The sequence below is a fragment of the Cupressus sempervirens genome, chromosome 5, assembly GCF_028749045.1.
Source record: "Cupressus sempervirens isolate cs-2001-9-10 chromosome 5, ASM2874904v1, whole genome shotgun sequence".
Lineage (NCBI taxonomy): Eukaryota > Viridiplantae > Streptophyta > Pinopsida > Cupressales > Cupressaceae > Cupressus > Cupressus sempervirens.
In genome coordinates, this window is record NC_143122.1 from 524,145,882 (window position 1) to 524,217,970 (window position 72,089).

Below are 72,089 nucleotides of genomic sequence, written 5' to 3' on the forward strand. Positions count from 1 at the left end.
AGATTGTTGAAGATAGAAGGAGAAATTTATGCTAACCCTATACCTAAAGTGATTAATCAACATGAAATGGAGGCCATAAATCTTGGTAAAGTGACCATCAAGAGTAATATACTCAATCAAAAAAAAAAGAATGAACCTCTAAGGTCTAGAAATAGAATTAGGGAAGAAGTAAGAATTAATAACTTTGACCAACCTATTTCTCTCCTTGGCCATCTCTGCAAATTCATCCACAATTCTATCAGACATCTTCCTATCCCTATAGAAGTTCATCACTTCCATGTTTAGGCTAGTTTTTTTGGAAATGATATCCTTTGTGACCTCCATTCTTCCAAGTTTTAAGAAACTTCCTGGTAATAGAAAAGTTACTTCCCTTAATTTTCTCCAAATATCCTGTAAACTTACCTTGATCCAAGATATCCCATATCTCTAGTTTTTGCTTCCATTTCTAACAATTCCCAAGTTTACACCTCTTTCTCGTTCCTCCCATGTTCATGATTCTACCAAAAAATTTGATTTTTCCAAAGGGCTTGAGAAAATTCAAGTTCTCAGCTTTGAAGTCACAGTGAGCTTTTCTTTCTTGGCAAAGCACCCATAATTTGAAAGTAGTCACACCATGCATAATCATAATCCAAAAACCCCCTCTCTAATAAATTTCATAATTACACCTCATTTACATTACCTTCATCATTAAAAAAAGTTTTCCTTCTTCCAATCCTATCGTACTCCATTAGAGATAGGCCATCAATTGGGATGTTATTGTCATTATCCCATATCATCCTCATGTGACTTTTACAAGCCAAATTTTTTTCCCTGTTAGTAACTTTATTTGTTTCTCTATAAATATGCTTAACAACACATTCAACAAAGTTATTGATCAAATTTATATATCTACATATAATATTATGAATAGGTCATGAGCAGGTAGTGACCTTGTTGAGATAATTAATGATATTTAAAGAGTTTTGCTCTAGCCAAATTTTCTCCATGTTCATACTCTTAGCATATAAAAGTCCATAAAGGGTAACACTAGCTTCCACTATGTGATTGGTTTGTTTGCCAATAGGGATTTCCATTGCACCAATACTATACCCATTTTTGTTTCTAATAGTAATACCACAACCTACAATCCCTAGGTTTCCCTTTGATGCCCCATCAAAATTTATCTTATACCAACCCTTAGGTGAACTAAGAATTCTAACCCTATCTAGCAATAGTTCTAAGACTTCTCTCACTTTGAGGATAACTATTCCCATCCATATTCCAATCTTAATGACTTTGGTTTCTCACTCATCTTAAGGCTCTTGGAATTTTCCACTTAGCCTAACATTCTTCATCACCATCCTCTTGATCTTATGAAAGATCTAACTAGAATTTGACTCCTTTCCCTTGAAAAGCCTATCATTCATTTCCTTCTAGATACCCCCATGAATAAATAAGGTAAAATATAATTCCATAAGTTGTTAATCAAGACATTATGGGTGTGTGAATTCTATGCTAAGAACAAATATTGAATACTATAAGGGAGAACCCACTCCATTTCCATAAGTCTAAATATCCTTTCCCATAACTTTCTAGTGTATGAACAACAAATGGTCATGTGATTGACTAACTCCTCCTCCTTGCATAGATAACATCTACTAATATGAAAAAGATCTTTTCTTTTCAAATTTTCAATAGTGAGAATTTTATATTTCAATAAGATCCAAAAATATATTAACTTTAGGTATCATGCCTTTGAACTAGGCTTTAGCTCAACAAGGTTCATGACAATGTTCAAAAGTATTACTAGAGAAGAGATAGAAAATAATACATTAGGATTAAACTTCCACATGAGAGAGTCCTCCTCATTGACTAAAAAGAAAACATTCAACATTTTATTAAGGTCATTCATAGAGTCATCCAATCTAGTAAGGTCCACCCATTTATCACCTTCCCATATCCCCCAAATGTAGTCTTGCATTGCAATATATAGTCATTCCACTACTGATCAAAACTAAGGGCATGATCAAGAATCTAGATATCATCACAAAATTGAATAGTTATACCATTTCCCACCTTCCATTTCACCCCTTTGTTGATAATTTGCTTTTTTTTTTAGCATACCTCCAAATAGCTGGACCACCTTAAACATCATCACTACTAAGGAAATAGTTGAAGCTTTTGTTCTCCATATTATATTTGTTATTCTAGATGTCTTTCCATTCTCCAACATCATTATAGAATCTCCAAATGATATTAGCAAGTAATAAATCATTCATATTATTTATCTTTCTTAACCCTAGACCCCCTTTTTTAATGGTCTTGCAAACCTTGTCCCAGGAAATACGGTCATTCTTTTCCTTTTTTCCATTCCTATCCATAAGAAGTTTCTCTAAATTCTTTCTATAACCACATCATATTTTCTAGGTATCTTAAAAACACTAAGAGCATATAGTGGAATGTTTTGAATAGTAAATTTTAACACAATTATTTTCCTAGCCTAACCAAGGAGGGCTCCTTTCCATCCAACCAACTTTGTCTGAATTATCAATCAATGAACTCCAAAAGGACTTAGGAGAGTCAAATCAAAGAGGTAAACCAAGATAAGACCTTGAAAGGCTATCCATCTCACATTCCATAATTCTTTGGATTTTATATTGTCTTTTCACATTAACATTAATGAAATAAATAGAGCTCTTATTCCAATTAATAATCTATTATGTGGCCTACTAATAACCTTCAAGAGCCTTTTTAATATTCCTAGTATTTTTACTAAGGCTTCTCCCATCTCAATCAAGTCATCCACAAATTATTGGTGTGAGTAGGTTTGTTCCTTTGAAGAAGGTATTAATCCCTAAAAATCCCCCTTTTGAACCATTCTCTCCACATATCTTCTCAAAAATTCAGCCATTAGAAAAAATAAGATAGGGGATAAAAGGTCCCATTTTCTTAGACCATAGGAAGCACAGAAAAAAGGAGTCAGAGTAGTGACAAAGGAGATCAACATGTGAACCATATCTAAGAATCTTTTATTCAAACTAAAGGCTTCCAATCCACCTTGTCATAGCCCATAGAAAAATAAAGCTTCAATAAAAACCCTTCTTTGTTTTATTTGGAAAGGGATTGAATATTTTCATGGACTGAGATAATAGAATCCAAAATTTTCCTTCTTAGAATCCATTCTATTGTCTCAAAATCAAAGTGGATAAAAAAGTCAAAATCCTAAGAGTGAGAACTTTGGATATGGTCTTATAAAAGTAGTTACATAAACTAATAGGTCTAAACCAATCTATAATACCTTCCCCTAACTTTTTAGGAATCAAGGCAAAAAAAGAACCATTTAGTTATTTTATAATTTTTCTAGAACCAAATAACTCTTTAACCCCTTTGGTAACATCCTCTTGAATGATAAGCCAATACGTTTTGAAAAAGAGAAAAGGGAAGTCATCTGGGCCAGGTACCTTGTCTCCTTCAAAGGAAAAGACAACCTTTAAGAATGATAGTGAGGCCTTTGTTATGATCTTTAGTTATGCTCTTAGGAATATATTGTAAGAGCTCCATCTATTTCTCCTTATCAAGTTGAGGTTCTCTTACCAAAAGACCACTATAACACCTAATAGCTTCTCTTTTGATCTTCTCATTATCCTTAGTGAAAACATTATTCACTTTTAATCTCAAATTTGTATTAAGCACTCTATGTTTCATAGTGGCCATATAAAAATGTTGTGTGTTCCTGACCCCTTCTTTGATAAAATTATTCCTAGATCACTACCTCCAGTAAATCTTCTCCTCAGTGATAATATCATGTAACTTGATAAACTTCAAGTCCTCCTCCTCCCTAGAAACTTTCTTACCATTATTATTTTATAAGATTTTCCAACTTAGGGTGTAAAATCCACATTTTTTCAAAATGGAAAGGAATGTTCTTCTTAATAAATATAGGGTCAGCCAAAAGAGGGATGGGATAATGATTAGATCCCTCTCTGACATGAGCAGTTAAGGACCAATTATAACTTTGAAACCATTCATTGCTAATAAGAACTCTATTAAGTCTAACTTGAATAAGATCCTTACCCCTTCTTTTGTTCATCTAGGTATAGTCTAAACCTTGCGAGTCCATGTCATGAAGCATATGATTGTCAATGAACTCCATCAAATCCTTTCTACTATCCAAATTGGGCTGACTTCCCCCCATTTTCTCATTTTCTTTCAAAGTTGTGTTGAAATCCCCCATAATTACCTAGCCCTCATTTGTAAAATCCCTCCTCTGATTAGCAATATCTATCCTACAAGTTTTCCTTCCCCATTTGGTATTGGGTGCATATACATTAGTTTGCACCCAAGAGGTGTTGTCCTTAGCATTCAAAAATCTGACATTAATCAAATTCATGTTCTAAGATATAAGTTCCCCATGAATATTTTTACTATTCCAAATAACTACTATCCCTAGAAGCCCCATCTACATCACCACCTAATATCTTACCATTTCTAAAGAAAAAAAAGCTTTCTACATTATCTTTAGGCATCTTAGTTTCTTGAAGAAGCACAATATCCAGTTTATTATCTCTAATCACATTCCTCACCATGTCTTGCTTATGAGGATAATTTAATCCTATGATATTCCATGAGACGATCTTCATTGCTTATGGAATGCTTTTGATTCCAAGATAGTCCTTTGACTACCATCTATTATACTTCTATTTTTCTCCAAATTTCTTTTTTCTCTAATTTGAAGGCATCCCTATTAGTGTATGATAATAACCAACATCCCCTATTTTGCTACTCCTTGTGCTTTGAATAAATTTTTTTTTTTTGGTTAATCTCTTTTTTCTTGTTCTTCACTTTTTTATTAATCTCTACATCTATCCATTCATCTCCATTTCCTACTTCCCTAGCCTATAGGGCTCTATCAATATCTTTTGCATCCCCCCATTTGGGTATTCTATATTCTATTGATGTTAAGATTCCATCCTTGGGTGGTGAGTTTCTATCATCCTTAATGTTCATTTGAGAGCATTACGATAATTTCGGTCCCAAAATAATACACTCTTGGGAATCTTGAAAGACCAAGTCCTTTCTATATTAATAACACTTTTTCTACTAACTCCTAACATTTCTCTTTCAACCATACTTACATCATATATCTCCTTAGCCTCTACCATTACTAGCCCTCTATTGTGGTCTTCCCCATAAAAGGTGACCTTTAATGAATTAGTTAAGTCCTTCACTAGAACTAGGATTTGATCCAATAAATTTCTTCTCTCAGTCTCCTTACTAAACAACTCAATAGTGTTAGCCTGAGGTCTAGTATTATCCTTTTTCACCACCTTTATTTGAGTTTTCTTTATAGACTCAGATTCCTTAATACCTTTTTGTACCCATTCTTTTTTATATTTCTTTGAGATACCTATCTTATTAGGGCATTTCTTCACCTAGTTCCCTAACTTTTTACAATGGAAATAGGAAAATGGGATGGATTCAAATTCAATTTTTTGTTGCTAAGCATCTAATTTAGATTGAAGTGTAATGGAACTTGACATATTTACCCCTTGAATTACTCCCACACAAATTATGACATTAGTTAGTGTCTTTCTTGACACTATCACTAGATCCATTGATAATATCTCTCCAAAGGTATTAGCTATTCCTTGGAAAACATCTTTTACCCATAACTCTAAAGGCATTCCTAGTAGTTTAACCCAAATAGCATCTTGAACTGTTGGTGTAAATAAGTATTTACTGTTTACACTTTACTTAGGTTAATGCATATTAATATTAGTTTTCATGTAGACACCTAGGAGTTTGCATATTCATATGAGTTGTCATGTTGACAACAAAATAGTTTGCACACCAATTGAGCACATGTTGTCTACTACATCTCTTTATGAGATACACCTTTACATTCTTATCCTCTCATTGTTGTGCATACATTTATGCACAATGGAGGATAATCCACTCTTGGTGGACATTTGCTTAGTTGTTTCTTATCTCTTTGCATGACTCCTAGTCATCTTGATTGCCTTTATATACAAGGCACTTCTATGGTGTATTCATCCAATTATCTAATTAATCTATTCTCATTTGATCATATCTTGTCTCTCTTGTGCTATCTCTTGAGCTTCTAGATCTTGGCATTTCATTCTTGATTTAGGAAAATTCTTACATGGTATTAGAGCTATACCAAATTATTACATGATATTAGAGCCATAGGAGTTTCATTGCGTACCCATTGGAGAGATTTTTTTTTGCAAGTCAAGATTGGAGTTTGCTAGTGCAAATCAGATGTTCGCATCACATTTAGAAGGTCAAAAAATCCCCAAATCAGCTTTTGTTTCATCAAAATTAGGCATCTAAGGTGAAATCTAGAGTGATTTGATTTTTTTATGAGGTGTGATGATAGTAATTCAGGAAAAATAATTGTAGAGGTGATTTTCAAATAGTGATATCTCCCTCATAGACTTTTTTTTTTGAGTGATTTTTTTTTGTTTTGGGGTAGAATTCCGTGATCTACACATTGCTACAAGTTGTTGGCAATTCCTATTCTTGAATGTTTCTAAAAATTGCAAATCCTAATTTTTGCAACATCAAAGGCTTCGTTCGGGCTCATTTGGACACATATTTAGGTGCCATTTTTTTTAAAGTGCATATTTTTTGTCTACTTTCTAGATCTGGTATCAATTTGGAGTAATTCTAAGTAGACATAGTTCTTTTAGCATTTAGTCATTTTTGGCCTGTTTTGGCACTTGTAATTAGATCCTTGAGAGGTCTTGTGTCATATCTTGTTGAGTCTGATATAGCTTCATATTTATTGTTGTAACCATCAAAATTAGAAGTCTACTTCGGTTCATTTTGACAAGTGGAAATTGTACATACACTAAGTATAAAGTGCCAAAGCATCTATTTTGGGGGTTTCTTTTTTTTACATTTTGGAGAGTGCATTAATTTTTTCCTTGAGATAAACACATCATGAGTAAAGTCATGGAAATGACAATCTATCTTGTAGTTTTATTTTTATTGGGGACAATTATGCATCATGGGAAAATGTAATCATTACATATTGTAGATGGATAAAAAATTTTCCTAATCCTTATGGACTTATTCCTAAGCCCAAGTCAAAGTTCAAAAACTTAGCTTGGTGTAATAGGAATATGCATATAAGGGGATTGATTGCTTATAGCCTTGGTCCATCTTTCTTCTTTGAAGTTGATAGCAAGCTAGAAGGTATTAAGTGCCTACACACATATTGGATTATTATTTGGGAACACTTTGGAGATCCTTGTGTTCCTCCATTACCAAAAGATCTAGTTGCAAATTGTCTCCTTCCACTTGATGACGTAGATAACATTCCCTATGATGAGCATACCTTATGAAAGATTCAAACTTTTGTTGATATTGAGAGTCTTGATGATCCAAAGACTCTAGTTGTAGCTACTAATTCTCCTATTGATATTACATCTATTGTTATTCCTGGTGATAGTTGTATTTACATAGCCATGGATTCAAGTGATTCAATGCAATAGGATATTCATTGTCTTCCAAACGCAATTCCATGGGATGACTACTTGACAAACATTTCCAGTTTGTTTCTGAAGTCCTACATTGCAAATTTGGGAGACACTATTGACGAAATTTATCTTCTCTTTGGTGAAGATGACCCTTCTTCGATTGTTGCAAGGGAGTATGCTGACCCTCATCTTCATTCTCTACGTGATCAGTCTTTTGAGGTTGACATGACGGTAGATCCTTTGATACAACAGTTGGAGGAGGTCACTTTATTTTCAAAGGAGATATTTGAGTCTTTGGTACATGCTCTACATTCATCCTCAGTTGATCTTGATTTTTCCTTTTCAGCGAAGTGGCATAGTGCACATGATTGGGAGGCACCTTTCAGTATTGACATGGGGACACTTGAGAAAGTTTCAAAAATTCAATACATTTTGAGGTTTCTTCCTACACATGGGGGAGGCTTCTTTGTTACACCTTTCATTTTGTTTCTTCCTAAGGGGAGGAATGTTGTTCTACACTCATGGAGGAGTTTCTACATTGAGCCTTGCACATCTACCATAGGTGTACATTCTAGATTGAGATAGGGGGAGTTACTTGGTCTATCTTCCTCTTCTTCTCTCTTATGGGGGGATCTTTTCCTCACATGAGGTCTTCTTCTCTCTCATTTTATTTTATTGTACATATCTCTCTTTTTGGAGGGGGTTTTTCCCATGTGGTTTTCCCTCTTTCTCCACTTTATGAGAGATTTCATTGCATATCATTTGCACTTGCATATTGTACATGGGTACCTAACATGGCCTAGTAGCTGAGACCTATCTTGCATTATTATTTAGCTTTTGTGAGCTTAAGTACATTCTCCTAAGTTACACTTAAGGGGGAGTGTTGGTGTAAATAAGTATTTACTATTTACACTTTACTTAAGTTTACTTAGGTTAATGCATATTCATATTAGTTGCCATGGAGGCACCTAGGAGTTTGCATATTCATATGAGTTTTCATGTTGACAACACAGTAGTTTGCACTCCGATTGAGCACATGTTGTCTACTACATCTCTTTATGAGATACACCTTTATATTCTTATCCTCTCATTGTTTCACATACATTTATGCACAATGGAGGATAATCCACTCTTGGTGGACATGTGCTTAGTTTTTGCTTATCTCTTTGTATGAATCCTAGTCATCTTGATTGCCTTTATATACAACACACTTCTATGGTGTATTCATCCAATTATCTAATTAATCCATTCTAATTTGATCATATCTTATCTCTTTTTTGCTATCTCTTGAGCTTCTAGATCTTGGCATTTCATTCTTGCCTTAGGTAAATTCTTACATAGTATTAGAGCTATACCAAATTCTTACATGGACAACCAATTCATTCTGAGAAATTAGGTGAGGGATCCACTTTTTTAAAACCATGGTATGCTTACCCACTAACCATGGTCCACTACACAAGATATTCCTATGGTCTTCATCACAAGAAAAGAAAAAGGAAAGGCTACCTTTTGTCATAGTAGCAACATCAACCTATCCTTTCAAAACCCATTTCCTTTTAACAAAGGCTTTGACTATTTCAATATTTGATCTGGCTCTAATGAATCTCCCCAGAAGGGTATGATCCATTCTAGATATATTCAAATCAATGATTTGATCCAAGATTTCCAAAATAAATGAGCTTTTCTTGATAATAGAGATATTCTTAACTAGAGGAAAGGAAGACTTACCAACTAACTTGATACCGAATAATCCTTACCATTTCTTGACAAGAATAGTAGACTTGGGTCCCCCACTTCATTCCCTAGGTACCAAACCTCCATTAGGTTCCTTCCCTTGCTGACCTAACTCCACATTCACCTGTTGACCTCCCCCACCTAATGGGCCTACATTAATCCCATTAGAAATTTGAATTCCACCTTTCTCACTCATCACTCTAGCTTCACCTACTCCCATTATAAGTTTTGTTATTGATACTTTGATACTTCTTTTTCAAGGATGACATAAATTTTAGTTATAAAAAGTAGAAGCCTCATCCTAGTGGGAAGCCCTTCTAGCTCCTATCTATAACTAGAGCTTGAGAAACCAATGATCACAGAAGACACTATAATGGGTACTTGTCACTGTACTCAACTATAAGCTACTCTAAGATCAAATGATGGTATAATATGGTGACATCACGAAACATCTCATGGACAACTGCTCTCCCCTTTATCAAGATCTAATCATAGTAAACCTATGACATATAGAAAAACCTTGCATCAATATACCTCACATTGATATCAAAACTTGAAAACACAAAAGAGCACTTAAACATAGAACTCACTTAATCACCATAACATGGTACTTGTAGCATATGATACACAACATCCAAGGTGATGGTTTCCTCTCTAGTAGGTAGGTGAAAGGTGTTGTGCTCATTATGCCATTGCTTAGCTAGCGTAGTCAACAACCCATGGTTCGCTCATATGTGGGGCATCTGTGTAACCCACTTTAGCCCCATACTCAATATGTCAGCTCTCTCACCATCAGTAAGATTCTCTAAGACATGCAATCCCGCCACTTTGGGATCCCTGATGTGAAGTTCTAGAAACATAATTTGCAAAACGAGGTCTAGAAAATGTCAATAACATTGAAAAAATGATCAAACACGCAACATTCAACTCAAAATGCTCAACAAATAGGCTATGTGACACTTTTCTCTATACATGTGTGATAATTTTTTCTGACTAAATGTCAAGCAACACTTTTTATTATACTTGAGTGATACTTTTTACAAAGGAGATATTTCACTTTGGCTCATGCAAGATTTGGGTATAGCCAATACAATAAAACTTTGCAAACCATGCAATACATTTTTCTATGCAAAATATTGCGCTATATTTTTAAAACTAATCATGCAATATGTTTTAAAATATTGTATAATATTTTTTTGTACAGCCTTAAAACATGTGAAAAAGGAAATAAATGCACCAAAAAAAGAAAAAAGTTGATGACTTACTGGCACCACATAGCCAAGAGGCCGATGGTGCAATCTACTGCACTTGAAATGGTGTTGATGGGTCAAAATGTTTGCTAATGCCAAGTTTCTCTCTCTAGAGACCGCTCAAAATCTCTCAAAATCACAAAAGACAAATGAATTGAAAATGACACTTGGACCCCTTATATAGCCTTCTAACCTTATTTTGGCTCATTTTTCAAACTCCTTGAAATTCCATGAAAATTGCACCCCTAGATAATTTTAATGTCCTAAATTCATGTTTGGGATTGAAATCAAAATTTGAGTTCATCTTGATAGTCAAAATTGTATTTCAAAATTCTACCGTCTTGTATGTAGTTATCAACCTTTTGAGGTTTAAATCTTTGAATCTTCACCAGAGAATCTTCATTTCTCTATTATTCATCATTTCTACACTTCATATCTACTCCAATTCACATTTTCATGTCTAAATAATCTTTCTACTTAATTTGACTTAATTTTTCATGCTTTATCCTTTGTGGTCCACTCTAGTCAAACTGTTCCATTCTATCATTTTCTTATGGCCACTCTTTGGTTATAATCATATCTATCATCTTGGACATTCCTATTGTACACACAAGTCAACCAATAGAATATAAGTTGACTTGTCATATAAGACAAAAGTCACAAAGCCTTTTCTTTTAATTGAAAAATAGAAAAAGGACTTTATGTGTGCACTTTAAGTGGGTTAGAAGAATGGGGTCTTTTATTTAATTAAAAGGGAATATGTTCTTTTAATCAAATAATGAACTTAGGATAGCATATTCAAACTATAGGTTATAATCAAATAAATTGATTATTAGCAATTTGGTCTACGTAAATGATTAAATTAGTTTAGCCAAAATGTTGACAAGGGGGCTAATAGTCTAGATGACAATTTTTAGGTGATTAAATTTGCCCCTCTTTGACTAATGTGTGATCAATCTGGGAACACATTATGTCAACAAAAATAAAAGCCAAGTAGGCAGCAATAGAAATAGATATCTGATTCCAAAAAATGAAATGCAGAAAGAGATAGCAAATCCTAAATGTATAGTTTGATAGCGGTAGTACTAAACACTAGGATAGAGATGATGTTAGAATTCAAGAAGAATACTAACACCTAGCAAAGTAGATAGATCAAGAGCAAGTGAAAAGATCAAACAAATGCTCCTAAGAAGTAGATAGTTGTAGCAAGTATTGATAGACTATTTCTGCCCCCTTGGGATCAAAATAAAAATGAAGTAAGGGGAATGCAGAAATGAGCTAGATATGAATAAATTGAGATATAGCAATGTTCAGGATGATAGATGAATGATTAGAATCAAAGAGTGACTATAAGAAACTGATAGAATGCCCCAGTTTGACCAAAGTTGATCGCAAAAGATAAATCATAAAAATTATGTCAAATCGAGTAGAAAGAGGATTTAGACATGAAAAGGTAAATAGAAGTTGATATGAAGCATAGAAATGATGAAGACATGAAGAAATGAAGATGCCCCAACGATGATTCGAAGATTAGATCTCAAAGGGTTAGCTAACTGCTTAGAAGAAGGTGGAATTTTAAAATGCAATTTTGACCATCAAGATGAACTGATTTTGATTTTGATCCCAAAAATGGATCCGAGACATCAAAATTAGCTAGGGATGCAATTTTTGCCAAATTCTGAGGTGTTTGAAAATTAGGTCAAAATGAGGTCAAAAACTATAAAAGCGGCCCAAGTGTCATTTTAAAAAATCATTTGTCTTTTGTGCCTTGTGGAGAGCTTTTGAGTGGTTGAGAGGCGATGATGGCTTTGGAAAACATTCCACTTCATCAACACTATTTCGAGCATAGCCAGTTGCACAATCGGCTAGAGCAGTATGGGGCGTCGGTAAGTAACCACTTTTTTGTCATGTTTTTGAGCTTTTTTGGTTTCTTTTTGCATGTACGAAGGGTTTTTCACAAAATATCTTGCGATACTTAAAAAGTATCACACGGCTACTTTGTAAAATGTCATGTGACAAAATTTTTCAAATAAAGTGTCACACGACTATTTTAGGTTCTATCGTATGGGATATACCCATATGTTACATGAGCTGGTGCAAAATGTTGCATGACAAAAATGTGTTGCATAACTTTAATAAAAGTATCGTACTACTATTTCAGCAAATTGTATCACCCTTAGTGGAAAGAAAGATCGCACAGATGCATTTTGGCATGTTTATGAGTTTTGTGCATTAGGATCATGTTTTCGATATGTTATTGATGTTTGCATTTTTTTTGGATTCTCTCTAAGCATGAGTTCACCTACTTGAAACTCACATGGGTGAACTTTCTTGTTATACTAAGTAGACATGCACTTTTGATAAGCTCCCATGTGATTAAAAGCAGCCTTATGACATTCATCAAGAGTCTCTAATTCTTGTACTCGCATAGCTCTATGGTCCTCATTAGTTATCAACCCATGTAAGGAGACTCATAAGGAGGGGATCTTGACTTCTAATGGGAGGATAGCCTTAGAGCCATATACTAGAGAAAAGGGTGTGGCCCCTATAGGAATACAAATGGTAGTTCTGTAGGCCCAAAGTGTTGGATTTATCTATAAGTGCCAATCTCTCCCAGACTTATGAACTGTGTGATGTAAGATTTTCAGAAATGTTTTATTGGAAGCCTTTTCTTGACCATTCCCTTGAGGATAGTAAATAGAGGACCAATGTTGCTTAATTCAAAACTTTTTGCATAACTACTTTAAGTCCTTATTCTTGAACTGCCCTCCATTATCCATAACAATAGAGGATGGGATACCATATTGGCAAATGATGTGATTCAGTATTAACAGGGCAACATGTTTGCCTGTAGCAACAGATAATGGTACAACTTCAACCCATTTAGTGAAATACACTGTTTCTATGATGATGAATTTATGACCACTGGATGAGCTTGGATGAATCTTTCCTACCAAGTCAAAGGCCCATTGCTAAAATGGCCAATATGTAATAGAAGGGATTAACTCTCGCCTGGGAGCATGTATCAAGTTGCCATGGAGCTGACATTTCTGATAGGACTTCGCATAGCGCACAGCATCAGCTTGCATGGTGGGCCAGTAATAACTTGTCCTAAGCAATTTTTGGGCAAGTGCAAGGCCATTAGAATGTGCCCCAAAAATGCCATCGTGGACTTCGACAGGTGCCTTCTCAAACTCTTCTAGCTCTAAACACCTAAGCAATGTTCCATCTAGACCCCTCCTATACAAGTCACTATAGACCAAGATGTAATGTGAAGCATTGTGAAGGAGTTGGCATTTTTGGTTGCATGTGAGGGTTTCAAGAATAACCTGATCATGCAAGTAGGAGAAGATAGCCACTTAGCAAGAGGAATCGTGACCTACAATAGTGCAAATCACTTGGTTGTCTAAAGAATCATAGGCTGGATGATGTAGTTCTTCCACCAAGAACTCAAATCATGATTCATGTTCTTGTAGTTGAAGGATAGATGCTAGAGTAGCCATAGCATTGACAACCTTGTTTTCTGCTCTAGGAATTTGCTAGAATGTCACAAAAGTGATATAATTCCTTAGAGCATCTATCAACTTCTTATAAGGGATCAACTTGTCATCTTTTGTTTGATAGTTATTGTTCACTTGCTTTATAACAAGTTGAGAGTCCCCATAGATATGAAATTCAAATATTCTCAATTCAAGAGCCATTTTGATCCCATTTGTTAATGCTTCATATTCTACAATGTTGTTTGTACATGGAAATAGGAGTTTGTAGGACTTTGGGATCATATAACCGTGAGGGGAAACTAAAAAAACACCTATTCCAGCTCCATTCTGAGTATGAGACCCATCAAAAAACATCTTCCATGTCCTCTTAGTAATATACATGATTGAGGCATCTAGAAACTTAATTTGCATAGGTGTTGTATCTTCGAGTGGAAAGTCAACCAATTGGTCAGTTATGGCCTGCCCTTTGATTGCCTTATGTTCAACATACTAAATGTCAAATTCAAAAAGAATCATCATCCATTTAGCAAGATGACCAATAAGTGTAGCTTTACTTAACAAATATTTCAAAGGATCTATCTTAGCAATCAAGTGAATTATATGCACCAAAATATAATGTTAGAGCTTTTGAGAGGCAAATACTATTGAAAGGCATGCCTTCACTATACTTGTATAGTTTATTTCATAAGCTACCAAAGTTTGACTGATATAGTATATGGCTCTTTCTTTACCCATCTCATCACTTTGGGCTAAGAGTGCTCCTAGAGAAGAATTCGTAGTTGAAATATATAGAATCAAAGGTTTTCCCAGAATGGGTGGCATCAAAAATGGAGGTTTTTCCAAGTAGCCTTTGATTTGATCTAAACTCTGTTGATAGTCACCGTTCCAAATATGGGTAGATCCTTTATGTAGATTTTTATTGAAAGCTTGAGCCTTATCAGCCAATTGAGAGATAAATCTTCTTATGGATTGTAGACATCCTTGCAGACTTCTAAGCTGATTGATATTCTTTGGTGGAGGCATATCCATGATAGCTTGGACTTTTTCAAGATCAACCTCAATGCCTTTTGCTGAAATGATATACCCTAGCAATTTCCCAGAAGTGACACCAAAGGCACATTTTTTTGGATTTAGCCTAAGTTGAAATTGTTCCATATAGTCCAATATTAGACTAAGGTCTCTGAGATGTGTGTCTCATTTTTTAGATTTAGCCAGTGTATCATCAACATAGTCTTCCATTTTTTTATGCATCATATCATGAAAGATGGTTGTCATTGCTCTTTGATATGTAGCGCTAGCATTTTTAAGTCCAAAAGCCATGACATTCTAGCAAAAGGTACCCCATGCACATGTAAAAGCTATCTTTTCATGGTCTATTGGATCTATCTTGATTTGGTTATACCTAGAAAATCCATCCATGAGCAAGTACATCTCATAACCTGCAGTCATGTCCACTATGATATCGATGTTTGGTAGTGGAAAGTCATCCTTGGGGCATGCTTTGTTGAGATTTCTAAAATTAGTACAAACTCATATGGATTTTTCATGCTTAGAGATAGGTACAATGTTGGAAATCCACTTCGCATAATCAATGGCCCTAATGAAGTTTGCACTTAAGAGTTTTTCGAACTCTGCCTTGACCAGTAGGGCCACATGTGGATGCATTTTTCTTAACTTTTGTTTGATAGGCTTGACATCTGGTGAGATTGATAAGTGATGCATGATGATATCTATATCAAGTCCTAGTATATCAGAGTATTACCATGCAAAGTTGACCTTCTTGTCTTGAAAGAATTGAGAAAACTATGTCTTTTCTTCATTTGACAAGGATTGAGCTACATGAATAATCTTAGGACATTCTTCTATACCCAAGTTGATAGGCTATGTAGGTTCAATGAGAACTAAAGATCTATCCTAGAAATAACTTGGCAAACTACCAAGTACCTATTTTGCAGGTGCCTCAGGGAGGTTTTCACCATTAGATACGCCTTTATTTTTACTTTTTTGAGGATCAGACAATGCCACAATGTGGTTTTTTCCATTTGATCACTTATTTTTTCTTTTAATTTTTTGACTGAGGTACTTGATATCTGATTTTGTCATGTTAACCATGGGTTCGCTGGTGGAAGAAGTGGTGGGTTCAATGGCATTTAGGTAACAAGCGATCTCATAGTCATTTTGGAAAGACTGTATTTGAGGTCTTTGATTTTGGAGAGACCAATCTATGAGATCTAGGTGAATTAGTGAGAGTGAGGTGAAAGTTTCAATGTGATTGATATGGAAGGAGTCATCTTTGGTGACTTGTGAAGTCGAGCCTATAGAGAATGTTGCAAAGGAGTCCAGCTTGGGAATAGACCTAGAGGAACTAGCGTGATCCATTGAGACATGTTGTGAGTCAAACTCATCCAACCCTATACTAGACCATTTGACCACATTTTGTTGGGTTGTATAGGCATGAATTATATCCACCCCTAGCTTGCAAGATGTGTCCGAGAGACTTTCTCACTCATACTCATGAGAATCTATACTCTAATCTCTAGCTTTGAGATGAGAAATATTCTATCTAATTTGTCCTCTATTTGTGTCCTTAGGAGTAGATTCTTCTTGTTCCTTTTGTTGGGAGGTAGAAGCTTCCTCATTATTATTAGTAGTCAATATTTCTTCTCCCTAAAGGAGGGAAGTGAGAGGGACAAAGTCTTTGTCTTGTGAAGTGGTTACAATTATGGGAGGGTCATCACTCTCTGATTCACTAGATGTGAGCAATCTTCGATCACATGTTGGTATATCATTGTCTAGCCCAAAGCCTAGACCAAAGGTGTCTTGAGTATCATGACCTTGAGTGTGGCTTAAAGGTTCAACTAGAGCATTTTTATGACTAGTTAAGGACCCATGGTTGTGATAGCCCATTTTTGTTAGAAATTTATAGCCTTTTCCATATCTTTTAGGAGAAATAGGAGTAGTCACTGTAACTTTCTCATCTTCCTCTTTCTTTTCTATAGATCTAGTCTTTAATGGATTTTTCTTCCTTTTCTACTTCTAGAGGTATTGATGATTGCACAAAAGTGCCAAAAAGTGTCATAGCAAAAGCAGAAGACCTCTTTGTGGTAGTTGGTTTCCGATAGGACCGAGGGGAAACTAGTAAGGTAGAAATAGAGTCCAAATTGTACTTGCCCATACCAAGGCTCATCATTTTTAGTTTTTTTTCACACTCTATGAAAGATGGTGCTAGCTCATGAGAAGAGCGGTTGTGTGGGATCATTGTTTTAGTAGTAGACAATGTGTTAATGGACATCGAGTTGTCACCAAGGACAACTATCTTAGTACCATTGAATGGAAACTTGATGCAGTGATGGTACGTAGAGAGCACCACTTGCATGTCGTGAATCCACAATCATCCCAACAATAAGCTATATCTGAGAGGTATATCTAGGACCTAGAAGACAATGTCTTTCTCCACTGGACCAACTTAAATTGGTAGCACAATTAAACCCTTAGAAGGGTGTTCAACCTCATCATAGGCTTTTATGGTGATCTTTCACCTAGGATCAATGGCAAATTCTGACATGCCCAGCTATTGTATCACACTAAATGAGATAATATTTAACCTTGCACCATTGTCTATCAGGACTCGACGGATGCAAGTAAAAAAGATTTGAACTTCGACATGGAGAGCAAGGTTATGGGGATGACTGAGAGCTCAGTCATCTTCTTCAAAAAAGGTGAGATAGTGAGGCAAGGAGATGTGGTTCACCATAGCTTGGAATCATTATGCATCAATATCTATGGGAACATTGGCAGAACGTAAAGCTTTCTCAAGGATATCCTTGTGCAAAGGAGATAACTGTAGCAATTCAAAAATGGAGATTTGTGCTTGTGTGCATTGTAGTTGGCTAACAAGATCATAGTTGGAGATATTGGAAGTAATTGGTTTCTTAGATGATGAAGCATTTTTAGGGTCATGAGTAACTTTTAGGACAACCTTAGATTGCCCCCTAGTAACAAAATTAAGTGGTTCACTCTGAGAAGATGAAGATTTAGCCACTCAGAGTACCACCTTGGGTCTAGTATCAGTATGGTCTTGAGGAGTGGATCATGTCCTTAAGACCACTTTTGGTCATTCATCTTCAATGTAATAATTTGGCCAGTTGTCATTGTTGGAGCTTGCCATACATATTCAATAGGCTCAAGCATGCCTATAACATTATCAGTGTTAGCATAAGCATAACTAATTTTGGCATCATGATTCTTTTTTACAGCTTTTGAGGTTTCACCCTTCTTGTATTCTGGCAAGGGTTGTTTAAAAGCTTTGTGGTCATAATTTTTAATGAGGCCATCTGTGACAACTTTTCCTTCCTCAATAAGATCTTGAATTACATCTTTGAGCTTAAATTTTTTTTCAGTGTTATGACCTTTGTTTCGGTGATAACTGCAAGTGTGGTCTTCTCTCCACCATGGAGGTCTGACAGGTAGATCATAAGGATGAGAGTTGTCCAGTAAAGTAACTAGTTTGTTTGCAATCAAAGTTTTTAGAACCACCTCATAAGGCTCAACCATAGGCATGTAAACATGTCATTTCTTGGTAAAACTAGAGCTCTTGTCAAATGTTTATGGTTTCAAACTTTCTTATTGTTTCGCAGCATAGATACTGCTAGAAAGGTTAAACGTAGGTTCCTTGGTCTTAGGAGTGTCCACTACTCCATTGTTGACAACATACTTGTTCTTATTCCAAAGTTTTCCTTTGTCTTTACCATTCCCATTGTTACTTTTGTCTTTGTTTATAACAATGTCACCTCTTTTAATAGCAACATCCTCAATGTGATATGCACTCTCCACCATGGCATTGAAGGATGTGAATAACTATTTTCTTAGATCAAAGTATAACTCAGGTACAAGTGTATTGACAAAAATGTCAAATTTTTCAGCCTCAAGCACTTGCCAAGGATACCAAGAGTATAAAGATCTCCATCATTGAAGGTACATTGCAAAAGTTTCTCCTAATTTTTGTTTGATGTTGCATAAGTCTAGCATAGTCACAAGATGTTGAATGTTGTATGAATATTGTTGGATAAAGCATTGTGCAAGTTCATCAAATGTTTTTAGAGGAGGACTCAGGTTTGTAAACCATTCCATAGCTTGTCCTCTTAGACTCCTAGGAAATAACCTCATAAGAAAGGTGTCTTCATGCATAAAATCCATGCTAAGAGCATAGAAATGTCTCACATGATCATAAGGATCACAATTTCCATCGTATTTGTCATATTTAGGGACCTCTCTATCTTTAGGAAATGGTAGCATGTAAAGACTACTATCAAATGGAAGAGTGCAAATTGATTCAACAAATGATGTCTTAGGTGGTTCTTTTGAAGTTTCCAGTTGTGCAAATTGTTTCCTTAGTTCTTGTATTTCTTCCCTTAATATTTCAGCTTTAGTGGGCTATCATTTTGGAATTATATGCTCAACATCAAAACCTTGAGGGAGTTTCCATCCCCTAGTTGCCATGTATCAGAAGTATTGTTCTCCATTTTCCTCTAAAGCTCTAAGGATTGGTTTTTGGGAGAAGCCATCTTGTTGAAATTTGATCACATCTTTGCTAGTTACTTCTTCATCACTATCATGATGGGATGGTTTAGGTGGTGAAGGACATGCAATAGTGGAAGCTCTAGGTGTCCTTGGTGGTGTGTGATTGCCATCATTATTCTCAAAAGGATTTTGAGGACAAGTTCTTTTATGTCCTTCATAGCGTGCTTGATTGTCAATGTCGACTTGTTGGTTTTCTCTTTCCATAGCATATATAGCCTCCAAAGTCTTTTCGATTTCATGTGCTTGTTCTTCTAAGTGACATTTAATTTCATCAGGGTGCACCATAGTGACTATACCACTTGTATCCTTGGGTGTACCAAATGGATTTTCAAAACTATAAAGTGGATTATGCCTAACATTAGTTGTTTGTGTTTGGGTAGACTTGGGATCTTCCACACAAAGTTTTTTGGGAGGATGCTTAGGTGGTGTCTCCAATTTCCTCAAAATGAAAGGGGGATGATTACCATCACCACCTTGATGTTTGGTTGTGACTAGTATGTAAGGATTTGTCTTTACTTAATAAGATAAGAGAAGTATGTCAGATTTGAAGCTATCACAACCAAGATTAGTCACTTGTCAAAGTATATCAGATGGCTTGTCAAACAACGCTCAAGAATTTATAGCACTGGTGACTCGAGTTGAGCAAGTGAGCAAGAAGCTCAATTGAGAATGGTTAGAAGAGAGGTAACTAGATTTGACAAGTGATTCCTAACATACAGATGTATGACCAAGACTTAAGAGATGGAAGTGACGAGACCCTAGATCAGAAAATCAAAACACAGACCCTATTTTGGCATCAAATAGTTCCAGGAAACACTTTCTCAGAGACTAGGCTATAGTAGGATAGCATAAAATGTCGTACGATACAGTTTGAAACATAAGGGTGTCACTTTTCTTGAAGGTGACAGTTCACACAAGTTGGTGCAATAGAACGTAGTATACAAAGGCAATATAACTCACAACATCAGGGCAATACAATTTTGGAAAAATTCTATTGTGCAATATTTCTTTAGAGACTAGGTGATAAAATGCTAGTTTGTGTGTACAAAAGACCAATTTTGACTCCAAATTTTGTGTTTTAGTCTCAACAATTAGGTATTTTTTCAAATTAGATAGTGTACATTTCAGCTCATGTTAGTTATCAGCAAGGTTTGCAAATAGTAACTATTTTGACATGTCTTCAAATAGTTGATCAAGGGTAACAACAACTTTGTCAACATGCACTTGTGATATCAGAATAGCCTTCCTACCAATATTACTGAAATTTTTATGTTGCGAGAACATTAACATAGGTCAACACATTCAAAAATAGTAGCCAAGCAATCTACCTTAAGGTCATGGTTCATTACTCAAAAACTTGGCCCATGCTTGATGCTCCTTCGCCTCACACCAAGTGGTTACCCACAAGAGATATTGGCTTTGTCATAGAAGTGCCATAAGCACAACTAAGGGAACACATATGCTGAGTGTAAAATCTTGGGGTGATTTGGGTGGTCCACTAGGATTGATCCTTGCACCAAGAATTTGAGCAGCTAAAAAGGGTAGTTACTAACTTAGGGTGTTAAATAGGGCTTTTGTTCATAGTGTTCCTCTTACTCCCAATTACAGGACACCTCACCTTGCAATGAGTAACCGATCTTGTGACCACAAGAGTACCTTAAGCATAATTGCCTAGTGATCTCCCTATGGTTGAAATCCCATAAGTGATCACACTAGGCAAAGACAAACACTACGTTTACCAAGGTTTTGTGTCCTTGATAGCCTTGAGTTTATAGTGGGTTGGAAGAGCTGGGTAATTTGCTTGTCCCCACTTGGGTTGTTCCTCTTAGGTTGTCTGAGAGTAGGCCCGCTAAAGGATCCTAACTATCACAAAATGAATCTACTCTCAAGAGTTCAAATTTTTGATTCACCACAAGGGTGAAGAGCATACTCTCCTATCTCGATTGTTTCCCCCAAGCATGCCAAGAAGTCTCAATTACCCCTTGTTATCAAAAATCCAAAGACAAGTCTAGATTTATGATTCAACACAAGGGTGAAGAGCATACTCTCCTATTGCCAAAGGACCCCACTTGCAAGTTTTAATGTGCCTATGAAGTATAAACAACTAGTATAAGCCACACATTGAATAAAAGTAAACAAACAATTTGGGGTTTTTATGCATTGGGCAGCCCTACAAACAACCATTAGTAGCCCTTTTACATTTGAAGCTTTGACATGCATTCTTTTAAGCAACATTTCAATTTTCAAAATGGCAACCTGCAACCACAACCTGTTAGCACACAAGTTAGCTCTAAAACAAAAGGGAAATCTGTTAAAGGAACCTCTATCAGATAGTCACAGACTTGTAAAAAACCAAAAATTAGCAAACAATAACTAAAAAACTAACAAAATCACCCAAATAAATAACAAATTCTAGCCAGATGATAGTTTATGCTAGAAGACTGTCACACGATACTTCTTAGAATACACGTGCAGTAGTTTTCTCTTATGTGATATTTCTTCTTAAGCCGGGCGATAGAGTTTACTATACTAGGGCGAAAGAGTACAGTATAGCCGTGCGACACTACTTTCAAAAAATTATCGCACAATAGTTATGTGAACTGTCATACAAAATTGGAAAAATGTCGCTTTGAAACTGCAATTGTAAAAAAGAAAGAAACTTGTGGACAAAATGTAAAAATGAAAAAATGCAGTGAAAAGAAGAGAAAAACTTAAATGTTCTACCCCACGGTGGGTGCCAAAAATGTACACTCGAATTGTGTCACACTCTAAACCCTTCTATCCAAATGATTCCATGAGTTCAGAATGTTCAAATGCTAGCTTAGAGCTCCCTATCCATGGAGTGCAAGAAGGTATGTTTCAAGTTTGAAGACTCTCAATTGAGCCTTATAGATACACTTCTTGCTAGTAAACCATGCAATGAGAGGTTCTTTGAGACAAGAGCAAGAATGCAAGTGTCTACAATGAATCCCTCAAGGATACAAATGTGAATATGAAGACTACACTAGAATGAATATGCAAACTGCAACTATTCTAAGCATGAATGAGAGTGTTACAAAACCAACTGCTAAGCTATGTGAGATTATTGCAAAAATGAAAGCTAAACTAACATGCAACTATGCTAAGAATGCCATATGATCTTATGCTAGTATGATGGAATGAGAGAATCTAGACAAGAAGTGAGAAGTTCTCCACAAAGTTCTATTGAAAAACCTATAGCATAACAATATTCGAATGAAGATGGATCCTTTGAGGGGGAAAGCTCTCTCCCTTTTAAAGTCATACGGATGATAGAGATCAAGATGAAGATGGTGGATGATCAATAGTGGAATTTGAAAAGAGGAGTGATCCATGTGCACACACAAGTCAACCAATAGAATATAAGTTGACTTGTCATATAAGACAAAAGTCACAAAGCCTTTTCTTTTAATTGAAAAATAGAAAAAGGACTTTATGTGTGCACTTTAAGTGGGTTAGAAGAATGGGGTATTTTATTTAATTAAAAGGGAACATGTTCTTTTAATCAAATAATAAACTTAGGATAGCATAGTCAAACTATAGGTTATAATCAAATAAATTGATTATTAACAATTTGGTCTAGGTAAATGATTAAATTAATTTAGCCAAAATGTTGAGAAGGGGGCTAATAGTCTAGATGACCATTTTTAGGTGATTGCACCTATATCTTCATTTTCTCATATCTAGCTCATTTCTATGTCCCCTTTACCTCATTTCAATTTCAATCCTAAGGGGACAGAAATACTTTACCATCACTTGCTACAATAATATATTTCTTAGGAGCATATGTTTGATCTTTTCATTTTCTCTCAATCTATCTAATTTTCTTGGCATTAACATTCTTCTTGAATTCTGACATCATCTCTTTCCTAATGTTCAGTACTACCGTTATTAGGCTATATATTCTAGATTTGCTATCTCTTTCTACATTTTGTTCTTTAAAATCATATATCTCTATCTATTGCTTCCTACTTGTCTTTTGTTTTCTTTGACATAACGTGTTCCTAGATCGATCAAACAATAGTCAAAGAGGGGAAAATGTAATCACCTAAAAATGGTCATCTAGACTATTAGCCCCCTTCTCAGCATTTTGGCTAAATTTATTAATCACTTGCCCAGGCCAAATTGCAAAAAATCAATTAATTTGATTATAATATATAGTTTGACTATACTATCCTACATTCATTATTTGATTAAAAGAGCACATCTCCTTTTAATTAAGAAAATACACCATTCTTCTAACCTACTTAATATGCACACATAAAGTTCCTTTTCTATTTTGTAAATTAAAGGAAAATATTCTTTTTGTCTCACATGAAAAGTCAACTCTTTGTTTATTGATTGACTTGTGTGTACACATGGATCAATCCCATTTTCAAACTCCACCCTTGATCATCCATCATTTGATCTTGATCTCCACCATCTATACATCTTTAAAAGAAAAAGCCAAGGTATTCTTTAAAAGAATAGTAGTCTTGGGTCCCCCACTTCATTCCCTAGGTACCAAACCTCCATCAGGTTCCTTTCCTTGCTAACCTACCTCCACAATCACCTATTGACCTCCCTCACCTGACGGGCTTGCACCAGTCCCATTAGAAATTTGAATTCCACCTTTCTTGCTCATCACTCTAGCTTCACCCACTCTCATTATAAGTTTTGTTACTAATAGTTTGATTCTTCTTTTTCAAGGATGACATAAATTTTAGTTAGAACAAAGTAGAAGCCCCATCCTAGCAGGAAGCCCTTCTTGCTCCTATCTATAACTAGAGCCTAAGAAGCCAATGATCACAATAGACACTACAATGGATACTTGTCACCATAATCATCTATAAGTTACTCTAAGATCAAATGATGGTATAATATGGTGACATCATGAAACATCTCATGGATAACTGCTCTCCCCTTTATCAGGGTTTGATCATAATAAACCTATGACATATAGAAAAACCTTGCATTAGTATGCCTCGCATTGATATCAAAACTTGAAAACACAAAAGAGCACTCAAACATAGAACTCACTTAATCACCATAACATGGTACTTGTAGCATATGATAAACATCCTCTAGGGTGATGGGTGCCTCTCTAGTAGGTAGGTGAAAGGTCTTGTGCTCGTTATGTCATTGCTTGGCTAGCATAGTCAACAACCCATGGTTTGCTCCTATGTGGGGCATCTGTGTAACTCACTTTAGCCCCATACTCAATATGTTAGCTCTCTCACCATTAGTAAGATGCTCTAAAACATGCAACCCCACCACTTTGGGATCCTTGATGTGAAGTTCTAGAAACATAATTTGAAAAACAAGGTTAAGAAAACATCAATAACATTGAAAAAATGATCAAACATGCAACATTCAACTCAAAATGCTCAACAAATAGGCTGTGTAACACTTTTCTCTATACATGTGCAATACTTTTTTCTAATTAAATGTCAAGCAACACTTTTTATTATACTTGAGTGATACTTTTCAGAAAGGAGATATTTTTCTTTGGTTCATGCAAGATTTGGGTATAACCCATACAATAAAACTTTGCAAACCATGCACTACATTTTTCTTTGCAAAATATCGTGCGATATTTTTTAAATTACTTGTGCAATACTTTTTAAAATATCGTATGATATTTTTTTGTACAGCCTTAAAACATGTGAAAAAGGCAATAAATGCACCTAAAAAAGAAAAAAGTTGATGACTTACCCCTGCCTCATAGCCAAGAGGCTGATTGTGCAACTGACTGCACTTGAAATGGTGTCGGTGGGTCAAAATGTTTGCTAATGCCATGTTTCTCTCTCTAGACCACTCAAAATCTCTCAAAATCACAAAAGAAAAATGAATTGAAAATGACACTTGGACCCCTTATATAGCCTTCTAACCTTATTTTGGCTCATTTTTCAAACTCCTTAAAATTCCATGAAAATTGCACCCCTAGATAATTTTGATGTCCTAAATTCATTTTTGGGATTGAAATCAAAATTTGAGTTCATCTTGATAGTCAAAATTGTATTTCAAAATTATACCTTCTTGTATGTAATTATCGACCTTTTGAGGTCTAAATCTTCAAATCTTCACTAGAGAATCTTCATTTCTCTATTATTCATCATTTCTACACTTCATATCTACTCCAGTTCACATTTTCATGTCTAAATCATCTTTCTACTTAATTTGACTTAATTTGTCATGCTTTATCCTTTGTGGTCCACTTTGGTCAAACTGGGGCATTCTATCATTTCATTATGGCCACTTTTTGGTTCTAATCATCTATCTGTCATCTTGGACATTTCTATATCTTGGATTTCTCATATCTAGCTCATTTTTCCATTCCCTTTACCTCATTTCAATTTCAATTCTGAGGGGGCAGAAATACTCTATCATCACTTTCTACAATAATCTATTTCTCAGGAGCATATGTTTGATCTTTTCATTTTCTCTTGATCTATTTGATTTTCTTGGCATTAACATTGTTCTTGAATTCTAACATCATCTCTTTCCTAATGTTTAGTACTACCAGGCTGTATATTCCAGATTTGCTATCTCTTTCTGCATTTTGATCTTCAAAATCATATATCTCTATCTATTGCTTCCTACTTGGCTTTTGTTTTCTTTGACATAATGTGTTCCCAAATTGATCACACAATAATCAAAGAGGGGCAAATGTAATCACCTAAAAATTTTCATCTAGACTATTAGCACCCGTCTTAGCATTTTGGCTAAATTGATTAATCACTTGCCTAGGCCAAATTGCTAAAAATCAATTAATTTGATTATAATATATAGTTTGACTATACTATTCTAGATTCATTATTTGATTAAAAGAGCCCGTCTCCTTTTAATTAAAAGAAAAAACCCATTCTTCTAACCCACTCAATGTGCACACATAAAGTTCCTTTTCTATTTTGTAAATTAAAGGAAAATACTCTTTTTGTCTCACATGAAAAGTCAACTCTTTGTTTATTGATTGACTTGTGTGTGCACATGGATCAATCCCATTTTCAAACTCCACCCTTGATCATCCATCATTTGATCTTGATCTCCACCATCTGTACATATTTAAAAGAAAGAGATCTCCCCTTCTCAAAGGATCCACACTCTTAAGTATTGCTATGCTATAGGTTTTTCATTCGAATCTTTGAAGAACTTTGTAGAGAATTCCTATTTCTTCTCTACTTTCTATCATCCATGGCATTTCAGTGTAGTCTCATGAGGCTTAGTTTTCTTTTTCTATAATCTAGTTCACATAGCATAGCTAGGCTAGTTTGTAATACTCTCATTTTGGTTACTATAGCTACATTTTAAATTTCTTATTATCTTACTTCATGCTTGCATTGCATATTTAATGAATACCTTTTTGGACAATATATCATTATATTAATAAATTTTCTGCTAAGTCATCCATTGCTTTCATTACCCTGATGTTTTTATATTTATTCATTGTCACAGGGTGACATGGATACATCAAATGATAGAGGTAGGGATGTTCCTCCCACCCCTTCTTTAGTGAAGGTAAACCTTTGTGTAAAAATTGGTTAAATTATAATTTTACAAAATGTTATATTATTTTATTATTTCAATAGGGTTTTGGACTTATTTTGATTGTTTTACTAATATTTCTATCACAATTTGATTCTTAAGGAAAGGGAAAAGTACCAACTACACAAGAGAAATTAGTTGTTGATATAGAGGCTAGAGTATTATGAAATGATGACATCACATGTACTAATGGCCCTATCCGCATGTGTAGAAAAGCCTTAAAAAATCAATGTACAAATTCATACACTTGTGATGGATCAAAATTGAACTGAGGAGACAGAGATGAAAATAAATGAAGTGTGTTAGAGAGTGCACTACATGGAAGTAAGTAGCAATGAATATTTATCTAGTACAATAGTTCAATAAAGGTTTAGGTTATATAGTTATTTATGGATCATAAACTAAAATATGAATGTGTTCTTATAGGATTTTTTGAGACCTTGTCAAATTTTCAAGACATGACGAAGGTACTAGCACAATTCCTTCAGGTATGTGATTTCCATTTTCAACTTATACTCTAAAAAGGTGTCACACTCTAAATCATTCTATCCAAGTGATTCCATGAGATCAGAATGCTTGGATTTCAACTTAGAGCTCCCTATTCATGGATTGCAAAAAAACATGCTTCAAGTATATGAGGGCTTTCATTTGAGCCTTAGAGATACTTTTCACTCTAGTAAACCATGCAAGGGGAGGTTCCTTTGAGACAAAATGCAAGAATGCAAGTGTCCATAAAGGGATTCCTCAAATATATAATGCAAGCATGAATATACACTATAATGAAATGAAAAAATACAGCTAGATTAAGAAAATGAAAGTATTACAAACCAGCCTAGTTATGCTATGTGAGCTAGATTATAGTAAAAGAAACTAAGCCATTATGCAATATGATTGTGAGCTAGATTATAGTAAAATAAACTAAGACATTATGCAATATGATTCTAGGCTAAAATGATATGGATGCTAGAAATTAGGCAAGAGGTAGAAGTTCTCTATAAAATCTCTCAAGGATTTGAATAGTAAACTTACAACATAATAGTACTCAAGAGTGTGGATCCTTTGAGAAGGGGAGAGATCTTTCTTTTCAAGATGTATAAATAGTGGAGATCAAGATCAAATGATGAATGATCAAAGGTGGCATTTGAAAATGGGATTGGTTCATGTGCACACACAAGTCAACCAATAAACAAAGAGTTGACTTTGCATGTGAGACAAAAAGAGTCTTTTCCTTTAATTTGCAAAATAGAAATAAGACCATGTGTGCACATTGAGTGGGTTAAAAGAGTGGGATATTTTATTTAATTAAAGGGAGACATGTTATTTTAATCAAATAATAAACTTAGGATAGTATAGTCAAACTATAGGTTTGTAATCAAATTAATTGATTGTTAGGAATTTGACCTAGGCAAATAATTAATTAATTTAGCCAAAATGTTGAGAAGGGGGCTAATAGTCTAGATGATCATTTTTAGGTGATTACATTTTCCCCTTTTTGACTAGTTTATGATCAATCTAGGAACACATTATGTCAAATAAAATAGAAGACAAGTAGGCAACAATAGATAGAAATATCTGATTCTGAAGAATGATGGAAAATCCTAAATGTATAGCCCGATAGTGGTAGTACTAAACACTAGGCAAGAGATGATGTCAAAACTCAAGAATAATGCTAACACCAAGAAAACTAGATAGAAGAATGCTAACACCAAGAAAAGTAATAGAGCGAGAGAAAATGAAAAGATCAAACATATGCTCCTAAGAAATAAATAGTTGTAGCAAGCGATGATAAATTATTTCTGCCCCCTCAGGATCAAAATTGAAATTAGATAAGGGGAATGCAAAAATGAGCTAGATAGGAGAAAATAGAGATATAGAAATTTCCAAGATGACAGATAGATGATTAGAACCAAAGAGTGACCATAAGGAAATGATAGAATGCCTAAGTTTGACCAAAATTGACTATGAAGGATAAAGTATGAAAATTAGGTCAAATCAAGTAGAAAGATGATATAAACATGAAAACATTAATTGGAGTAGATATGAATAGTAGAAAAGATGAAGAAATATAGATGCCCCACAGAAGACTTGAAGATTAGACCTCAAGAGGTCAGCTAACTGCATAGAAGAGGGTAGAATTTTTAAATGCAATTTTGACTATCAAGATGAACTCCAATTTTAATTTTGATCTCAAAAATAGATAAAGGATGTCAAAATTAGCTAGGGGTGCAATTTTTGCAGAATTCTAAGAAGTTTGAAAAATGAGCCAAAATGAGGTGTGGAGGCTATATAAGGGGTCTAAGTGTCATTTTCAATTCATTTTTCTTTTGTAATTTTGAGATATTTTGAGTGGTTTAGAGAGAGAAATATGGTGTTAGTGAACATTCTAACCCACTGACATGGTTTTGAGCGCAATTGATTGCACAACTGGCCACCCAACTATGAGGCGTTGGTAAGTCATCAACTTTTTGCCCTTTTTGGTGCATTGATTGCCTTTTTTGCACATTTTAAGGCTATACAAAAAAATATTGTGTGATATTTAAAAAATCATCACATAGGTAATTTAAAAAATATTGCACGATATTTCATATAGCAAAATGTATCAAATGGTTTATAAAGTTTTATCATATGGGGTATACCCAAATCTTGTGCAAGCAAGTGTGAAATATCACCTAGGTAAAAAGTATCACCTGGGAATAATGAAAAGTATCGCATGACATTTAATCTATAATGAAAAGCATCACATAGTCTATTGTTTAAGTTTTTGAGTTGAATTTTGCATGTTTGAGCACTATATTTTGATGTTACTGATGTTTGCTTGACCTTGTTTTGTAGATTATGCTTCTAAAAATTCACACTAGGGCCCCCAAAGTGGTGGGGTTGCATGTTTTAAAGAATCTTCCTAATGATGAGAGAGCTGCTATACCAAATGTGGGGCTAAAGTGGGTTACATGGATGCCCAACATACGGGTGAACCATAGGTCATTGACTGCACTAGTCAAGCGATGACATAGCGAGCACAACACCTACCTACCTACTAGAGAGGAAAACATCACCCTAAAGGATGTGTACCACATCCTTCTAGTACCATGTTACAATGATCCAGTGAGTTCTATGTTTGATTTCTCTTTTACATTTTTAGCTTCTAATATCCTTGCAAGGTATATTGATGTAAGGTGTTGTTATATGTCATAGTTTTATTATGATTAGACCTCGATAGAGGGGAGAGCAATTGTATAGGAGATGTTCTATGATGTCACCATATTAGACCATTGTTTGAGCTGGGAGTGGCTCATAGATGAGTATGGTGATGAGTACCCATTGTAGTGTCTACTATGCTTGCTAGTTTCTTAGGCTTTAGTTACCAATAGGAGCCAGAAGGGCTTCCTATTGGAATGGGGTAGGTTGGTAGCAGATTTGATTAGGTAGCCCTAAAGGATTACATGGGGACAAAAAATCATCATAGATATGTATCATGAGCTGCATGAGCTGGTACATCATGATAGACATTCCTGGGCATGTGGGGTAGTGTTGGCTTAGATATGGGCGCAGGAGCACATTGTCATCATTTGACTGTGGGTTCAACTATGAGAGTGCAACCAACCCTTTATCTTTAGATATAAAGGGTTCATACTATAGAGCCACAGTGAAGATATCACTTAACATTGGTATTTTTTGGATGAGCTTACACCATTTTTGTGATGGTCATATCAATAGTACTACAGATGGTCTAACTCTTGGGAGTTAGACTACATGCACCAGAGTCAACCACTAGTTAGGAGGCATGTGGACATAGTTGAACACTTTATGATCAGCTAAGTATGGTAGTAGTTTGTTGAGTGATAGGTGGTCTTAGCAAGGATGACTACTTATGCACAATTTCATGGAGAGGAGGCACAAGGTTGGTTTCCTATATTAGATTATCAAATACCCCTTCGAGATACAATAACCCTCATGTGTGAGCCTTGGGATTATAGGCAAGAGGTAGCAGATGTAGGGGTAGACCTAGCATATTTATATGAGATGCATAAGTATCCATTCCCATGGTTCACACAACTAGATTTCCCACTTGTAGTAGTGGGACAAAGGGCAGATGAAGGAGATAGAGGTGGAGGCAGAGGTAGAGATGGTAGGTAGATGGTGGCTAGGAGCAGTTCTCAAGTAGAGAGGAGATAGATGTGGGCCAAAGCTATAAGGGATGAGGAGGTGGAGCATCTACTGATATGTAGGAGATTTGAGCAAGTGGATGTATAGGCAAAGCAACTAGCTAGGGAAAATGATGATAGAGATTCTCAATTGAGGGCCATGGAAGCAAAGTTGTAGGTATCTCAAGTGACTATCATTGTATAGGACCAACAACTAGTGGATGCAGAGGTAGAGGTTAATAGACAAGAGAAATGTCTAAGAGATGACTTAGCAGAGGCCTAATGAGAGGTAGAGAGATAGATAGCTAGGGAAGACTACTATCACAAGGTATACATTTCTATATTTCTTATGGACCAATGGGTACATATGTACTCAGAGAGGGCTGTTAGATTAGATCAACCACCATTTTGGGCACTAGTGGCTCCTCCCTTGGCACAATCTACTCATGAGGTGAGAAGTTAGTCTTAGGTCTAGGTTGATGTTTCATGACAAATTTTTATCGTACCCCATGTATTTTGAGACAAATATCCAAATTTGGATCTCATATTGTATATGTATTGTGACACATTCTGATATATATGAGATACTGGATTTGATCAATAGCTTTGTGTACTTGTATCATTTTGATGGATGTTTTAATAGTTTATGTTTTTATGTGATGTTTCAATTTCTTTCTCATGTATGTGTTGTTTTATGCTCATGGATCTCTCTCTCATGTATTATGTTTTACCTCTCATGTGTATGTTATAGACTTATGTTTTGAAAAAGTTAACACTTGGATAGATCATATGTGGGTTTTAGATTAACCCCTTGTGATGATAGAATAGTAAAGAGATGAAGCAAAAGATCAAGAAGGTGAAAAGACATTATCAAGAAGAAATCAAATAAGATATGAAAGTAGTTAGCTATGTCCAAAAAAGATGAAGAGGGAGCTCTCTTCATATGCAGGAATGCAAGACTAAGTTAGAAAATGAGCCTATGATGCAAACTAATATGCAAAGTGGTTTACCAACAATGAATGCATAACATTTAGACTTTGAATTCATCATTGGTAATTTATTAGGGACATCATAATATAATACAACCATCACTAGTATAACTATGAGGATATGAATATGATTGATATTAGATAGAAATGTGGAAATCCAATCTAAGCATCAAAGACATGTTAGTGAAGATGGCTACTTAATTAGATTCCCTAAGTTTAATATAGCAAGATTACACCTATATCAAGTCATAAGCACTAGGATAACCCCTGAGTGTGGTCTTGCAAAAATAATCAAGGATGATATGTTTGTAAGTCAAAGCATCAAGTAGGACAAGCATGAAGCTCTAAATACTATAGACTAACAAAGTATACCCACAAGTAGAAAGAAAGTAATCATGCCCCATGCCCCCAGTATTCTAGTCCATGACATCTTTGAAAGACTATTATGGATGGAACAAATAGAAAAGAAATTTTTATAGACATGACATAAAGAAGTTAAAGTTCATCATAAATTAGTCAATAAATGTTTAAGTGCATGTGTCTAAATCACTTGGCCATTTCTTCAAGACTTGATTCTGATAGTGAGAAATATCATGACATCAAAGACTATAGTTAGACTATCTAAAAAGTGTTGATAAACACTTGATGTCAAAGGGGGTAGTTTTGAGAGACACTATTTTGTGAGTTTCCAAAGAAACTCTAATGCATAAGGAGAGCTCAATAGTCTAAGCAACTATACCCTCGAGATGAGGAAAAGGAACAATTCCAAGCTAGGAAATGTGTTGCAAAGTGAATTATTGAGACTAATAGACATAGGTGCAAGGGTCTTAAGTAGCACCTAATTCTAAGTTTTCACCACTTGGTATATTTTTTTAGGACTTTTTTTTTTTGTATTTTTCCATTTTTTTGGTGATGCATCAAAGTGCATGTTGCTAGGTTTTCACTAAGATCATTCTTCTAGGACATTTTCTATTTTTTAGGATTTATTAAGGATCAATAAATATGTATAAATAACTAAGGGGTGAGCCTTTAAACATAGAACTTTTTCAGATGGAGGACATTGATAGGCTCTGCCAATTGTTCCCCTTCCAAACTAGAAAGCTGATAAGCACTAGACCTTAATGTTGTTAGGATAATGTAAGGGCCCAATCAGTTAGGTTCAAATTTCCCTTTCTGCTCCCTATTCTACTAATTTTTAGGATTTTCTCCAAGCACAAACTCACCCACTTTGAACTCATGAGGATGAACTTTCTTGTTGTAGATAGTAGAAATGCACTTCTGATAAGCCCTCATATGATCAAAAGAATCCTTGTGTTCATCAAGAGTTTCTAGTTCTTGTACTTGCATAGCCCTATGGTCTTCATTGGCTATCAACCCATGCAAGGAGACTTGCAATGAGGGGCTCTCAACTTCTAATTGGAGGATAGCTTCAAAGCCATAAACTAAAGAAAATAATCTGGCCTCTGTAGGAGTACTTATGGTAGTTCTATAGGCCCATAGTGTTGGATTTATTTTTAATTGCTAATGCTTCCTTAATTTGTGAACTATTCTTTGTAGAATCTTGAGCAATGTCTTGTTAGAGGCCTTAGCTTGGCCATTCCCTTTAGGGTAGTAGATTGAGGAATAATGTTGTTTGATCCTAAATTTCTTGCACAACTATTTGAGGTCCTTGTTCTTAAATTGTCCTTCATTATTAGTAACAATGAAGGAATGCCATAGAGACAAATGATGTGGTTGAGTATAAATAGGGTAACATATTTTCCTATAGCAATAGATAGTGGCATAGTCTCAACTCATTTGGTGAAATACTCAGTCGTTATGATAATGAACTTGTAGCTACTAGATGAACTTGGATGTATCTTCCCTATCAAGTCAAAGGCCCATTACTAAAATGGCTAGTATGTAAAAAAGGGTATAACCTCATGTCCAGGAGCATGAATCAAGTTTCCATGAAATTGGAATTTCTTATAGGACTTAGCATAATGAACAACATCAGCTTGCATGGTTGGCTAGTAATAACCTACCCTAAGCAATTTTTGAGTAAGTATAAGGCCATTAGAATTTTCCCCTCAAATGTCATCATGGACTTTGGCTAGTGCCTTTTTAGACTCTTCTAGCTCTAAACACCTAAGCAACATTCCATCTAGAATCTTCCTATACAAGTTAGCACTTTTGGTTGTGTGAGGTTTTTAGGAATAACCTGATTATTCAAGTACAAGAACATGGTAGCATAGTAGGATGAATCATGACCCACAATAGTGTAGATCACATAGTTATCAGAGGAATCATAGGTAGTATGATGTAGTTCTTCAACGAGGATCTCAAATTGAGATTGATGTTCTTTTAATTAGAGGATAGATGCTAGAGTAGCCATAGCATCAACAACTTTCTTTTTGCTCTAGGAATTTTTTGAAATGTCACAAGAGTGAAATAGTTCCTTAGAGCATCAATCAACTTCTTGTAAGATACCCACTTGTCATCTTTGGTTTGATAGTCATTATTCACTTGATCTATGACAATTTGGGAATCTCCATAGATGTGTAATTTTGTGATTCTCCATTTAAGAGCCATTTTAATCCCATTTGTTAAGGCCTCATATTTTGCAATATTGTTAGTGCAAGGGAATAGGAGTTTGTAATATTTTGGGATTGTGTAACCAAGAGGTGAAATAAACAAGATTCCTACCCTAACCTCATTCTATGTATGAGAACCATCAAAGAACATTTTCCAAGTTCTCTTAGTGATGGACATAATTGAGGCATCTAGAAACTCAATTTGCATAGGCATTGTATCTTCTAGTAGAAAATTAGCCAATTGGTTAGCTATGGCCTACCCCTTGATAGCTTTTCCTTTGATGTACTAAATGTGAAATTTTGAAAGAATCATCATCTATCTAGCCAAATGGTCAATAAGTGTAGCTTTTCTTAACAAGTATTTTAGGAGATCAATTTTAGCAATTAGGTGAATTGTATGTGCCAACATATAATGTCTAATTTTTTGAGAGGCAAAGACTACTGAAAGTAAAGCTTTCTTAATTTTGTTATAGTTCATCTCATAGGTGACCAAAGTGTGACTGATGTAATATATAGCACATTCTTTATTGATCTCACCACTTTGTGTCATTAATGCTCCTAGAGAGGAATTTGTAGCTGAGATATACAATATCGAAGGTATTCCTACTATGGGTGGCATCAAAACTAGAGGTATAGCTGAGTATCCTTTGATTTAACCTAGGTTGTGTTGACAATCTTCATTCTAGATACAAGTAGAGCCTTTATGCAAATTCTTGTTAAAAGATTAAGCCTTATAAGCCAATTGAGAAATAAATCTTCTAATTGATTGCAGACATCCCTAAAGACTTTTGAGTTGAATGATATTTCTAGGGGGAGGCATTTCCATGATGGCATGCACTTTTTAGGATCAACCTCAATGCCTTTTGATGATATGATGTAGTGTATAAATTTTCTAGATGTGACACCAAAGGCACACTTTTTTGGATTTAGCCTAATTTGAAATTATTCTATACAGTCCAATATCAAACTAAGGTCATTAAGATGTGTGTCTCATTTTAAAGATTTTTCTAGTGTGTCATCAACATTATCTTCCATACTTTTATGCATCATATCATGGAAGATGGTGGTCATTTCTCATTGATAAGTAGTCCCAAAGTGTATGACATTCCAAAAGAAGGTACCCATGCACATGTAAAGGTTGTCTTTTCTTGATTAGAAAGAGCAATTTTAATTTGGTTATACCCAGAAAAATCATCCATTGAGTACATTTTATACCCCACCGTCATATCCACTATCATATCTATGTAAATTCATCCTTAGGGAATGCATTGTTTAGATCTCTAAAATCAATGCAGACTCAAATGGATTTGTCTTACTTAATCATAGGTACAATATTGGAAATCCACCTTGCATAATCAATAGCTCTGATAAAGTTTGCACTTAGGAAGTTTTCCAACTTTTTTTTGACCAAGAGGGCTACATGTGGATGCATCTTTCTTAGATTTTCTTGATAGGTTTTACATTAGGAGAGATAGATAAATGATGCATAATTAGATCTGTGTCAAGTCCTAGCATATCTGAGTAAGTCCATATAAAATTGATCTTCTTTTCTTCAAAGAACTTGGCAAAACTCTCCTTTTCTTCAATTGACAATGATTAAGCCACATGGATAATTTAAGGAGATTCTTCTATCCCCAACCTGATAGGTTGTATAGGTTCAATGAGAATCAAATATTTGTCCTAAACATAGCTTGGTAGACTACTAAGTACCTCATGTGTAGGTGCCTTGATGAGGTTTTCACCATTGGATACATCTTTATTTTTAGTTTTTTAAGGTTCAAATATTCCTACAAAGTGGTTTTTGCCATCTGAATGCTTATTCTTTCTTTTAAATTTTGACTGAGGTACTTGATATTTTCTTTTGTCATATTAACCATGAGTTCACTAGTCAAATAAGTCATGGGTTCAATGGTGTTGAGGTAGCAAGTGATCTCATAGTAATTCTAAAAAGATGGTATTTCAAGTCTTTGATGTTGAACTGACAAATCTATGAGATTGGGGTGAATCAAGGACTAGGATGTGAAAGCTTCAAGGTTTTTTATACAAAAGGAGTCATCTACGGTGCCATGAGATGTTGAGCCTATAGTGAACATTGCAAAGGAATCCATATCAGGAATAGACCTAGAGGGACTAGTGTGGTCTACTAAAGTAGTTTGTGAACCAAACTTGTCTAACCCTATACTAGACTCTTCAACTACATTTGATTGGGTTGCATAGGTGTGAATTACATCCACCTCTAATTCATAAGATGCATCTAATAAACTTTTGCATTCATACTCACCAGAATCTATGCTCTTGTTCCTAACAATTAAGCAAGCAATATTTTGTTTGATTCATCCTTTGTTTAAGTATTCATGGTTGGATTCATCTTGATCATGCTATCTAGAAGTAGAAGATTTTGCATCATTATAGGCAGTTTGTGTTTCTTCTCCCCAAAGGAGATAAGTGAGAGGCATAAAATCCCCATCTTACAAAGTAGTAGCAATCAAGGGAGGATCATCATCCTCTAATTCACTAGGCATGGGAGCTCTTATATCAAATGTTAATATTTTATCTTCTAGCCCAAAACCTAGGCAAGTAGTATCTTGAGTTTTGCGGCCCTCAATATGACTTAAGGGTTCTACTAGAACTTTTTTGTTAATAGTTAAGGACCCATGGCCCTAATAGCCTATGTTTGCAAGAAGTTTATATCCTTTTCCATAACATTTAGGAGACATGGGAGTAGTGACCATGACCTCCTTATCGTACTCTTCCCTATATATCTAATCTTTGATTCCTTTTTGTTCTTTTTCTACTTCTAGGGGAACTGAGGATTAAAAAAGGTGCCAAAAATAGTCATTATAGGAGTTGAAGACTTTGTTTTAGAAAACATTTTCCCATAAGATTGAGGGGAAATAGGTAAAGAAACAATAGAGTCCAGAGTGTATTCTCCCATACCTAGGCTCATCATTTTTAGTTTCTCTTCACACTCTTTAAAGAATGGTGTCAACTCATGAGAAGAGCAATTATGTGGAACCAATATTTCTATAGTAGATAACATGTTTATAGATATTCAGTTGTCTCTAGGGACAACTATCTCACTACCATTGAAAGGGAACTTGATATACTAATGATATGTGGAAGGTACTGCTTACATGTCATGAATCCATGGACATCTCAACAAAAAATTATATGCGAGTGGTATGTCTAGGACTTGGAAAGTGACATCTTTTTCAATTGGACCAACTCAAATTGGAAGCACAATGAGACCTTTAGAAGGTCTTTCAACCTCATCATAGGCTTTGATAGTGATCTTGCACCTAAGGTCAATGAAAAATTTGGACATGCCTAATTGTTGATCACATTGAACAAGATGAAGTTCAACCCTACACCATTGTCTATCAAGACTCAGTGAATATGAGTGTATAAGATTTGGGCTTCAACATAGAGGACAAGATTATGGGGATGACTGAGAACTTTTTCATCTTCTTGAGAAAAGGTGAGATAGTGAGGTGAAGAAATATGGTTCATCATAGATTGGAATCACTTTGTATCAATATCCATGGGGAAATTGGCAGAATGCAAGGATTTCCTCTTGCAAAAGGGACAATTCTAACAACTCAAAGATGGATATTTGAGCTAGGGTTTGTTGTAGTTGGTTGACAAGTTCATAATTGGAGATCCCTAAGGTAGTTTCTTTTTTTGTATGATGAAGCTTTCTTAGGATCTTAGCAACTTTTAGAACAACTTTAGATTGCCCCTAGTAATAACGTTAAGTTGCTCATTCCATGGGGAGGGAAGATTCTTCCACTTGAAGTACCACCTTAGGTGGGTGTTCCTATGTTGTTGGGGAGCATTTCACATTTTGAGGACAACCTTGTGTCTTTCATCCTCATCATCATAATTGAGTTTATTGTCAGCATCAAAATTCATTGTGCAAAGATACCCAATAGGTTCAATCATGTTTATAACATTATTAGTATTAGCATAGGCATAGTTGATATTAGCATCATGATTTTTCTTAGGAGCCTTGAAGTATTTTCCTTTCTCATATTCTTGAAAGGGTTGTTTAAAAGCTTTATGGTCAGAGTTTTTAGCAAGGGCATTCTTGACAACGTTACTAGCGTCTTTAAGATCTTGAATGACATCTTTAAGTTTAAAATAGTGATCAGTATCATGGCCTTTGCTTCTATGATATTTGCATAAATGATCCTATTTCCACCAATTAGGCCTAACATGTGGGTCATAGGGGTGGGATTTGTCTAGAAGTGTGACTAGTTTGTTTGTAATTAATGCCTTTAAGACCATGTCATAAGGTTCAACCATCAATGTATAAACACACCATTTTTTAGTAAACTTGGTGCTCTTGACAGATGTTTTTGGTTTAAAACCTTCTTATTGTTTTGCAACATAAATAGCATTGGAAAGCTTGAACACATAATCCTTGGTCTTAGGAGCATCCACTACTCCATCATTGACAACATATTTATTTTTGTTCCAAGGCTTGCTATTGTCCTTGTCATTTCCATTGCCATTTTTATCTTTGTTCACAACAATGTCACCCCTCTTGATAGCAACATCCTCAATACAATATGCACTCTCAACCATTATGTTGAAGGATGTAAACAACTATTTTCTTAAGTCAAAATAAATCTTAGGAAATTTTTGAATGTACCTAGAGTATAGGGATCTCCATCTTTGAAGGTATGTTACAAAAAGTTCTCCATATTTTTGTTTGATGTTGCACAAGTCCAACATAGTTATGGGATGTTGAATTTTATAGGTGTATTATTGGATAAAACATTGTGCAAGCTCATCAAATTTTTAAAGAGGGGGGATCAATTTTTGAACCACTCCATAGCTTTCCCTCTTAGACTCCTAGAAAATAATCACATAAGATAGGTGTCTTCATGCGTGAAATCCATGGTAATAGCATAAAAATGCCTCACATGATTATGAGGGTCACCATTTCCATTGTATTTTTCATACTTAGGAACCTCTATATCATTAGTAAATGGAAGCATGTATAAACTCCTATCAAATGGGAGAGCACATATTGATTCAACAAATGAAAATTTAGGTTGCTCTTTGGAAATTTGTAATGGTGCAAGTTGTTTCCACAATTCTTGCATTTCTCCTCTCAAGATTTCAGCCTCTGTGGGATCTCACTTTTTGATTATTCATTTCACATCAAAATCTTGAGGGAGTTACCATCCCTTTGTTGTCATATACTAGAAGTATTGTTCCCCATTTTGCTCCAAATCTTTGAGCATCAGTCTTTGGGAGACCTCATCTTGTTGAAATCTTATGACATCTTCACCAGTGATTTCATCATCAATTTAATGATGTGATTATGATTGTCTAAGTGGTGATGGGCATGCTCTCATGTTGACTTTAGGAGTCCTTGGAGGTGTGTTGTTTCCATCATTGCCACTGAGGGGAATGTGATCAAATGGATTGAGATAATAGCCTCTTCTATTTTTCTCATTGTGTGTATGAGTGTTACACCCAACTTGTTGATAAGCTCTTTCTCTAGCATGCATGGCTTCCATAAGTCTTTCATTTTTATGTGCTTTCTCTTCCAAGTAGAATTTGATATTAAAAGGTATACCAAATAGGTTTTCAAAGATGTAAAGTTGATTTTTTTGGATGTTGGCTATTTGCGTTTGATTGGAGTTAGGATCTTCCACACAAGGTTGTCCACGTGGGCATCTAGGTAGATTTTCTAATTGTCCAAAAATGAAAGAAGGATGACTTTTGGTACCAACTTGGAACCAAGTTGTCACCGGCATGTAAGGATATGTCTTTACTTAATAGGATGAGAGAAGTGTTTCAGATTTGAAGCTTGTATAATCAAGAATAATCACTTTTCAAAATAAAATAGATGGCTTGTCAAGAGTGTTCAAGAATTTACAACACTAGTGACTCAAGCTGAGAGAGTGAGCAAGAAGCTTAGTAGCAAATAGCTAGTGTAGATTAGTCATCAAATTTTGACAAGTGATCATCAATGGCATTTTGAGACTTACATTTGATAGACTAGACTCATCTTTTTAATTTAGGACAACACCTAACATATAGATTTGAGACTAGACTCAGGAAGGAATGAAGTGACAAGACCCTTGATAGCCTTTATTTTATAGTGCATTGGAATAGTTGGGTTCACTTGTCCCCACTTGGGTCATTCCTCTTGGTTTCCCAAGAGCAGGCCCTCTAAAGGATGCTAACTAAACAATTTGGATCCACTTTCAAGAGTCAAGATTTTTGATTCACCATACAGATGAAGAGCAAACTCTCCTATCTTGATTATTTCCCCCAAACATGCTAAGAAGTTTCAATTACCCCCCCTTACTTTCAAAATCTAAAGGCAAGCCAAGATTTTTGATTCACCACAAGGGTGAAGAGCATACTCTCCTATCACTAAAGAATCTCAATCACAAGTTTAATGTGCCTACAAAATGAAAATAACTAGCAGAGTGCCACACATGGAATAAAAGAAAAATAAGCAATTTGGTTTTATTCTTTGGGCAGCCCTACAAAAAAATGTTAGTAGCCCTTGTGCATTTGAAGCTTTGACATGCATTCTTTTCAAGGTAATTATACAAGCATTTCAATGCAACAAACTACAAGCACAACCATTAGTCTCACAACTTAGTCCCAAAATAGCATAAAGCCTCTAAATAAACCTCTATCAAATAGTCACACACCTATAAAATCCAACAAACAACAATAAACAATTGAGAAACTGACCTAATCACCCACATAGTAAGAAAATTCAAGCTAGGCAACAATTTTTTTGGAAGATTTTCATATGATACTTCTTAGTATACCTGTGCAATAGTTTTCCTTCGTGAGATATTTATTCTTAAGCAAGTTGATAAAACTTACTACACCTAGGTGATAAGTATAGTAAGGGCATGTGATATTTTTATTAGAAAAGTATCACCCAATAGTACAAATAAATGTCACATGATAGTGGAAGAGTATCGCTCATCATTTGTGAGTGTAAAAAAAGAAAATGTAGATAGAATGTGGAAAATGCAAAAAATGCAGTAAGATAAAGAGAAAAAATACGATTTCCTTCCCAACAATGGGCACCAAAAATGTACACGCAAAAGGTGTCACACTCTAAGCCCTTCTATCCAAGTGATTCCATGAGATCAAAATGCTTGGATGTCAACTTAGAGCTCCCTATCCACAGAGTGCAAGAAAGTATGTTTCAAGTATATAAGGGCTCTTAACTAAACCTTAGAGATAATTTTCTTTCTAGTAAACCATGCAATGAGAGGTTTATTTTAGAAAATATGCAAGAATTCAAGTTTCCACAAAGGGATTCCTCAAATATGCAATGCAAGCATGAATCTACACTAGAATGAAATGAACAAATGTTGCTAGATTAAGCAAATGAAAGTATTATAAACTAGCCTAATTATGCTATGTGAGATAGATTATAGTAAAAGAAACTAAGCCATTATGAAATATGATTCTATGCTAAAATGCTATGGATGCTAGAAAGTAGACAAGAAGTATAAGTTCTCTATGAAATCTCTCAAGGATTCAAATGGTAAAATTGTAGCATAACTGTACTAAAGAGTGTGGATCCTTTGAGAAGGGTAGAGCTCTTTCTTATAAAGATGTACAGATGGTGGAGATCAAGATCAAATGATGAATGATCAATGCTGGAGTTTGAAAATGGGATTGGTCCATATGCACACACAAGTCAACCAATAAACAAATAGTTGACTTTGCATGTGAGAAAAAAAGAGTATTTTTCTTTAATTTGCAAAATAGAAATAAGACTTTATGTGTGCACATTGAGTAGTTTAGAAGAATGGGGTCTTTTATTTAATTAAAAGGGGACATGTTCTTTTAATAAAATTAATGAAATTAGGATAGCATGGTCAAACTATATGTTTATAATCAAATTAATTATTTTTTAGCAATTTGGCCTAGGCAAATGATTCATTAATTTAGCCAAACTACTAAGAAGGGGAGTAACAGTCTAGACAACCATTTTTAGGTGATTACACAACCATTACAAGGGACATCATCAAAATCACCATATGTCATGCTTCTCTATTATAGTCCATTAATAGTAGAAATTGCACCATTATTTTCTTCATGATTATTATTGACAGATTTATAAGAAAGGTGAAGTATTTTATTGTTGTCATGTTTTTGCCTCCTCCAAGTGCATCATATTTTTGAAATATATATATTTTAAAAATACAATACATTATATCTATGATTTTTTTTTAGGTCATGATGATGTGCATACATATCCTTCCATGAGGTCGGCCACCATTGCAAGATTGCTTACTGCTAGATTGGCAACAAGGAACCTGCAAACATCCACGTCTGCTCTCTGACTAGAGATGGTAAATCCTTTTTTTTTTCTATATTTGTTACATGTAGTCATTGATTAACTTTATGTAGTGACAAATACAACTTCTCATGATATAACAAAGACTAGTGTCAGTGATAATTTACCATCATTTTTTGGATAATCATGTGTTAGTAGTACTATATTGGTGCAAGCATTACTATTGTTAGTAGAGAAAGATATGATTCCCTTAAAAGTGCCTAATCTTCTAGGTTCATTAAAATTATTATTATTTAGAGATTAATTATAGTTTACTTATTCATAAATCCTTTTCGAATAAATTATCCCATGATGTTTTTGTAAAAAATAATATTTTTTATGAAATTCTTTATGATATAGCATCAAATCTATTTGAGACCACATTTGTTAGAATACTTTTCCTTCCATCTATTTATTGTACTATATTCAAGGTACATATCTTGAGCTAAAATTATTATCTAACAATTTTGTTTATTGTTAAAAGGTGGAATGACCAAGCTCCTAAATTAAAAGATCAACCCATAAAATCCTTAGAGGATATCTTTGGTCAAAATAAAATTAACAAAGCCAAAATTCTTTAGAAAGCTTGCAAACATCTAAAGACTATGAGGGACCAATATAGAAGAGCTCTAAAGGACAACCCAAAGTACGAGAATCCTCCTATTCTTCCATAGATGGAGTGGAATGAAATCATTGAAGATGAAAATGAGAAAAGGTTGAAATCTAATGGAATTTAACTAGAAGAGGGTGAAGCTAGAGTGGTGAGTGGGAAAGGGTTGAATTCAAATTTCTAATGGGATTATTGCAAGCCCATCAGGTGAGGGAGTTCAACAAGCAACTATGGAGGTAGGTCAACAAGGCAAGGAATGTGATGGAGGTGGGGTACCTTAGGACCTAGAAGAGGGACCCATGTTTGATGTTCGTGTCCTCATTCTTGTCAAGAAGTGGTCATGACTGTTTGATATCAAGTTGGTCGGTAAGTCTTCATTTCCTCCAATTAAGAATGTCTCTATTACTGAGCAAGGCTCATTTATTTTGGAAATAATGTACCAAGTCAATGATATAAATATATCTAGAATGGATCATACTCTTGTGGTGAGATTCTTCAAAGCCAGACCAAACATTGAAATAGTTGGAGCCTTTGTTAAAAGGAAATAGATTTTGAGGGGACAGGTTGATGTTGGTGCTATGTCAAAAGGTAGCCTTTCCTTTTATTTTTCTTGTGATGAATATTGAAAAAATATATTATGTAGTGGACCATGGTTAGTGAGTAAGCATACCATGATTTTACAAAGGTGGAGCCCTAATCTAAGTTCTCAAAATGAATCAGTTGTTCAAGCTCTTGTTTGGGTTAAACTACTAGGAATGCCACTAGAGTTTTGGGTAGAAGATGTTTTCCAAGGAATAGCCAATACCTTTGGAGAGATTCTATTAATGGATCTAGTGACAGTTTCAACAAAGAGACAAACTTATGCTCAAATCTATGTGGGAGTCTTTCAAGGGGTAGACAAGCCAGATTTGATTACAATTTAGTCTAAACTAGATGCCTGGCAATGTAAAATTGAATATGAATCCATCCCATTTTCCTATTTCCACTATAAAAATTTGGGGCATTGGGTGAAGAAATGAACTAATAAGACCAATATCCTAAATAAATATAAAAAATAATGGGTATAAAAAGGTATTAAGGATCTTGAGTCTGTGGAGATGGCTCAAATAGGGAAGGAGCGGAAAGCGATAATATTACACCTCAAGTTAACCCTGTTGAGTTGTTTGGTAAGGAGACTAAGAGCATAAACTTATTGGATCAAATCTTGGTTCTAGTGAAGAACCCAACTAATTCAATAATGGAAACCTTTAATGGGAAAAACCACAAAAAAGGGTTAGTATTGGTAGAATCTAAGCAGATATATGATGTGAGTCTAGAGTTAATAGAAAAAGTGTTATTAATAGAAAGGAATTGTTCATTCAAGATGCCCAAGAGTGTATTATTCTAGGATAGATATTATCTAAATGTTCTCAGGTGAACATTAAGGATAATAGAAATTTACCACCTAAGGATAGAATCTTAACATCAAAAGAAGATAAAACACCCAAATAGAATAATGATTAATGTTCTTAGGTGAACATGGTGAGTAATATGATTAATGATAATAAATTGAATATTGTTATTCTTCAAGAAAATAAGATGCCTAAGGTAGAGAGTTTGTTTTTCTTTAGCAATGGTAAGATCTTAGGTGGTGATGAAAATGGGGCTTCTAGGGGTATGGTAGTTATTTAGAATATTAAAAATATTCATGGAGAACTTATATCTCATAATAGGAATTTGATTAATGTCAGATTTTTGAATACTAAGGATAGCACCTATTGGGTGCAAACTAATATCTATGCACCCAATACCAAATGGGTAAGGAAAACTTGTTAGATGGATATTGCTGATTAGAGGAAGGATTTTGTGGATGAAGACTGGTTAATTATGAGATATTTCAACACACCTTTGAAATAAAATGAGAATATGGAGGGAATTCAACCCAATTTGGAGAGTAGAATGGATTTGATGGAGTTCATTGACAATCATATGCTTCATGACATGGACTTGCAAGGTTTAGGCTATACCTGAATTATAGAATAAGGGGTAAGAATCTTATTCAAGTTAGACTTGATAGAGAACTTATTAGAAATGGATGGTTTCAAAGTTATAATTGTTCCTTAATGACTCATGTTAGAGTGGGATCTAAACATTATCCCATCTCTCTTTTGGCTGGCCCTATCTCTATTAATAAGAACTTTCCTTTTCATTTTGAAAAAATGAGGATTTTACACCCTATGTTGAAAAATCTTATAAAAGAATGGTGGCGGGTTAAGCTTGAGGGGAATGCAATGTTTAAAGTTGTAAAGAAGCTAAAAAATGTAAAGGATAACATTAAGAGAAGGACTAGAGATAGTTTTGGGAATATCTTTGATAGAAAAAGAAATATTCTTGAGGAATAGAAAGGGATCTAGGACAACATTTAGGTTTAGGAATATGATGAAGTTTCTAGAGAGGAGGAGGACTTGAAGTTGATCGAGTTACATTATATTATCACCAAGGAAGAGATTTATTAGAGGTAGTGATCTAGGAAATATTTTATCAAAGAAGAGGATAGGAACACATAGTATTTTTATATGACCACTATGAAACATAGAATGGTTAATAAAATTTTGAGATTAAAAAGTGAATAATTTTATCACTAAGGATGATGAGGAGATCAAAAGAGAAGCTATTAGGTTTTTTAGTGGTCTTCTGGGTAGAGAACCTCAACTTAATAAGGAGAAATAGAAGGAGTTCTTGCAATGTATTCCAAAGAGCATAAATGAAGATCATAACAAAGGCCTCACTATCATACTTTCTAAAGAGAAAATCACAAAGGCTATCTTTTCCTTTGAGGGAGACAAGTCACCTAACTTGGATGGCTTCCCTTTTCTCTTTTTCCAAAATTATTGGCACATCATATAGGAGGATGTTATCAAAGGGGTTAAAGAGTTCTTTAGTTCTCAAAAAATTCTTAAAGAATTGAATGGTACTTTTCTTTCCTTGATTCCCAAAAATTTGGGAGCAAGCAGTATGGATTAGTTTAAACCCATTAGTTTATGTAACTCTTTTTATAAGATCATATCCAAAGTTCTCACTCTTAAGATTTTGACTATTCTACTTTCTCTAATTTTGAGAGAGAAGAATGGGTTCATTCTAGGAAGGAAAATTATGGACTATATTATCTCAATCCACAAAAATATTCACTCGCTTTCCAAATCAAAAAAAGGATTTTTATTGAAGCTTGATTTGTCTAAGGCCTATGACAGGGTGGATTGAATTTTTTTGACGAGTGGACTAGAAGCCTTTGGTTTTAATACAAGATTTTTTGATATGGTTCACATGTTGATCTACTCTATTAGATTTGTGTATTGATTAATAGGACTCTGACTCCTTTTTTTTGTGCTTCCCATGGTCTAAGACAAGGGTACCCTTTATCCCTTATCTTATTTATTCTAATGGATGAATGTTTGGGAAGATATGTCGAGAGAATGGTTCAAAAGGGGAATTTTGTGGGGTTAAGACCTTCTTCAAAGGAACAAACTTGCTCACACCAATAATTTTTGGATGAATAAATTGTGATGGGAGAAGTCTTAGTCAAAAATGCTAGGAATATTAAAAATGCTCTTAAATATTATGGGTAGGCTAGAGGATAGATTATTAATTGGAATAAGAGCTTTATTTATTTCATTAATATTAATGTGGAAAGACAAGCTAAAATTCAAATAATTATGGGATGTGAGGTGGGTAGTGTTTTGAGGTCTTATCTTGGTTTACCTCTCTACCCTGACCCTCTTGAGTCTTTTTGGAGTTCATTGATTGATAAAATCCAGACAAAGTTGGCTAGATGGAAAGGAGCCCTCCTTAGTTAGGCTAGGAAGATAATTGTGTTAAAATCCACTACTCAAAACATTCTACTATATGCTCTGAGTGTTTTTAAGATACCTAGAAAGTATGTTGTGACTATAGAAAGAATTGAGAGAAACTTCTTATGGACAAGAATGGAAAAAAAGAAAAGACTGGTCCTTATTGCCTAGGAAAAGGTTTGCAAGCCCATTAAAAAAGGTGGTCTGGGATTAAGAAAGATTAATAATATGAATGATTTATTGCTTGCCAAGATCATTTGAAGATTCTATAATGTTGTTGGAGGATGAAAAGACATTTGGAATAACAAATATAATATGGAGAATAAAAGATTCAACTATTTCCTTAGCATTGGTGATGTTCAAGGTGGTTCAACTATTTGGAAGTAGGCCCCAAAAAAAAAGTAGATTATCAAGAAAGGGGTAAGAAGGAAAGTGGGAAATGGTAGGACTATTCAATTCTAGGATGATATTTGGATTCTTGATCATGCCCTTAGTTTTGATCAGCAGTGGAATGGTTACATGATACAATGCAAGATTACTTTTGGGGCATCTATTATTGACTACTAGGAAGGTGATAAATGGGTGGACCTTACTAGAGTGGATGAATCTCTGAATGACCTTAATAAAATGTTGAATGTTGTCTTTTTAGTCAATGAGAAGAGCTCTCTCATCTGGAAGTTTAATCCCAATGGATTCTTTTTGGTCTCTTCTCTGTATGGTAATACTTTTGAAGATTGTCATGAACCTTGTTGGGATAAAGCCTGGTTCAAAGGCATAACACCTAAAGCTAACATCTTTTTTAGGATCTTATTGAAGAATAAAATTCTCACTATTGACAATTTAAAAAGAAAAGGTCTTTGTCTTGTTAGTAGATGTTATCTCTGCAAGGAGGAGGAGGATCCAGTCAATCACTTGACAATTCATTGTTCCTACACTAGAAAATTATGGGAAAGGATCTTTAGACTTATGAAAATGGAGTGGTTTCTCCATTAAAGTATTCAAGATTTTTTCTTAGGTTCAAAATTTCCCTCCCATAATTTCTTTATTAACAACTTATGAAATTACATTTTACCTTATTTATGTTGGGGTATCTAGAAGGAAAGAAATGATAGGGTTTTCAGGGGAAAGGAGTCAAATTCTAGTAAGATCTTTCATAAGATCAAGAGGATGGTGATAGAGAAAGTTAGCCTATATGGAAAATTCCAAGACCCTCGAGATGAGTGGGAAACCCAAGTCATTAAGAATTGGAATGCAGATAGGACTAGTTATCCTCAAAGTGAGAGAAGTCTTAGAAGCACTGCTAGATGGGACTGCCCACCTGAGGGCTTGTATAAGATAAATTTTGATGGGGCCTTAAAGGGTAACCCAGGGATTATGAGTTGTGGTATTATTATTAGAAATGAAAATGGGTATAGTATTGGTGCAATGGCAATCCCTATTGGAAAATAAACCAATCACATAGCAAAAACTAGTGTTTCCCTTTATGGACTTTTATATGCTAAGAGTATGAATATGGAGATAATTTGGCTAGAGGGGGACTCTTTAAATATCATTAATTGTCTCAATAAGATCATTACCCATCAAGGATCATTCATAATATTATATGCAAAGCCATAAATTTTATCAATACCTTTATTGAATGTGTTGTTACACATAATTATAGACAAAAAAATAAAGCGGCTAACTAGATAGTAAACATGGCTTGTAAAAGTCAAATGATTTAGAATAATGACAATAACATCCCAATTTATGGGCTATCTATGATGGAGTATGATAGGACTAGAAGTAGACAAACTTGTTTTAATGATGAAGGTAACAACAATGAGGAATAATTATGAGATTTATTGGAGAGGGGGGTTTGCTAATTATGATTATGCATGATGTGGATATTCACTTACTTCCACATGGATTGTGGGTGCTTTTTCAAGAAAGAAAAGCCCACTATCAATTTGGAGTTGAGAACATGAAATTTCTTGAGCCCTTTGGAAAAGTTAGAAATTTTGGCAAAATCAAGAACATGGGAGGAAAGAGAAAGAGGTGTAAGGCTAAATTTTTTTAGGAATGGAAGCAAAATCTAGAGATATGGGATATCTTGCATCAAGGAAAGTTTACAAGATATTTGGAGAAACTTAAGGGAAGTAACTCACCTTTACCAAGTAGTTCTTAAAACTTGGAAGAATGATAATGTCCTAGTTGGAAATCAGAGAATGGAGGTCAAAAAAGATATCATTGCCAAAGCCACTAGCCTCGACATGGAAGTGATTAACTTCTATAGAGATAGGAAGATGTCCAATAGAGCTGTAGATGAATTTTTGGAGATGACCAAGGAGAGAAATATGTTGATCAAAGTTAGTAACTCTTACTTCTACCCTAAATCTATTTCTAGACCTTGGAGGTTCATTTTTTTTGTTTTGATTGAGTATATTACTCTACATGGCCATTTTACCAAGATTTATGGCCACCATTTTATTTTGATTAATCACTTTAGGCATGGGGTTAGGATGAATTTCCCCTTTTATCTTCAAAAATCTCTAGATAGTACCATTTTAGCCCTTTAGAATGATCCAAATGGGGATCATTTTTATCATGAAGGACTGATGGTTTTGATTATGAGCTTGCTAAAATCAAAAAAGTGGATAGACCTTGTATAAGTAAATAGACTTTGGAATGTGATACTAAGAAAAGTGATTTGAAAGAGGCCTATGAAGAGGAAATTGAGGAGGAATAAGTTGAGTTGGTGGATAAAAAGAGAAAGAATTTAATCCCTGGAGGCTTGTCATCTAAGAGAAATAAAATAAATGAGATGGACTATGAGACAAATATTGGGACCAAGGAGGAGACTCCAAAGGAAAAGAGGAAGAAGAACAAGTGAAAGAATAATATCATAGGAACAATTGATAGAAAAATAAAACCATAAATAAAATAAAGAAAACTAAGAGATGTATGAACATCCCCTCAGATGATGATCCCCTAAATAAGAAGGATTTGAGAGGTAAGAAGCATATGCCTCAATGGGAGGTTGAGGACAAAGATAATTATGATGTTGCTGTTGAGAAAGACAAATTTGGACATGGATGAGGATAATCTGAATCAAACCTCTATCCTAGAAGATCATGGGTGTATGAAGGGTGTTGTTGAACCCACATGCAATGAGGGGGGACATTAATAGTATAAAAGAGAAAATTTATGATCTTAGAAGGGAGTTTGAGCACCTAATCAAAACTAATAGGGGTGGGAAGGCCTTAGGTTAGCATCTAGATAGGATTTTAGATGTGATTGGGAATGTTGAAGAAGTCACTAATATGATGAAGAGAGTCCCACCTCTAGAAGTTAAAACTAGAATTGTTGATCAAATGATGAAAGATATGTAGAAGAAGATTGATATTTTTGAATAGTAGAGTTGAGGGCATAGAGAATGTTTTGAAAAAGTTTTCAAATCAAAGCTCTTCCATTTTGAAAGCTATTGCTGATAATATTAAGATTTTACTAGATAAGCTAGAACAAGGGAGAAAGAACAAGGGTACAAAGGAGATGAAGAATGATCATGGCTCTAGTAAATTCACAAGGGCTAATTCAAAGAAGACTGAGGTCATGGATGATAAAGAGATAGATGAGCTGAGGGCCTCTACTTTGAACATGAATATTTTGGCTAGTCAAGCTACTAACTTGCTGAAGACTTTATAGCTATCTTGTTGTTGTCTTTCTATTGTCTTTTGTGCTATCTTTATTTTCTACTTACTATGTTAGGGCTTTCTATAATGGCTTGTTTATCTTTTTAGATGTTTTTGCACAATTCCTCTTGGAATTTAATTGAAACTAAGCTTTGCTCTATGTAGAAGGTTTTGGGTCCTTTCAAAACCTATTTTTACTTAATCAAAACTAGAGGAGGGAAAAAATATGTATGTGATAGTATTAATGCAGTAATGGACTATTTAGTTATCTTTATATTTATATAATCTAACATATTTCAAAGTTCTCATTTGTAGACTACATGACATGTTAAAGGCTACATAGGAAAGAAGAGCTAAGGTTGGCCAACACCATCTTGGCTCGGGTGGATATCTAAAACTTCATGCACAACTTGTAAGTAGTAGTAAATGAAATTTTGCATCAATTTTTTTTTATATAAAATTAAAAACAATTTTTTTTTAATCAAGAAATACAATAAATATTAATGATATTAATAAAAAAATGTGGGACTTTGAATTTAATCTGGCATCAATGGAAGAGGACAAACAAATTTCCTTCAAGCAAGGCTATAAAGTCATGGTTGCATGCTACTACATAGATTCCAGTGGCCAAAGAGAGGATTCTAGTGCACTGGGTTCACACGTGGATAAATAGGCCTAATGAATAATAACTCAAAGTGAATACATGAGAAATAATCTATTTGATGTTAATTTTAAACATAAATTGACTATTTTTTGTTTAATAAAGAAAAAAATGATAACAATGTGCATGTCATTTCACTGCAACCTTCTAATCCTTCCATAGATCCCACACATGATGAAGGCCTTTAAGTGTATCACAATGATGGATGTGTTCATTTTCTATTTAAAAATAATTATGTCATCTCATTGTTATTAATATTTAACACCTAAAATTTCAATTCATGTAACCTTTTTGTGAATATTTTAGATCATGCAGAACATCATGGAGACAAAGTGGAGCATGTTGAAATTGGGGCTGAACAAAATGTGAGTGTAGATGACGTGACACTTTTAGGTAAAGAAAAATCTTTGTTATTTCCTTTTGATTAATGAAATACTTCAACATTAATAAAAAAATTTGTGAATTTAATCCAATTATTTGTTATTGCAATGAACCCCCTTTGGTAGAGCAACCTCGTGCTCCAAAAAAGATGAGGATGCATCATATCTTGATCAGAACCACAACAAAAGGAAATTTTCAAAGATAGTGATGTTCCTATTAGAATTTACCTTCAAAAATTAAAGAAAAAACCAAAAAAGGAAATGATTTTTATAAACCTTGTGTGATGATGCAAGAACATTGTCTTAATGAATGTGTTGATGAATTACTAATGAATGTTTCTTATTAATAATTCTTATGTCATGTTATTAAATGTCATGTGGTTATAATGATTAATGTGCTCATGATTTATTGATGAGTGTTGCATATTAATAAATTTTATGTCGTGTTAATGGATGTTATGTGATCATAATGATTGATGTGTTCATGAATTATTGATGAATGTTATGTATTAATGAATTTGATGTCATGTTAATGAATGTTATGTGATTATAAAGATTGATGTGTTAATGAATGTTGTGTATTAATGAATTTAATGTTATGTTAATGAATATTTATATGATTATGATGATTAAATGTTTTAGTTTTTAAATGGATGAAATATGTAATTATATATTAATGGGGAATTCAGAGTGATTATAGGGGGGAGGGGGAGGGGAAAAGTGAGCTTCCACCTTCACTTGGTTGGCCTTGTTAAGTAGAGAATATTAAATTATTCTTGAAACCAAGTGAAGCTCAAACTAAACCAATCAACACCTACCCAAAGAGATATTGTGTTTATACTTATTAACCAATCTCCTCACTCTTGAGAATAATAGTTGTATATCCCCATAACACTACCTTGAGTCAATCTACAGATATTGTTGTAGTTTGCATAGATGTATTGCCTTTTTTTGAAATATTTCACAACTTTTCACCTTCACCTTATCAAACAAACCAATAATTGGGCCTTGGTTGTTTTACAATGGGGTAAGAATATGTTCGCTAAAAATCCACAGAACAATTCAATCCCTTTGAAACATATTTGTACAACTCCTCAAGAAAATCAACTCCTTTTCAACATCCCTTCCTTCTCAAAATTTATCATAAGATTTTCCTCATGAAGCATCTCTAATACTAGATCCAAATTCTTAATGTGCTCCTCCAATTCCTCAACAAAATATCTTTCCATGAAACATTTTGATCTCAAGATGGACATGTTCCTTGATTGGACTTTGGTATTGAAATGAAATAGAACAAGATAGAGACATTATTGTGTGATCCAGCTTGAGATTAATCAATAATGTATTAGAATACTCAAGATTAAAAACTTATAGGTACTGATGGCCAAGGCTCATTCATTAGAGGTACAACTTGCATCCCACTTTGAAGAATGTCTTATGTCTGAATAACTAGAGGCTAATGGACCCATATCAAAGTGCCTTTAGCTATTTCAAAATATTCCATTAGCCTCTATTGACCAAAGTCACTCTTCAAAGTGCACTAGAAAGAAATTTGAATAATCAAATATTGTTATAAAAAAGAGTATTTGTATATATAGGAAAATGAGCTTGCATAACAGAAAAAATATACCTAGTGGGTAAGGAAGACAAGTGTTGCATTTTGGAGACCCTAGTAACCATGCTTTTATCAAATTACTGTGTTAAATTACTTATTTATCTTGAACAAATGATCTGATTGTAATTTTTTCTTATACTAGGTTACACTAACATAAATCTCATTATGCGACAAGGGTGTATAACCAAAGTACATTAGCTCTCTCAGCTATACTTGGTCTTACCTTGGTCATATTTCCCATTTGTGGTAAGTGACATAATTAGATTTAGAGTATATGTATAGTTAAAAACATTGAATTTTTTCTTGATAATTCAAGTTTATTTAAATGATAAGAATAATGTTGAAACTTGTGCACCTTTAGTCAATGAAACTTGTCAATTTACAAGTACTAGAAGGTGCCACTACTCAAAAGGGAGGTTAGTTCTTTGCAAAAAACTTTCTTTTCTCTTATTTATTTTTGTATTTAGGCCTACTTTAGTGTGTAATTTTTATTATAAAATCATATTTTATAGCATTTTACTTTCAATGTTTGTTTGTTATAAGGAAAGAGAGACTATTCTTCTTGGTTATGTATTACAGACTTCACAATTTATTGAATAGTTTCAACAGATATCATGGATAAAATAGAGAAAAGTAATTTAACTAATTTATAATTGTAGAAAACTAAGAGTTTATAGAACCATGAGAGTCTCTCCTATCAAGTGTTCTCCACATCCAAGGCAATCCTGAAAAACCTTCTTTAGTAAATTCATCCAAATATATTGATTGTGGTAGAAAATGTTTAGTAAGACACTCAAAATGAATGAGTTGAACCCAAATATAAGGGTTGCTAATGGCCATGACTAATTGGATAAGGTTTTAATGAGGAAAAACTTTCTATCATAATTTTAAATCAAGGTACTTTACATGCCCAAATGATTGAGTGTACAATTATAGTCATAATTATTTAAATTTTGTATCAGTAGCAATGTACAATTATTTTTCTTTAAATTCAAGTTGTTTGTTGTCATAGTTGTGAGGTAATTTTTTATAATTGTTTCCATTTACCTCTTAAGGATTCCAATAAAATTTATGATGCTTCCTCAACTAATGTGTGAAACTTGTGTACTATACTAAAGGATTAACAAGTTGTTTCCCTTTTCTTATCTTTGTGATAGGTAGTTGTTAATTAGTCAACAAGATATCAAGTTAATAGTCCTAATTCTTGGAGATGGTCTATTTTTGGTTGTAGATGGTTTTGTTTTACTATAGAAAAATGAAGTCTGCATTATTATTCTCAAACCTTGTATTGTTTAACTTTTTTATTTCTTTTATAGGTAGCACAATTCAAAAGGAAAAAATATGTAGAGTCAAAGCTCATGGCATCTATATTTTCTCCCTATGTTGCCCTTTTTTTGAGGTCTTAGGGATTTGTATTTTTACTTTTACAATCATAGAAATTTCTTCCCAATCAAAAGAGTTGGTATCCAAGCTTGTCCAATCAATTGCTATCACACTTTACTACAAATAGTTGGATCAAATGTCTCCTTTGAAGTCTATAGTATCAAATCTACTAATTGACCATATTTTTATCTGAAACTATCTAGAAGCCACTGATTCCTAACTTAAAAAACTTATCTATTCATAACTTATATAATATCCTCTATTCATATGGTGATGTACTTTCATATTTGTTAGTTATCTTTCTAAATTTATATTTTTTCAAACAGGGCTTATAAATTGATAGAAACTAATCCTTGTATATTGAAATCATTTAAATAAAATGATATTTTTAAAGAAATTACTAATGACATTGGCCTAGTTACATCTATTATTATCTATATAGGGATTGAATTTGGGCTACTTCCCTTTATATAAAAATGCATTTCAATTAAGTGTAGGTACTTTGAAAATATTAAACTAAAACCTTGATGTTAGCTTTTATCTTTCTAAGTAGAAAAGAAAATTTTAAAAAATTCTTATATAGAAAAAAAATTAGTGACTTTACTTGTCAAAGGAATGAGAGGGGACTCCTTTTTGCACTAGATCTTGGTGGAATCAATATTTGGGTCTTACATGTACAACCAAGAACGTGAAATGAAATATTGACCAAGAATTTGAAGAAGTTCCAATTTTGCCAAATTTGATGGTTAGCACAACCAAGGTTGGTGCCAAATTGGTTGAATTTGTATTTTTTTCCTATTTGTGTAGAAGTTTCAAAGAATAAATTCTTAACAACTTGCCAAAATTATTATGTAGGAGTTGTTTGACTATATTGGACTAATATTGCAAGAAATAAAATGTACTTTTTTTTGTGCAATTTAGTTTTTATCAAGCATAACAAGATAGGTAAACAAGTATCTTTTGATCTACTTGAAAAACAATCATCCAATACCATGTTTGAAGAATTTACTTTCTTGAGGTCAAGCATAGATCTATTGTAAATTTGCATCTCTCATGGCTAAGTAGTAAGAAATTCAAGTGACAAATTATAAAATGAATCTGCATTCCTCTAACTATATGCACCTATAGGAAATAGATAGTTGTTTAAATATGGTTAGTATGCAATTGTTCCACTTAAGCACTATAAAGGGAAATGCCATTAACCATTTTGCTAGACCCTTGAATAGGGTGGTAAAATTTTAAATAATAAAGTCATCATCATACCTAAAGAAGACAAATTGTAATGGTTGGCATTAAGCCCTAGTGTAATTTCCTTGTCTTATCCCTAAGGCTAAAGCCAATTAAGCATAGAAAAAAAATGGTCCAGGTGTGGCAAGCCTAGGATACCTTCAAGTTAGATAGAAATAGAATCAATTACATAGCAAGAGCAGTAAAAGAATGAATTATTATCATTCATTATTAAGTAGTTTTTAAATGCTCCAAATAGTTAGGTTCAGAGAAAGCTCAGTGTGTTATCTTATGGATGATGATAGTATATTTTCCTATGAGAATTTACATCTATTTAATGCCAAAATCTTTAACTAACAAAAAATATTAAAAAAGAGAATCAAAATAAACTATAAGAAGTCAAGTTTTTAAGATGGGCATGTTCTTTTGATACCTTTAGTATATATGGGCAAGTTCCTAGTTTCTTATGAGGTTATTTTGAGCAGTACATTGGTGATCTTGTGGGATGATTCTGGCAATAGGGCTGAACATGCATAGTCTTAATTTCTATTAAGGTTATTTTGGTCCATATTTTAGTAGTTTGTGGGATGATTCTAATAGAAAGACTAGACCTACATAGATTTTCATTGTCTTCCTTCTTTTTAACAATGGAAATTTAAAGTAGTTAATAATTTTATGTTGTTGTTGGATGTTATTCCGTTTTATAATAAGTCTTTATCCATTCTATTTTTTGGTTTCTATTTTAGGATGAAATGTAATGATATATTGGCAATGATGTTTTGATGTCCTTAAATGAGGCCTTGCAAAGGAAAGGGTTAGATATTCAAGTTCCATTACTAGTAGTGATTATTTACTATAATGCTAGCAGATTTTTATGTTTATATTTTAAGCACAATACAAATTTGTTTTCAACCACATAAAGTGAATCTTTTATTTTTCTATGTACAATTTTCTTACTCTATTAAGATGGAATGAACATTTCATTTCCTAACATGAGTGGAATTTCTTTATATTTTAGCATGAAATCTTTCATAACTATTTCTTACATTATAGAGGCTTTAAGAACAAATTTATTTACTTATATAATGTCTACATTTTATTTAAAATAGATCAATGATATAATTTGAACTTTGGTTGGGGTCATGGCTACTCTTATTCTAGGGACTAGGACTGCATGTTATGTGTAATGTGTTGATACCATTCCAAAAGGGGAAGAGACTTCTTCAAGAATCCATTGACATCAGTGTCTATTAATTCTATCATGTTTTCATTTTTCTCTTTCAAATTCCTATCTCAATAGGATTAATTATGTTATTGAGTCTCTAAGTAAAATTGTAATACAAATTATTAAAGTATAGGATAAAGAGGTACTAAAAATACTATCAATATTTATCTAATAGAATGACAGACCTTGATTACTTACATGTTATAAACATGGAATAGGGAAAATTTTGGTGTTCACATCTTCCTGTAACTAAATTTGACAAAGCTTTGGATGTAGAAACATTAAATCCTAGTTATCAGGTAAAATCAATTTGTATTAAGTGAATAATCTTTCAAAATGGATGTGCACTATTCATTAGAATCTAAATAATTCATTTTATTGATGGTTTTGTATTATATCCTAGCTATTTGAGATTTTAATATCATGAATTTTCCTTGGGGATATTGTAAGAAGAGTATTGTTGAGGATGGTTGAAGCAAATTCTTTATTTGGAGATTCTATTTTACCCAAACTTTCTATTCAATTTTCATTAAGATACATGGGTAAAAGTACAAACATGTGTCACCCTTTTACAAAGGAAAAGGCTAATAAAAGTGTAGTTGTTCACATTCAATGACATAAAATTGGTATATTAGTTGAATCACATATTTAGAGAAGGAAACTCTAAGGCTGATAAACTAGCAAATATAGGTGTAGATGTTAATAATTTGTTCAAAGTCAACAAGCATATCAAAATTTAAGTATATATGCTACTCAAAAATCAAAGTCAACATGGGTCAATGAGTTTGACTCAAAAATCACATAGTTAAATCCTAATAGCAATATCATAATTTGACTTGCTGTGGAAATTATCTCCTACTTATCAATTGATGAGCTTAAGGGGCTTTCTAATGAATGGTTCATAAAAAACAACACTTGATGAAGGTTTTTCAAATGGGGTTGCAAGATTTGGGTTTAACCATGGAGGAAACTCTGTAGTCAAGCGTGCTTAGGCTGGAGTAGTATTGGAATGGGTGACCTCTTGGGAAGTCCCGATGCTTCACCCCTATGAGCATTGCCTAGATCCAATGAGTGCTAAGTGTCCCATTTATTCTCATTAGAGATGGATTCATGTTGAATCACTACTCATGAAACATGGGTCAATGAGTTTGACTCAAAAATCACACAGTTAAATCTTGATAGCAATATCATAATTTGACTTGCTGTGGAAATTATCTCCTACTTATCTATATATGTTACTATTAATTAGGAATTTATCAAGTATCCTAGCTTTTGATTTTAATCTAGTTCTAAGAACTTATCCATCCCTCCAAGTTTTTAGGCTTCATAAATATAAGGCTTTCCTTTTTTATCATACTAACATTCATTCCCTAGAATTAGATTGTAAATATCATAAAAATAGACAAAACTAAACAATTTTTTTATGAAATTAGATTAAATTAATATAAATGGATCCAAAGAGGAATGCAATTTTGGGTTTTCATGTTTTGGGTCCTTTTCATTTAGTAGTTTTTGAACTATGATTGGTAGCACTATCATATTCACAAAAGATAGGTTGTTTTGGCTAAGTTCATTTGGCTCAGTACAATTTTAGATACCATCCTTGTTATTAGTTGTAGATGGACAACTAGGAAAGTTTCTAATAGTCTTTTAAATATTCTCTCTCTATCACATATCAAATTGTATGATTGAAAGTAACATAAAGAACTTGGTGCTTTAATTAAGGTTTTTCGTATTCTTGACTGCAATACATATATCAGTGACTATTGGATAATTTCAATGAATTAGTTTTTCTTGCTCAATCTAATAGTTTGTAGGATAGAATCTTCTATTAAGGGTTATATATTATCTCCATTACTAAATCTGATTTTGTTAATTGAATATGGTTGCCTTTCTCATTTTTCCTTGCTCCAATTTTTTCCTATCTTTTATGGATGACACCTATGTATTTTGGACCATGTTGTTACACACACGCGCGCGCGCACACATACACACACACACACACACACACACACACACACACACACACACACACACACACACAAATATGTATATATGCCAATGTGCTCTTAAATACTTTATTTTGTTAATTGAATATGGCTGCCTTTATCATTTTTCCTTGCTCCAGTTCTTTCCTATCTTTTATGGATGACACCTATGTATTTTGGACCATGTTGTTACACACACACACACACAGATATATATATATATGTGTGTGTGTGTGTTTGTGTGTGTGTGTGTGTGTGTGTGTGTGTGTGTGTGTGTGTGTGTGTGTGTGTGTGTGTGTGTATGCCAATGTGCTCTTAAATACTCTGCATTATTCCACCCCCCTACCTTGTTACATTACAATCTTATTTCTTTTTCACCTTCCACCTTTCTTAATTGATAGTGAATTTATTCTTAGTAATATGGTTAGTTCTTTAGGTATTTATACTAGTATTCAGCCCTATTTCTTTTTTGGGTCTCTAATTAGTCTATCTATATTTTTTATGATTTTCTTTTTTGAAGCAATGGCTCTCTATTCTGATTTAGCTTAATGAAATAAGTGTATGGGTTCTTCTTTAGGCTTTGATCTTGATTGGTTTAAAGAATTATTTAATTAATTGATGAATTAATGATAAATTTTCATCAAATTGGAAATTGGACGTGGAACTAATTAATCACTCTATCTAATTTTATATTTAAAAAGTTGATTGGCTCTAGAGTGGAGGTCTCATATCTAATTCCTTCATCAAGTTTGATTACCTTCAATATCTATTTGCTAACCAAACTAAAAATTCATTCCCATCTAGCTCTTTCATTGGTTTCTCTGTTGTTGATTATAGGGTCAAGAAAAGTTGATGCAAGATTGTACTCACTCTTCCACATTAGATCAATCCTCTACAAGAAGTCTCCCAAAAAATCTTAGTTTAGATAAATGGTTTATGTATTACATATCCCATTGAAGGATAAAATGTAATTAAAATTTGACTTTATGGGTGGACCCACCAAAGGATGATGTGATATTTTATTATCTGGGGTATGCCCCTTTGCTTTGTGTATGTATTTGGACTTATGTCCTAGGCAACATTGGAGGTTTTCTTCCCCATTCTTTTCTACCAGTGCCTGCTTTATGTGTGCATACTTAGGATAAGAGATGAGTGGGAAATTTTATTTAATTAAAAGGGGGACATTTTCTTTTAATTAAATATGAACTTGAGATAAAGTGGTCATACTATAGGTTATAATTGAATAAATAAATTTTTGAGGATTTGATCAAAAATAACCATTAGATAAATTATGGAAAAATTCTAGAAAGGGGGCCTCATAGTTTAGGTGACCATTTTTAGTTGATTACAAGACCATACTATCAAACCAATTTTTTGATTGCACAATTGAACCTCAATGCTTCTTTGTTGCTCATTCTTCTCTATGTTTCCTTAAAAAAGTAGCTTGTACACGATTATTAGAATGGTAATGGTGAAAATGATCTACCAACCCCTATAAATGCTCAATGAGTAAATTAAACAGCTTTTCATTGAAATCATAGAATTGTCTTTCAAATGTAGGATTGGCAACATTCAAAATGGGTCTTGCCTCTTCAAAATTAGAAAAGTATTTTGTGTTGATCCTATTCAAAGTAGGAGAAGCTCCCTTCAATATAAAATGTTTAATGATCTTTGGGATTTTTTTCTTTTTGCACTTTGACAACCCTAAAACTCCAAAATTTGTATCTATCATTATTTTTTGAGTTCTATCATGTCAATCAAATACATTTTAGTATCAAGGGTCATTCATGCATCCTTTACTAGATTATTCAATTTTTCTTAGTATAATATTCATTTATTTAAATAGTTTTTTTTAATAAGTGTCCCTTGTATAGGTTACAAAATAGAATCTTCTTAGAAGGTTAAGGTAGCTTCTCCTTATGATCCATATTATCTAGAACAATAAAATGTTTGAAACTTTTTCATATTTAAAAAAAGCTTTTCTAGGCCCTTTTAATTGGTTTTTTCAGAGGTCTTCTGCTCAAAATTTCAAGTTGAAACTTTCGTATGTTCCTAAAACTAGGTAGCCAAAGGCTCACTATTTTAGGAACTTAAATTATAATTTAGTTCTTCTTTTCAATTGTGTAAACAATTTTAAAATATGAGCTCTAGGTCAAATGTTAGGACCCTGACAAGTTGGGGTAAATAGACATCTAGTTTTGAATAGTTTTAGTTAAATATTATTTTTTATTATAGCCACATATACATTTGAATTCATGGCTATGGTGACTTTTGATGTTCCATCACTGTATATATTCTTACATTTTTTATTAATATGATGGATTTTGGTTTGCATACAACTCTTTTGAGTTTTTGCAAGTTTCCAAAAATTGAACATTGATATCATAAGTACTTGATTCTCACAAGATATTGTGTTTTAGCTCATTTCTTAAATCAGATTACCTTAATACATCAAGTACAAGTACAAGAGAAATCCACCCCGATCTAAGTTAATTGATCAAGATTCTAGGATCAAGGGCACTAACATGGGAATCTTGGACTAGAATTTCTTTCTAGAGTATTGTAAGAAATGTCACTAGGTAAATCTAAAATGTGTATTATCATGGTGTTGATTGGACTACTACTTGTAATAATGCATCCTATGGCCATATTATCTTTTTCTCTGATAATGGCATCATCACACCACTATGTACCTAATGAGAAAGTATCTAAGAGCATAGTTAGAGGTGTTGGGTAATGTGGAGTCTAACTTGATGGATTATTTCTCGACATAATTGAATTGAAATACCTAAGAGTGTCAATTCAAGATTCATAAACTAGTGAGAGATGTAATGGCCATTTGTTCAAGGGATGAAGATAATAAATCAAGTGCTTATGAATGTAATATATTACATGCTAAGAAGACAAACTAAGATACTTTTAATTAATCAAATTGGAATTCACACTTTAAAGAATGAAATTAAGAAAGAATTTGTATGCAATCTATCTTCACACTTAATCTAAACAATTACTGGAAACATATTGTTACACTAATTAATTGATAATATAAATGATCACAATTAACAATAGCCACACACCCAATAAATTAAACATCAAAAACCATAATTCATGAATATGTCCAACCAATTAAATAGCACCATTGAAAATCAATCTAATATATTGAAGATTAAGATATACTTTTTTTTCTACAGGAAGTTTAGTTGCAACAAGAAGTCTATGATAATAGTCAGAATTCTAGATAGTAATGTGTGACATGAAGTTCACTAGGAATGATGGGTAGCAATAGGGAGTTTGTGGGAAATGGAGATAGGAAATATAATGTAACTAATGATTGTTTTATATGAATGGATGATCTAGCTTCTACCAAAACAGGGGTCTGAATAGGTAGAAATGGCCACAATCCAATAATCCAATAGATAATTAATTCTTTTAATAAACAAAATGTGATTAAACATATAACATGAATCATACAAACCATCTATACACACACTTAATTGATTTCCATTTTGCAATTAGCAGATGAAATAATTAACAACACACACACTCACGATAAAAATTGAAATAGTCTCACTAGGATTTCTATGGCGGCCCTTCCTCCATATCACTTGGTGAGCCAAAGATTAATGAAGAATTGTGAAAGGCGATCCAGATCTAATGCAAACAATAATATAGAAGGATGATTTAGAATAGTCTTCTATTAAGTATATTTCTTTTTCCTTTCATGTGATCATACATATGCTTATGTAGTTTCCAAAATGTCAAATAAGGTTGAATCAATTGTTATGGTCATAGGCCATTGATATAAGTTCTAAAAATGTTATCTTGGTCATAAGAAACAATTGTTTAACCATATAACAACCATAATACTATAACACAATGTTTTAGCTATAAATTACTCCAGGCCTAAGCTTACAAAAAAAAAACATTTGCCTAAACTAGGATAAAAAATAAAACTATGATATGTATGTATAGTTGATCCATTCACTCCAAAGCTCTTGTTACTACTTGGACATCCATGGTTAGCTCATATAGTGTCAAATATATCCAAATTACTAACAATTTCTATACATTGGTGGACTTTTCAATAATTGGTTCCTATCTTACAATTTATCAATATAGTTTAAATTTTTACTATTTAGTGGCATAAGTGGGAGTGGGGTGACACAAAGTTGGGTGAAAATATGCATGATAAATATATGTGAAGACACACAAATGCAATTTCCCCCAACTAAAGGATCGAACATATCCTCATGCATTCTAGGTGGATAACGAGCATTAGTCAACTCAGCTACTAGATTTCTATAGAGTGTCATGATTCTTGCAGTTTCTTCTATGGTAGACTTAGGTGTAGACAGTTCTTTTATCTAAGCCTTTAGCTATAGATTAGACATCTAGATGTAATTGATGATTTTCAATACAAATTTAGGAGAAAAATATTGTATTACTTTAGGAACTTCAAGAGTTCTTAAAGCACCATCATTATGGCTTAGGTGAGATGCTATAGTAACAATGTGTATATTGTCAATTTGAGGAGACTTTGTTTCCTATATTATACCCTCATCAAGTCAAGGAATTTATTCAGTATGTTTTGACTAAATTTCATCATGGGAATATCAATGGCTATTTCTATTACCCTTTCTATAGCAATATTTGGTAATGTTGTTATTGGAATTTCTTCCACTAGAGGAGATTCAAAGCTTATCTTTTCTGAAGTGATAGGGTCCTTAGTAGGGTTTTCCTGTCATGTTCCCAGATTATCATCTTCCTCTTTATTGGTGTCCTTTTCCTCAAATTCTTTTCCAACTTCTTGGTCATCCTCAACCTCCTATTCTTCTTTAGTTTCTTTTTTGTCTTTAGCTTGATGTTCTTCAATTTCTTGTTTGTCTTCAACCTCCTATTCTTCTTCAATTTCTTGTTTGTCATTAGCCTCATGTTCTTCTTTAGTTTCTTGGTTTTCTTCATCTTCCTAATGTCATTATTCTATTTCCCATCCTTTGTCAATTACTTGGTCTTCTTGAATTTTTGGATTTGCCTCCATTCCTAAAACTTCTTCTGTTTCTTGTCACTTGTTAGTATCATATTCTCCTTTAGAGGGTAATTCCTATTGATCCACATCTATTTCAATTTATCCTATTTCTTATTTTTCCTAAGTTGTGAGCTTTATTCCCTTAAAATATGATTTTCTTCTTTGAGGGTTTTAAAGCACTAATAATTTCTACATCTTCAACAAAGTGGATTGCATTGTCTTTTTCCTATAGTTTATCTAGAATATTATGTTTTAGTCTAGTAACCATATGATGAGGGCTTTGGGTTTCCTTATTTTTCTTAGAAGGTTTAGCCTTTTCTTTCTTAAGGGTTTTTATTTTGAGGCCTTTCAACTTTTTAGATTTTGATGAGGGTGAGGGTTTTGCAAGTCACTTTAGAAGAGCTAGCTTCAAGTTTTTTTGCAATGGGAGGAGATTCAGGGTCATCTACATTGGTAAGCATAATGAATCTTTCCTACCCTAGGGTAGGTTGGGTGGACTTAAGGGTGCAAATGATAAGTAATTTTATCAAAACATGATGGGAAAGAGAATCAATATGCCATATTCTATATTGGTGACATGAATGTTTTAAAGAATGCAAAAGATAATAAGGAAGATTAACAAGGACCCCATATCATAAGTGTAGTAGAAGGAAAAGATGATGAGCATAAGCATACTTATAATGACCTTCATATGTAATGAAATGGATAAAAAACTAGGAAACTTGTTCTCTAGTAATCACTTATGGATAATCCCTTGTCCTTGCACTATTTCAACTGGCTCTCCCCTTTGAAAGAATTGCTTCTTGTGGGCTTTCAAATCTATGAACTTGGAAGATCTTGTAGGAAAATAATGGCCCTCAATTTGTGGGAGGCTATAGATAGCTGTGATAGTCTATAATTTGACCTAGAATTATAGCCCTCACACAATAAAATTGTGCTCTATAAATGTCAAGACAAACTCAGCAGTGACCTTGTCATTGGAAATGAATTCACATAACCATTTGCAATACCTTAACCATCCTGAATGTTCAAAGATTTTATAAACTTCCCCAAAATTTTGCAAATGGTAGATTGAGTCTAACTCCTTATGAAGATGATGACCTCCCATGATATCAGACAACAGTGATTATTGTGAACTCAATGAAAAAGGTTTTGACAATGGAAAAAATAAACTAGTGATACAAAATGATAGAAGAGACTTTACTAGGAGTGAAATAAGGGAAGTATGACTACAAGGAGTAATAATGGAAAGGTAATAACTAATCTTACCTTCATATCCACAAATAATTAATGAGGGTAGATGATGTAACAATAATAATTGAGGAGATGACAAGGATGGCATAAGTGATCAATGACATGTACTACCCCCCACCCCCCCCCCCCCCCCCCCCCCCCCCCCCCCCCAACTAAAAGGGTCAAACTATCTTGGTTATGCCATATAAATAGAAGAGAAAATAAAATACATTGAAAGAAAATGTAAGGGAAGAAAGTACTTCTCAAATTCAAAGCCCAAAATGGTGAGATGATGTCAAAACATGTGCACAACAACACTAAGGATGGTAGGAAAATAATTATAGATTGAGAGCGTATATGGTAATGATGAAGCTGGTGAAGCAGAACCTAGCTATCGGTCTAGTGACTGGATGAAAGCACAATTTTGGAAGACACAGGACCACACTGCAAGAGAGTGGGGCTGCTAGAGTAGGGCATGATGCCGCATCACACATGTGAACCTTCATTCAAAAAGTGTAATCATATGCAAGATGAGATGTGGCAAGAAACAAAAAAAAAAAGATTCGAGGATTAGAGAGGGTGACAAGAAGATACAAGTAGTCTTGTCACAAAATAAGACGTCATGAGGCGAGTTCCTATAGCAAAGAGAAGCATATAGAGAAATACAATAGGATATATAGATTTTTTTTTTTTTTTTCATTTTTGTAGTTTATTTTTTATTTTTTTTTGGTATTATTGATAATGATAGGAGGCTGTCAAGGACTCTATTTTCAACCCCATATGACTCAATTATGCTAGAGCACCAATTTTCATAATCAAGACTTATTGCAACTAGAAGCCATTGGAAAGCTAGTTGTCAACTCATAGTTAGCCAACAATATTGGGAGTTTGGTTTTCATTGCTAGATCTTTTATTGTAATTTTTTTGGGTTTTAAAAAGTTTGGTTTGAAGGAGGCCAAAAGGAACCACATATAGTTCTTTGACAAGCAAGAAAGAAAGCTTCTTTTGAAAGAGGCCTCTAGTATAATTTGAGATGATGACCATTAAACAAGGATCTTATGACATTCAAAGTCCATACTATAAAGTTGAACAACACCATTATCAAATACATGTGCAATTTCATAGGGACCCAACCATTGAGTATGCAATTTACCTTTGAAATCCTAAAACTGAGAATCATACAAAATTGCTCAATCTTTAGGATGGAAGGAACATTGGTGAATGCATTTTTCATGCCATAGGGATTATTGATTCTAAAAAAGTTTAGTATGGAGGAGTACCTCCTAATAGAGTTGATCCAAAGAGTGGAGTTTTGTTATGTGTTCTTGTTGATCATTAGAGAGACTCAACCAAGTTGAAGTGTGGTTTGAATAGTCTTGATTTTGAACTCAATAGGAAGAATGACCCTCTTACCATAAACCATTTCATAAGGGATTAGACCATTGGTGGTCTTCCATGTGGTTTGATAGGCCCACACAGCTTCAAGAAGCTATGTGGCCCAATCACACATATGAAGTGAAATAGTCTAGGTAAGAATATTATGCAATTCCTAATTAGTGACCTCTACTTGTCCATTTTCTTGAGGGTGATAGGGTGATGATTTTTGGTGGTGGATTTCATACCCTTTGACTAATGTAGCAATGAGATTTGAAGTGATTTGGGGTCCTTGATCAGTAGTAATCTCCCAAGGAACATCAAATTGAGTGAATATCTCAGAGTACAAGAAATCAACAGCCTTAATATCATGGGCATGATTAAGTGCAACCACTTCAACTCATTTGGTAACATAATATGTAAAAACAAGAATGTATTCCTTCTTGTTAGAATGTGGGTTGGTAGGTCCTACAAAATTGGTAGGTCATTTTCATGTTATTTTGAAATTGACCTCGACATCATTGCAATACTAATTTTAGCATTATAATTGTGACACCTTGCATGAGTATAAACAACAAAAAAAATAAAACATGACATAAATCATTCCCCATTTGTTTTAATTGTGGAGAACTACATGCAAAAGAGGGTGGAGAGCTCTAAACATTACCATGCCCTTGTCATTGGTGCATTATATTGTTGTGATCTCTACATTTTGTTGTCATGCCCTTGCTCAAAAATTTTGTTGCTATGTATCTTTGAATTTTGTTTTCATGCCCTTGCTCTAAGATTTGGTTTCTATGCCTTTGTGATCTCATCATTTTGTTGCCATGCCCTTACTCTATGATTTTGTTGCCATGCCCTTGCTCTATGATTTTATTGCCATGTTGTGCCCTTGTGATATTTGTGGTCTTTTTCTACAATTTTCTTCAAGAGAACTATGTATATGTTTGTTTCTTCTCCTTCTAAATAGGCATCTCTTCGTATTTCCTTCTAAACATGTATATTTAGAGATCTTTTTTAAGGTGCTTACTACATCTTAACACAACATAAAAATTGATCTAGTTGCATACATATTCTAGATTCAAAAATATAAAATAATAAAACTCACTCAACTCATGCTAAGTGACTTACCTCAAGATCCTTCACAAATATAATGGAAATTAGGAAAAATGGTCAGAGTTCACAAGAAATTTTATAAAAACATATCATAGCAAATATTTTTAGAAAGAAGCTAGCCATAACCTAGTTAAATGGGTCTAGTTGTTGATTAGTTGGGTTGATTACAAATTCTTGTAGAATTATCATCATATTAGGAACAATAAAATGAATAATTGGTCATTTCTAGCTAGCAGGATCAATACAATTTTTCAAGGTGATAAAATTGCATATGCAAGGAATTGAAGAATAACTTCAATGAAGAGTTGAGTGTAAGGAGTTGAAGAAGAAAATTTTTCTTCTATGTAAATACCATAATCACAAGGCTCATTCCCTTACAGAAGCCTCTACCATAATGACATTACCTCTAAACCATGCATAGGATGTTGAATTGGTTCCCAACCTTTAAAAAATCTTATAAGCATTTGATACTTGGGATCATTGCAAGGAGACTTTGGCAATAATTGAAACACTCTTATAATAATTTTATATTTGGACTATAAATTCTCAAAGACACTTTCAAGTGATTCCAATTTCATAGTACCTACTACAACACTTTCCTAGATTATATCTAGTGGCTCCCACAATATCCTCTATGTTGTCTAGTTATTGGTTCTATCATGCAGTCTCTTTCTAAAGCCACTCCTTCTCCTTTCTCTTTCTAAAGTTGCTCCTTCTCCTTCTTTGTGCCTTAATTTTGATTATCAAACTTCTAAATATTTTCCTCTATCTTATCTAAAATCAACTTCAGATTGTGTTGTAACTCTAGCATAGGTGTTTGATCATTGATAACTTTTATTTCAACATTCAAGTTTTCAAGATTGGTCAACACCCTCACTTGTAGACCTCTTATGTCAAGCACTTTCTGTATTGTTTCAACACCACATTCTTGCTTTTGAGCTAATAATTCTTCAAGTGAATTTTCTTGTAAAACATTAATTTTGTTGAATAATTGTAAACTCTTAGAAAGTGCATCATTTTTTTCATGTATGTATGCAAATATAATAATGAATAATAATAATATTTTTATGTAGGTCAAAATAATAACTAACATTACCATTGGATCACATAATAATGAAGTAATCAACTTGCCTAATTAGCAACTAAAGAATTTTAATAGGTGTTTCCAATGTCATAGTACCTACTACAACACTTTCCTAGATTCTATCTAATGGCTCCGATAATATCCTCTATGTTGTCTAGATGTTGTTTCTGTTGTGCAATCTCTTTCTAAAGTTACTCCTCCTTTTCTCTTGTGCCTTAAATTTTCATTATTAAACTTCTAAATATTTGTCTCTACCTTATCTAAAATCAACTTCACAATGTGTTGTAACTTTGGTATAGGTGTATTTTCTTGTAAAACATTAATTTTGTCGAACAATTGTAAACTCTTAGAGAGTGCATTGTTGTTTTCATGTATGTATATATGTGTGTATGTATGTATGTATGTATGTATATATGTATGTATATGTATGTATGTATGTATTTATGTGTGTGTGTGTGTGTGTGTGTGTGTGTGTGTGTGCACGTGCGTGCATGTGTGTGTGTGTGTGTGTGTGTGTGTGTGTTTGCACGCGTGCGTGCATGCGCGTGCGTGTGTATGTATGTATATATACAAAGAGATCTTGTGGATTGTGGATTATAGATTATAAACAAAACAAAACAAAAAATGACATTAATCAACTCTTTAAGTCCATTCATCAAGTCACCCCACTAGGTCAGCCCACCAAGTACTCCCACCAATGGAGGTATAAGATTTTGTTAAATCCTTGTGATCACTGCATTTTTTTGTTGTGTCATGCCCTTGTGATCTTAATTTCATTTCTCTATGATTTTCTTCAAGGGGAGAAGAGGTACCCATGTGAATGTTCTTTTTCTTCCTTCTAAACATGCATCTCTTGTTCATATATAATAGTTTTGGTCAAATTCAAGGATAATTGATTATGATAATTGTATGCATATGTGCATGTATGTATGTATACTAGTTCACTATGTGAAATGCTTTACATGCATACATACACACTTGCATAGTACTTATACTAAATTAAATTAATCATTCATGTCTTGAATTCAGACAAGTAATTATCCTTGCATTCATACCAAACTATTCATACCAAACTAAGTATGTAAAAATCTTTTCATGTTCACATTCTTTAAATTTCAAATATATATAAATGAATAAATTAATCTTATGATATGACTTTTGCATTGATAAAAAATGTTGATTTACAATTCTAGAAAAAAAGTGAAATAATGCTGATTTTTACACAATGTTAGCACATTGTATTTGGGAAAAAAAGAGTACATTCATCTTTCAATCAAAAGTAAATCAAATGGGGCAAAGAGACAAAGCTAGATATGTGGAATAAACTATAGAACCAAAATTAATGGTAGTATGCTTTAAAAATCCTTCACTATCATTATGAAAATTAATTTTTTGTCTCTCAAAGTAGCATGATTAAAAACCAACATGCTTTCTACAAATAGTCTATTTCAATGAAACTCTAAAATACTCATATTTGGAACAAAATTGAAGCAAATCTTCAACTTAAGTTAACTATTGCAAAGGCAATATGATCCGGTGGATATTTTCAGTGAAAATTGAAGTGTCTTATTTCTCTCCAAAATTTGCACCATCAGAAAGATCTCGACATCCTGATTCCAATGCAACTTGAATGGACAAAAACGAAGTCTGAATGTAGAAGTTACACTTGGTTAAAGCTCTAGTCAATAGGAAAACTAGAGGGCTAGATAAGGAGCAAAATTAGACCATCTTGAAAGTGGTCAACAATGGATTTCAAAATGAAGATCTCGTCACAAGATTTCCAACAATGTTCATTTCATCAAAAATAGGCTTCATATGTGAAAGTTATGTTTGTTTGAATTTGGAGGCAAAATTTTTTTGGTGACATCATCATGATGTCATCATTTGACATGTGGCATTTATACATCAGCAAGCAGCTTGAAGACTTGGGCCAGTGGGGGTCAAACTCCTAACCACCCCTTTACCAAAATAAGGCTTTGTCATTGGGCCACACATTGTATTCATTATGCAAGTGTCAAATGGGAGTTGAACTCCAAACCAACCGGGTCCAAAAATGGTTAATTTCCATTGTGCCAAGTACACATTTTGAAATTTGTATGGGTTAAAGCATATTTATCCTATGACTACCAATTGAGCCACCCTTAAAATAGGGATATATGGTTATTTTGTTAATTGTTTTAACCTCAAATTCATGTAATGCCAAAATTATTAAATGGAAAAGAGGTTAATGATGAAGCATGTAGTGTTAATAGGCCTATTATTAAAATAATTAGTTTTTGCCTAATTTAGTCAAATATTTTGTATAAAAGGGGGGTTTAGGGGCCTTTTCAAGGCATGGAAATAAAAGGGAGACTTGGAGAGAAATTGCTCTTGGTGAAGTTTTGAAGGATTAGGGAGATTTTTCTAGGAGATTTTTGCAGCCATTTTTGTACTTCAGAGTATTGTTATGCTATCGAAGTGCTAGAAGAAATGGTCTTCTTGGTGCATAATTGTAATTGATTTCTAGAGATTAATCAGACTGGTCGTACTCTATTGGA